The 70887-nt window shown below is 49.9% G+C and overlaps 3 protein-coding genes across 3 annotated transcripts; 1 reads left to right on the plus strand and 2 right to left on the minus strand.

Moving 5' to 3' along the window:
* Positions 1–22818: 22818 nt before the first annotated feature.
* LOC142025780 (olfactory receptor 14A16-like) lies at positions 22819–23865 on the plus strand. Its single transcript, XM_075018465.1, has one exon. The coding sequence runs from the start codon at positions 22906–22908 to the stop codon at positions 23863–23865; it is 960 nt and encodes a 319-aa protein (XP_074874566.1). The 5' UTR covers positions 22819–22905.
* Positions 23866–36193: 12328 nt separating this feature from the next.
* Positions 36194–38883, minus strand: LOC142025754 (olfactory receptor 14A16-like). The gene is made up of 2 exons (XM_075018430.1): positions 38838–38883; positions 36194–37205 (listed from the first exon to the last, which is right to left on the minus strand). Exons 1-2 carry the CDS (start codon positions 38881–38883, stop codon positions 36244–36246), a joined length of 1008 nt encoding a protein of 335 aa, XP_074874531.1. The 3' UTR covers positions 36194–36243.
* Positions 38884–53160: 14277 nt separating this feature from the next.
* On the minus strand, positions 53161–55800 carry LOC142025839 (olfactory receptor 14J1-like). Its single transcript, XM_075018518.1, has 2 exons — positions 55755–55800; positions 53161–54122 (listed from the first exon to the last, which is right to left on the minus strand). Exons 1-2 carry the CDS (start codon positions 55798–55800, stop codon positions 53161–53163), a joined length of 1008 nt encoding a protein of 335 aa, XP_074874619.1.
* Between the last annotated feature and the right edge of the window lie 15087 nt (positions 55801–70887).

A 70887-nucleotide genomic window follows, 5' to 3' on the forward strand; every position in this document is an offset into this window, starting at 1 on the left:
GTAGCTAGCTTGCATCATTTTCCAGAGAGGATTTCCATAAGGGATTCGGGTGCTATTGGGAGCCGCATTTTCGGTATTATCTGTGGTGCTATGTATTAAAGGTTTCGATGTTGGTGGGTTAAGAACCGGGTTAGGCCCGAGTGCTTGGGGTGCTTGTGGTATGGTCCTAAGGATTTGTACCACTACTCCCGGATCTTTGAAAGCGTTGTGAATAAATACTGACCACCTTTTTCCCACAATCCAACCCGTATTAGCTGGATTTTGGATTTCCAGAATCAAATGGGAACAAGTACCTCTTTCAGCCAGTAATCCATCGCGCGCAAATTTTGGATGGTTACACCTATTTGGTCCCCATCTTACCCGCAAAAATTTGTCCTCTCTTTCTGGTTTCCATCTATCACTTGTTACAATGGTCTCGCATCCCCAATATCCACAAAACCAATATCCTGGATAGTTACAATAACTCTTTCCTGGATATGAGCTGGGACACCAATATGTTCCCCATATTGACTTAGGTCCTCCAATTCTGGAGAATAAATCAAAATTTGTTATCGTAAAAGTTGGGGCGCCTACTGTCACGTTTTCTCTTATCACTCGATCACTAGTAAGGTCTTGTAGGATCCACCTGAATGGCCGATGGGGATTGTAATCTGATTCTGCCTTTCCTGTAGTGACAAGCTCCGAAATCAGGATCACACAAAGGCATCGCAGCCTCCCCCGGTGGCGCTATTTCGCTGTCGTCCGGGCTCTGCCGGTGCGGAACTCCCAGGTTTGGACAGGACGCTTGCCGACTTGTCATTTTTTCTTGCCACCGGGACATAAGGGTTACGGGGGTGTCTGATGATCTGGTCCTGTGGACAAAAACTCACAGTTTTCATTAGTTTTATTCTGGAGGTCCGGTTTAATGGACTTAAGCGGACACCACCTAACTTCATCTTTTTTGACGGCACCATGCCCTTGCCCTGTAAGGACTAGCCTCCACCCTTGTTCCCATTCTCCCCGCTCATTTCTAATTATAACCAACGGGCCTTCTTCTAGCGCTCAAGTGGCCCAATGTTTTTGGGCAGGGCTTTTCACGTCTTCCCCTCTGGGGAATTGATTCAATGATAGCAGAGCAGTCGCTAGTAAGCATGCTTGGTCTCCCGGGGGAATGGCGTTGACAAAACCTTCTGGTTTTGCTAATACCTCCAATTTAGATTTCAGAGTTTGATTCGCTCGTTCTACTATGGCTTGTCCCGTGCTATTATACGGGATGCATTGTGTTAGGGTGATACCCCATTTCAAAGCAAATGCCTGGACTGATTTAGAGACAAAGTTCGGACCGTTGTCTGTTTTGATCTGATTGGGGACGCCAAGCCACGCCATGGCTGTCAGCCAATGTTGAATGGTTGCTTTGGAGTCAGTCCTAAGGTGTTGAGTGGCTACGATCACTCCGCTATATGTATCTACGGTTACCGCTAGCCAAGCTCGAGGTTTCAGCAACTGGCAGAGTGTAAAATCCGTCTGCTGCACCTCAGAGGCCTTAAGACCTCTGGGGTTGACTCCACTGGACCACAGTGGTGTTTTCTGACAGTGGGGACACATGGCTACTATGTGTTTCGTGTCAGTGACTGAGATCCTGCATTTCTTCGCTAACGCTTTAGCTCCGATGTGGAGAGACTTGTGTAACTGACGGGCGTCTCTTAGTGTCCACAGTCCTTTTGCAGCGGCATCTGCTTTGTCGTTACCGGTTTGGAAAACCCCTTTAATTGGGCTGTGGCTGTTGACATGGATGACTGATATGGTGCCCTTTCGCGAAAAAAGTGCTTCTTCCAGCATTAAGGTTGTTGTAGATGTTGCCATGCCAGGCCCCAACATGGCCAAGCAAAGTTTGGCTACGAACATCGAATCAGTTACTACGTTGAGATGTTCTGTTGGGAACAGTCCGCACGCTAGTACTACGGCCGTCGCTTCTAGCTGCTGAACTGAAAGAGCACAATCAGTCATTTTCATGCAGTGCCATTCTCCTCCCGATTGCCATACTGCTGCCGCAGTTGAGGTTGCTGATGATGCGTCTGTGAAGACTGTTGGTCCCGGTTGGGGCCGGTCCATGATCTTCCGTGGGAAGTCGATGTTAACAATTGTCAGCATTTGAGTCCAGGGGGGCTTTGTGGCGTACCGGACTTCTCCACCAAATCCGACGAGAGCCATGGCCAGATATTCTGACATTGCTACTGATTGCGTTGGGAGCTGTTTGCGGAAGGGTAGGTATATCCTGGCGGGTTCGATGCCTAGGTGTCTTAGGGCAAGTTTTCTGCCTTTCATGATGAGATTACTGAGGCACTCGACTCCCGGAGAAAATGCACGTGACGGTTTTCCTAGGACTATCCATTGTATTGGTTGGGCTTTTTCAGGGGGGCCCTGGGCTAGTGCTCCTACTCCCCCCTTTTCAGTGAAGTGCACATACAGATCAAGTGGTATGTTCGGGTTCCACCTGGCGAGCATGCTTGATGACACCTGTTGCTCGATAAAGTCGAGAGAGTTCATTGCTTCTGTCGTCAGAGTTTTTTGTTCCCATGGGTTCTTTCCTTTCAAAAGATCATGCAGGGGAGCCATGATTTCGGGAGGGATTAGGACAATATTGCGGAGCCATTGCAAGGACCCCACTAACTGTTGCATATCATGGAGTGTCTTAATGTTCCGGTGGATTTTTATTTGGGGGGGGGTTACGTAAAGACTTGTGATCCCCACTCCCAAAAAACTTACACATGGTCCTCTTTTAATTTTTGCGCTCGCAATTTCAAACCCGTTTGCTTTTAGAGTTTCTGAAATCGTTGACACCAGCTGGTCCACCTGACTTCCTGTCGGTGCAGCGATCAAAATATCATCCATATATTGAATGATAGTCGCAGTCGGGTCACTACACTGGACTGGTGCCAACGCCCAATCCACCGTGATCTGGCAGATGGTAGGTGAGTTGACCATTCCTTGGGGCAGCACTTTCCACTGGAAGCGTAGGTTGGGGCGTTGGCTGTTTGGAAACACGATAGAAAAAGCAAAGTGCTCCTTGTCTTCCTCATGCAGGCGTATGGAAAAGAAACAGTCCTTAATATCGAGGACAGCACAAGGTTGTCCTTCCGGTATCATAGAGTTCATAGGCAACAGCGTTTGGACAGGGCCCATTGGTTGGATTGTTTTGTTTACTTCACGCAGGTCATGGAGGAGACGAAACCCTTCGCCAGTTCGTTTAGGTATTACAAAAACTGGGGTGTTCCATGGGCTAGTGGAGGGCTCTATGTGACCTCGCTGTAGTTCGCGGTCAACTAGCTCAAGGAGAGCAGCCATTCGAGGCTTCGGCAGGGGCCACTGCTCAACCAACACTGGGTTAGACGATTTCCACGTCAGTCTAATTGGTGGAAGTGGGTGTGCAGCAGTGGCCCTTACGGTAAATTTGTCACCCTGGCTTTTAAGAGGGCTAAAGTGTCCCTTCCCAATAGGGGTGGGACTCCTGACATGACATATGGAAAAAGGGTGATGGTTTTCTCCAGTCCCTTTTCAGTGTGAAGTGTGATTGCTACCAATTGAGCACTCCTCCGAGCTCGGGTTAATCCCCCGACTCCACCCACCACGGAGGCGTCTTCCAATTTCCAGCGTGGGGGCGAATTCGTTTCAGGAATAACTGTAACATCTGCTCCGGTATCGATCAAAAAGGGGACACTAATGGTGGTGTCATTTGAGGTATTATAGAGGGAACAGATCCCCCACACCACTGGCGGGTTGTCACATTTTACTGCCAGGGCCACCCTGGGGTCTCGCCCCCAAGGGGTGGTCCTTGCTGTCCCTGAGATAGGGGCAGATTCGGCTGGGCCGTCGGTTGGACCATAAAGTTGGTCGCTTCTCGAGGGGGCAGCGGGTTCGGGAGCGCTTCACCCCATCTGGGGTTGGCATGTCATCTCCCCCGAAAACCCCATCTATGAGGGTGGAGACCATGGCAGAATTAAGCCCTTTGTCCGCAATTGCTTTAACAATCGCTTGTACATCCTTAGGGTTTATTGGCAAATGGACCCTTTGTCCTCCATCCGTCACCCGGACTGGGAACGCTAGCACAGCCGATGGGGCCCAGTTGGCGCACGCGATTTTTATTTTTCTCCAATCCGAGAGAGGAATTTTTCCCCCTCACGGTTCCTCTTTAATTTGGATGGGGGTATTTTTGCTCTTGACTCTGTTTATCTCTGTTTCCTCCTCCTCTAAGTTTGAATCAATTGTGAGCCACTCATCACAGCTAGTGTCTGATCCGGAGTCGGAACTCGACTGACTGGTTACTTCCGGCTTCCAGTACCTTTTTGTCGGGCTCCGGCCCCGCCCGCTTCCCTTGCGGGCGGGCCGTTCCCTCCCCCTTGACCCGCCCCACCTTCTACTCGGGGGGGTGTTTGCCCTATAAGGGCATTTCTTCGGGTGGCCGTTCTGGTCGGCCCTCCGCCCCTCACTCGCGCTCTCCTCCCCTTCCCGGTCGCCCCCACCACCTTTCTCCTTCTCGTTCTCCTCCCCTTCCCGGTTGCACGCGCTTGTTAGTTCTAGCGCTTCCTCCCTGTTCCCGCCGGGGGCATTCTCGCCCCGCCTTCCTCCTTGCTGCCTGGCGCCATTTTGGGGCGCGTAAGGCGGTGGTCTAGCCCAGACTCCCTCAGACTCCGGTTTCTCCGCGGCGCCCCTAGCCTCCTCGGCCAACCCATCCCAGAAGGATTTAGCTCATTTCTGTCCCTCCGTGAGCGGGTTGGGGTTCGGAAATTGAGGGGACGAATCGCCCTCTTGGAGATCTTTGGGCTCAGCGGAATCGCCATCGTCTGGGGGGTGTAAAGTCTGTGTGGCTGCCCCGATTCCCAATTTCGGGGTGGCCAACAAACAGTTCTTTGCCGCCCTCCAGGTCTCCTGTTCTTGTATGGCCTTCTGCAGGGCCTGTACGACTTTTCCCCACGACTTAAGGTTTTTCCCAGAACCCGAGGACATCGTCTCCTCGGCTAACGCTTTAGTGCACTTATCCCACACTTCAGGGTGGAGAATATCCACCGGCTGGTCGATGACCCCTATTTGTAAAAGCCTCGCAACGGCGAGAGTAAAATCTTTGGGTTTACAATCAATCCCCCATTGCTTATGTAATTGGGATACGACCTTCACAAGGGCTTCCATCCTCCTTGTTGGTCCTGGTCCAGGAGCATCCTCCCTCGACCTCCCCCTCCGGGCTGGTCCAGCAGCCCGTCCGGCCGTTCACCCGTCCAGGCGATCCTCCCGGGTTTTGGCACCACTTGTTGCCCATTTCTGGCGTGGCGACCTGGTTCAGGAACGGCGAGCTCCGTCCATCAGCTTGCAGACACCAATGTGGTGGACAGCAAATGGCGTTTATTGGTGATCGACACAGCATTATATAGCTTGGGTTTACAACATCACTTCCATCTGCTTACGTCATAGACTAAACGCTATTGGCTATCTGTAGAGGGGTCCTATATTTCCGTACAGCGCGACATCTTCCGACCGCCAAGCCCTATCTATCCACACCTAGTGGATGAGGGGAAGGCTGTGGATGTTGTCTACCTGGACTTCAGCAAGGCCTTTGACACTGTCTCTCATGGCATACTCCTTGAGAAGCTGGCGTCTGATGGCTTGGGCAAGTGTACTCTTTGCCAGGTGAAGAACTGGCTGGATGGCCGAGCCAAAAGGGCTGTGGTGAATGGAGTTAAATCCAGTTGGCAGCCGGTCACAAGTGGTGTGCCCTAGGGCTCAGTATTGGGGCCAGTTCTGTGTAATGTCTTTATCAATGATCTGGATGAGGGGATCGAGTGCACCCTCAGTAAGTTCACAGATGACACCAAGTTGGGAGGGAGGGTTGATCTGCTCGAGCGTAGGAAGGCTCTACAGAGGGATCTGGAGAGGCTGGATCGATGGGTCGAGGACAATTGTATGAGGTTTAACAAGGTCAAGTGCCGGGTGCTGTACATGATCATCTAGTTTTCCAACCAGATTCTCTATCCCGGGCATAATATCTTGCCACAGTGCAGCAGCCCTGATGGGTTTACCTCTGTGCTGCCAGTTGCTCTGCTTCCATTGCTGCAACCACCCCCACAGGGCATTTGCAACCATGCATGAGTCAGTATAGAGGAAGGGCACCGGCCACTTCTCTCTTTCAGCAATGTCCTGAGCAACTGGGGTTTCCTATGCGAGCCCGTTGTATGATCAGTGCGACCCACTGACTCCATGTGGCATCAGTTGCCCCTGATGAACATCCAGCCCAGCACTGGCAGTCAGGGTGCCAAGAGGAGGTGTGTCTCAGTACCAACCACTTCTGAGGCAGCTCAAACTCCTTCATATGCTGCCAATATCTCTTTTTCAGTTGGAGTGTAGCAAGCCTCGGATCCTCGAAATCCCCATCTGCAAAACCCCAGGCATCAGCCTTCAGGTTTCCCCAGGTGCTTTCTACCAGAGGCTCCAGGTAGGGCCATTCTCCCCTGTTGCAGTATGGAGCACATTTTTAACATCTTCTCCTGCCCAGATGGGCCCAAGGGCTACTACATGAACAATTTACCGCTTAATTTGTTCAAAGGCTGGTTGTTGTTCAGGGCCCCATTTAAAATCATTCTTCTACTGCGTCACTTGGTAGAGAGGGCTTACAATCAAACTGTAATTTGGAATATGCATTCTCCAAAACCCCACGACACCTAAGAAGGCCTGTGTGTCCTTTTTATTAGTCGGGGGAGACATAGCAGCTATTTTATCAACAGTGCATGAAGTGGCTTGCCAACTCCGGCAATACGAAGAAAATCTCTCCTCCTCCCTACAAGCTTGCATTGCGGCTGTGGAGAAGCTGTCCCAGGATGTCCAGCAATTCAAAGAGGATATGTCCTACTCCACACGTGTAAGGACCAATGTCTCAGCCATTAGGAGTGAGCGTTCCTCTGCCCAAGAGAGAGAATATAGAAGGTACACACCGCGAGGTGCCCTCTGGTTTTACCTATGTGATCAGGGAGAGGACATGAGGAAATGGGACGGAAAACCTACCTTGGTCCTAAATTCATGGGTATGCGAGCTGCGAGGAAAAACCACCACAAAAGGGGATTCTACCAGGAAAAATGCCGCTCTAGTTTTCAAACAGAGTAGAAGGGCTGATTTGATTTCCGATCCCCTTGAAGGGACTTCTGAGCCAATTTTACGAGAAGTGAATACCGAATACTCTGACCAGAATTAGAGGGGCCCTGCCTCCAGCCAGGTGGAGGAAAGGGATAACCGGGTCTATTGGACTGTGTGGATTCGATGGCCTGGCACGTCAGACCCACAGGAGTATAAGGCTCTAGTAGACACCGGCGCACAGTGCACTCTAATGCCATCAAGTTATAGAGGGACAGAATCCATTTGTATTTCTGGTGTGACAGGGGGATCCCAAGAGTTAATTGTATTGGAAGCTGAAGTAAGCCTAACTGGAAATGAGTGGCAGAAACACCCCATTGTGACTGGTCCAGAGGCTCCATGCATCCTTGGCCTAGACAACCACAGGAGACGGTATTTTAAGGACCCGAAGGGGTATCGATGGGCTTTCGGTATAGCTGCCTTGGAGACGGAGGGCACTGAACAGCTGTCTACCCTGCCTGGTCTCTCTCAAGACCCTTCAATTGTGGGGTTGCTCAAGGTTGAAGAACAACAAGTGCCAATTGCTACCACAACGGTGCACCGGCGGCAATATCGCAACAACCGAGACTCTCTGATTCCCATCCACAAGTTGATTCGCCAACTGGAAAGCCAAGGAGTGATCAGCAAAACTCGCTCACCTTTTAATAGTCCCATATGGCCAGTGCAAAAGTCTAATGGGGAGTGGAGACTAACAGTAGACTACCGTGGCCTGAATGAAGTTACGCCACTGCTGAGTGCTGCCGTTCCAGATATGCTAGAACTTCAATACGAACTAGAGTCAAAGGCAGCCAAGTGGTATGCCACAATTGACATTGCTAATGCATTTTTCTCGATCCCTCTGGCAGCAGAGTGTCGTCCACAATTTGCCTTTACTTGGAGGGGCGTCCAGTACACTTGGAATCGATTGCCCCAGGGGTGGAAACACAGCCCCACCATTTGCCATGGACTGATCCAGACTGCACTGGAAAAAGGTGAAGCTCCGGAACACCTGCAATACATTGATGACATCATCGTATGGGGCAACATGGCAGAAGAAGTCTTTGAGAAAGGGAAGAAAATAATCCAAATCCTTCTGGAAGCCGGTTTTGCCATAAAAGAAAGTAAGGTCAAGGGACCTGCACAGGAGATCCAGTTTGTGGGAATAAAATGGCAAGATGGACGTCGTCAGATCCCAATGGACGTGGTTAACAAAATAGCAGCTATGTCTCCCCCGCCTAATAAAAAGGACACACAGGCCTTCTTAGATGTTGTGGGGTTTTGGAGAATGCATATTCCAAATTACAGTTTGATTGTAAGCCCTCTCTATCAAGTGACCCGGAAGAAGAATGATTTTAAATGGGGCCCTGAACAACAACAAGCCTTTTGATAAATTAAGTGGGAGATTGCTCATGCCGTAGCCCTTGGACCAGTCTGGGCAGGACAAGATGTTAAAAATGTGCTCTACACTGCAGCTGGGGAGAATGGCCCTACCTGGAGCCTCTGGCAGAAAGCACCTGGGGAGACCCGAGGCTGACCCCTGGGGTTCTGGAGTCGAGGATATCGAGGATCCGAGGTTCACTATACTCCAACTAAAAAAGAGATATTAGCAGCGTATGAAGGAGTTTGAGCCGCCTCAGAAGTGGTTGGTACTGAGACACAGCTCCTCTTGGCACCCCGACTGCCAGTGCTGGGCTGGATGTTCAAAGGGAGGGTCTCCTCTACACATCACGCGACTGACGCCACATGGAGTAAGTGGATCGCACTGATCACACAACGGGCTCGCATAGGAAACCCCAGTCACCCACGAATTTTAGAAGTGATCACAGGCTGGTCAGAAGGCAAAGATTTTGGAATGTCACCAGAGGAGGAGGTGGCACGTGCTGAAGAAGCCCCTCTGTATAATAAACTGCCAGAAAATGAGAGGCAATATGCCCTGTTCACTGACGGATCCTGTCGCATTGTGGGAAAACATCAAAGGTGGAAAGCTGCTGTATGGAGTCCCACATGACAAGTTGCAGAAACTGCTGAAGGAGAAGGTGAATCGAGTCAGTTTGCAGAGGTGAAAGCCATCCAACTAGCATTAGACATTGCCGAAAGAGAAAAGTGGCCAGTGCTCTATCTCTATACTGACTCATGGATGGTGGCAAATGCCCTGTGGGGGTGGCTACAGCAATGGAAGAAGGGCAACTGGCAACACAGAGGTAAATCCATTTGGGCTGCCACACTGTGGCAAGATATTGCGTCCTGGCTACAGAATCTGGTTGTAAAAGTACGTCATGTAGATGCTCACGTACCCAAGGGTCGGGCCACTGAAGAACATCAAAACAACGAACAGGTGTATCAGGCTGCCAAGATTGAAGTGGCTCAGGTGGACCTGGACTGGCAACATAAGGGTGAGCTATTTATGGCTCGGTGGGCCCATGATACTTCAGGCCATCAGGGAAGAGATGCAACATAGAGATGGGCTTGTGATCGAGGGGTGGACTTGACCATGGACACTATTGCACAGATTATCAATGAACGTGAAACATGTGCTGCAATTAAGCAAGCCAAGCGGTTAAAGCCCCTGTGGTATGGAGGGCGATGGCTGAAATATAAATTTGGGGAAGCCTGGCAGATTGACTATATCACACTCCCACAGACTCTCCAAGGCAAGCGCCATGTGCTTACAGTGGTGGAAGCAACCACCGGATGGCTGGAAACATACTCTGTACCCCATGCCAGTGCCCGGAACACTATCCTGGGCCTTGAGAAGCAGGTCTTGTGGCGACATGGCACCCCAGAAAGAACTGACTCAGACAACGGGACTCATTTCCCAAACAACCTCATGGCCAGCTGGGCCAAAGAGCATGGCATTGAGTGGGTGTATCACATCCCCTATCATGCACCAGCCTGTGGGAAAATTGAGCGATACAATGGACTGTTAAAGACTGCATTGAGAGCAATGGGGGGTGGAACCTTCAAACTTTTTGATACACATTTAGCGAGAGCCACCTGGTTAGGCAACACCAGAGGATCTGCCAGTCCAGGTTGCCCTGCCCAATCAGAAGTTTTACATACTGTAGAAGGGGATAAATCCCTGTAGTGCACATGAAAAATATGTTAGGGAAGACAGTCTGGGTTAGTCCTGCCTCAGGCAAAGGCAAGCCCATTGGTGGGATTGCTTTTGCTCAAGGACCCGGGTGCACTTGGTGGGTGATACGAAAAGATGGGGAAGTCCGATGTGTGCCTCCAGGGGATTTGATTTTCACCTGTTCACCACACTGCACTGAAGCCCTATCCTGCTCTACCGACGGAGAGGACTTTGCACCATCCCTCCTGCCCAGCAAGACTGCTATGACAGATGGAGCCCAGAGTCGGGAACTAAATGAACTCAATGAACTTTTTAATGAACATGACCCATAAACTAAAGGACTGATATCTCTGTGTGTATATAATATATATTCACATATATATATATATATACACACACACACAAACATAATCAGACAGCAATGAGACCAGCAGCGGCAGCAGTAAGTCGGCATCTAAGCGCGAGACTGAGGCGAACAAGGAGGTTCCTGAAGCCCAGGAACCCCGAGGAAGAGCAGAGAGACCCATCCAGAGCTGGCAGCTCTCATGAGAGAGGCTGACACGGCGTGGGCATTACCAGGGGCAACCGTGGGAGATTTAAAGAGCCCTGAGGAGCACCAGTGACCAGGAGCGTGCTGAACAGGGTGGGCAAACTGGACATGGCATGTCAGAAAGGGCATGGCATGGCAGTTTGCGTGGCAGTTCACACAAGCAGGGTGTGCAGGCAGGGCCCACACCCTCTTTCCCAGCTCAGGAATGCTACTCAAGTGGTGGGCATCGGCCTCAGAAGGAGACCCAGGTATGGTTGCCACTCGGCTGAAAGCCATTGCTAGGACAAATGTGGCGTCGCAGACAGATCTCCCAAGCAAACATGCAGCTGTCCAGGTGTCTGGCCGCAGGGAGTGCCTGAGTCTATCCCTGGTGCCAGAGGGCAGCAGGGACATCTCCTGTGTGTGGTGTGACCAGGTGAATGTTCTGCTCAGCCTGGTGGCAGAGCTGAAGGAGATAGTGGAAAGGTTGAGGAGTATCAGGGAGTGTGAGAGGGAGGTAGATTGGTGGACCCACACCCTACCATCCCTGAGGCAGAGGCAGCAGCTGGAGGCTCCACAAGAAATGGAGGACCCCCTGCCCTCTTGCCACCATACAGGAAGGGACCTAAGTGATGGAGGGGAATGGATACGGGTCCCTGGTCAGGGAGGCAGGCGAATCCCCTCCCCATCACCCTCACCTTCCCAGTTGCCCCTACACAACAGGTATGGGGCTCTGGAACTTGAGGACCAGACCAATGAAGATCAGGGTGTAGATGAAGGCCTATCCAGGGGGGTGCCTAGGCTGAGTCAGGCATCCCCATGCTTTCTCATAGCATCAGAAAAAAGAAAAAGGAGGGTAATTGTCATAGGCCATTCCCTTGTGACGGGGACAGAGGGGCCAATATGCAGACCTGACCCTTCCCACAGGGAAGTCTGCTGCCTCCCTGGGGCCTGGGTAAAAGACATTACTGGGAGACTCCCTGGTGTGGTTCGGCCCTCTGATTATTACCCGGCTATTAGTTGGGCAGGTTGGCAGAGATGAGATTGCAGGGAGAAATCCAAAGGCAATCAAAAGGGACTTACTTCAGGGCACTGGGGCGATTACTGGAAGGATCGGCAGCACAGGTAGTGTTTTCCTCAATCTCTTCAGTGGCAGGGAAATAAACTGAAAGGAACAGGAAAACATACCTGATTAATACGTGGCTCAGAGGCTGGTGCCATCGGTGGAATTTGGGTTTTTTTGATCAGGGGGACGTTTACACAGCACCGGGCTTGCTGTCAACAGATGGAGTCCAGCTATCTCAACGGGGGAAAAGGATTCTCGCTCATGAGATGGTGGGGCTCATAGAGAGGGCTTTAAACTCGGTTTGAAGGGGGAAGGGGATAAACGTAGGCACACCAGAGATGAGCCTGGGGGCAGCATGCCAGTGCTGGGGGTGGATTTGATAGCCCAGCTCAAGTGCATCTATGCCAATGCACGCAGCATGGGCAATAACCAGGAGGAGCTGGAAGCCATCGTGCAGCAGGATAGATATGACTTACTCGCCATCACAGAAACATGGTGGGATGACTCCCAGACTGGAGTGCTGCAATGGATGGCTATAAGCTCTTCAGAAGGGATAGACAAGGAAGGAGAGGTGGTGGGGTGGCTCTCTATGTTAGGGAGTGTTTTGATTGTGCAGAGCTACACATTTGTGATGTCAAAGTTGAGTGCTTATGGGTGAGGATGAGGGGGAAGGCCAACAAGGGAGATATTGTGCTGGGAGTTTGTTATAGACCACCCAACCAGGTTGAAGAGGCAGGTGAATCATTCTACAGGAGGCTGGCAGTAGTCTCAGAATCGTGCAGCCTTGTTCTCGTGGGGAACTTCACCTTCCCAGACATCTGCTGGAAGTACAACATGGCACAGAGTGAGCAGTCTAGGAGGTTCCTGGAGTGTGTGGAAGATAACTTCCTGAGACAGATGGTAGGTGAGCCTACCAGGGGAGGAGCCTTGCTAGATCTACTGTTTACAAAGAGGGAAGGACTGATGGGAGATGTGATGGTCAGAGGCCATCTTGGGCTTAGCATCCATGAAATGATAGAATTCTCAATTCTCAGTGAGCCAAGGAAGGGGGTCACCAAAACCACCACTATGGGCTTCCAGAGGGCAAACTTTGGCCTCTTCAAGGCACTGGTTGAGAGAGTCCCTTGGGAGACCATCCTGAAGGGCAAAAGGGCACTGCATGACTAACTGCTGAGGAAGAAGGCCAGCCTGGCTGAACAGGGAGCTTTTGCTAGGACTCAAGAAAAAAAGGAGAGTTTATTATCTCTGGAAGAAAGGGCGGGCAACTTGGGAGGAGTAGAGGGGTCTTGTTAGGTCATGCAGAGAGGAAATTAGAAAGGCAAAAGCTCAGCTAGAACTCAATCTGGCCACTATTGTAAAAGGGACAACAAAAAATGTTTTTATAAATATGTTAACAATGAAAAGAATTCCAAGGAGAATATCTGTCCTTTAGTGGATACAGAAGGGAATGTTGCCACCAGAGATGAGGAAAAGGCTGAGGTACTTACTGCCGCCTTTGCCTCAGTCTTTAGTAGTAAGACCAGTTATCCTCAGGGTACTCAGCCCCCTGAGCTGGAAGGCAAGGGCAAAGAGCAGAATATACCCCCCTTAATCCAAGAGGAAATAGTTAGTGACCTGCTTCACCATCTGGACACTCACAAATCTACGGGTCCAAACAGGATCCATCCAAGAGTACTGAGGGAACTGGCAGAGGTGCTTGCCAAGCCACCCTCCATCATCTATCAGCAATCCTGGTCAACAGGGGAGGTCCCAGAGGACTGGAGGCTTGCCAATGTGATGCCCATCTACAAGAAGGGCCTGAGGGAGGATCCGGGGAACTACAGGCCTGTCAGCTTGACCTTGTTACCAGGGAAGATTATGGAACAGTTTGTCTTGAGAGCACTCACATGGCAAGTCCAGGACAAGCAGGGGATCAGGCCCAGTCAGCATGGGTTCATGAAAGGCAGGTCTTGCTTGGCCAACCTGATCACCTTCTATGACCAGGTGACCCGCCTAGTGGATGAGGGAAAGGCTGTGCATGTTGTCTACCTGGATTCAGCAAGGCCTTTGACACTGTCTCTCATGGCATACTCCTTGAGAAGCTGGCGTCACATGGCTTGGGCAAGTGTACCCTTTGCTGGGTGAAAAGCTGGCTGGCTGGCTGAGCCCAGAGGGTTGTGGTGAATGGAGTTAAATCCAGTTGGCAGCCGGTCACAAGTGGTGTGCCCTAGGGCTCAGTAGTGGGGCCAGTTCTGTGTAATATCTTTATCAATGATCTGGATGAAGGGATCGAGTGCACCCTCAGTAAGTTCACAGACGACACCACGTTGGGAGGGAGGGTTGATCTGCTCGAGCGTAGGAAGGCTGTGCAGAGAGATCTGGACAGGCTGGATCAATGGGCTGAGGCCAGTTGTCTGAGGTTCAACAAGGCTCAGTTCCAAGTCCTGCACGTGGGTCACAACAACCCCATGCAGCGCTACAGGCTTGGGGAAGAGTGGCTGGAAAGCTGCCCAGCAGAAAAAGACCTGGGGGTGCTGGTTGACAGCCGGCTGAATATGAGCCAGCAGTGTGCCCAGGTGGCCAAGAAGGCCAACGGCATCCTGGCCTGCATCAGAAAGAGTGTGGCCAGCAGGAGCAGGGAAGTGATCATTCCCCTGTACTTGGCACTGGTGAGGCCACACCTCGAGTCCTGTGTTCAGTGTTGGGCCCCTCACTACAGGAAAGACATGGTGCTGGAGCATGTCCAGAGAAGGGCAACCAAGTTGATGAAGGGCCTGGAGCACCAGTCTTATGAGGGAACTGGGGTTGTTTAGCTTGGAGAAGAGGAGGCTGAGGGGAGACCTTATTGCTCTCTATAACCCCCTGAAAGTGAAGTGGGTGCTGGTCTCCTCTGTCAGGTGGCTGGAGATAGGACAAGAGGAAATGGCCTCAAGTAGGTGGCAGGGGAGGTTTAGCTTGGATATTAGGAACAATTTTTTTACTGAGAGGGTTGTCAAACATTGGAATGTGCTGCCCAGGGAAGTGGTGGAGTCACCATCCTTGGAGGTATGAAAAAAACGTGTAGAAGAGGCACTACGGAACATGGTTTAGTGGGCATGGCTGATGGTTGGACTCGATGATCTTGAAGGTCTTTCGTCAAAATAAATGATTCTATGCTTCTATGATTCTATGATTCTATGAGCTGAATCATTGAGCTACAGACTTTAGAGGGAAAAACTTAGATTTGAGAAATCATGACGCAAGTCCCACATGGCCACTGAGAGAAATGATGGATGGGGGCGGGGGAGCAGGACCAACGATGGTGAAGGGACACAGGAGCAAGATGGCCCATACACTGTCTGACAGAAACAATCTTACCTTTCCTACATATTCGGACTTCATCCTGTGATGCTCTGGATAAATATGAATTGGAAAAGGCTGATATCACTTTTTCTGGTAGCAGAAAGACAAAGAAAATTGGAAAAAAAACCAAAAAATCCTTGTTCCTTATCATTTCAATCTTTTCTGCTTGGCTACACTGCTGAAATTTCGCCACAGAAGACTTGAAGAGTTAGGGAAAGTTATGCACAGAGACATGGCTTGATAGGGTGTTTTGCATGTTAAGGAGCCCTCTGGTGCACGGTTCCTGAACTGCAGATACTGAAAGCAGGAACAAGCCTCTGACAAAGTGGAAGGCAGAAGAACACCCGAGTTTCTGAGGCCGTTGGAGGCCCCACTGAGGGCCAACACTGACAAAGCCAAGCAGGAAATGCCCAGTCAATGTGTCGGTCCCTGGGTGCTAAATAGGCAAAAACTTGGAGACACTGGTTGCAGGTGGCAAAGGCAATGAGCTGGTGTCTCTGATCACATGTAAGCCCTTGGTGTTTGTTAATCACCAGAGTGGCCAAGCCCTGACCCCCAGGGCCTGGTAGAAGAGGTCCTTTCCCTCATGCATTGCTCAGGGCTCTACTGAGGGTCAGTGTGAGTGTGGGTGTGTGTACAACTTGGTGGTAGATTTTGTTGCTTTAAACATAAAGTTGTGGTGTTCCCGGGATCTGGCAATGCCTGTGAGTTCCCCACAACCCATCCAGCCTCCCTCATAGTCCTGCTGACAGTCCTGAATCACCTGAGATGTCCCAGTCCCAGACTTGTTTGCATCCCCAGGTTGGATCCATATCCCAGCACAGCACTGCCATTGCTCTGGCTGCTGCTGCCGCCCTAAAAATCAGAACTTGAACTATTCCACAGTAGCATGACTGCCACTTGCTCCTTTGGGTCCTCTTCTGGCCTGTAACACACTCTCTGCTACACACACCCCGCTCTCTCCCGGCACTCGCACGAGTCTCCCAAAAGGTTCTCACTTCCCCTGCAGTAACGAGACCTCACTCCAGGAGGTTCATGCATTCTCCAGGCTCACTGCCTAATCACCACTGAGAAGTTAGGAAGCTCTCAAGGCTTTCCTCAGATAATGACCATGTTTCTCCATTCACCATTCATGGATCCGAGAACGACCAGTGGAGGAAACACCTCAAGATGTGCGAGGGAAGGACCTCCCTGAGGCACCTCTGTACTCTTGGAGGTCTGAGTGTTTTTACAAGGCTCCAGGAGTTCATGTGGTGCCATGCATTTGGTGTTCTGTTCTTGAAACACAAAGCCTTGAGCTGATCCAGGCTCCCTCAGAGTGGCCTATTGTAGAGTGGCCTATTGTAACACAGCACTTCTTCATGTCCGTAAACTTAAGTTCTGTAATTTCATTAACTTCATTCCTGTCATTCACTCTTACTTGACAAGGTAGCTCTTAATTTCACAGTGTGTAACCTCTGGCATGAAGTTTGCAGACCAGTGATTTTTCTCTCATTCCTGTCTGTTATCATTTAATGCAACAGCTCTCTCCTGAGGGGAATACTTCTTTGCATGGGTACTTGGAGAGATCATTCTTGTGCTGGGAGGAGGCTGTCCTGTCAGGCCTGTCAGATTTGCTCATGCTCCTTCACCCTTCAGAGCTGCTTCCCATGGCACCACCTGGATCAGTCTCCCAAGTAAGTCAAAGACTTCTCCTCCGGAGTCCAGAGTCCGTTCTCTGCTGCTGGCCTCCCACACTGGACAGGGGGGAGAAAATATAACAAAAGAAAATATAACAAAAGACTTGTGCATCAAGATACGGACAGCTTAATAAAGTGAAAGCAAAGAAAAACAAATGATGTTATTCTCTACTTCCCATCAGTAGGCGATGCCTGGCTGCTTCCCAGGAAGCAGGGCTTCGGTACATGTAGTGGGTGCTCTGGAAGACAAAAACGCCCCCCCTTCCATCTCCGTTTACTTAGCTTTTATATCTGAGCTGACGTCGTATGGTATGGAATATCTGTTTGGTTAGTTTAGGTCAGCTGTCCTGGCTATGTCCCCTCCCAAGATCTTTCCCAGCCCCAGCCTGCCAGTGAGGGGGGCAAAAATGTTGGAGAGACAGCCTTGCTGCTGTGCCAGCAGTAGCCAAAACACTGGTGTGTTATCGACACCTTTCTAGCTACCGATGCAGAGCACAGGGCTCTGAGGGCTGCTATGGGGAGAATGAACTGCATCTCAGCCAGACCCAATACAGGAACAGAAAGGGAGAAATAAAATGAGGGAGAAAGGCTGAGGAGCAGAGAAATGAAGGATAGTGAGATGGAGAAATCAATAAAAAAGGGATGAGGAGCCCTGCAGGGACGTGGCAGAAGAAACACAGCGTCGGGGAGCATCACGCAGCCCCGCTCGCCTTCTCCCTCGGCACAGTCGCAGCCCGGCAGTGCTCCGCAGCTGGGGGCCATCGTCTGACCCCCACAACGCGTCACCTCCTCCCCTGGACTCCCTCAAAGACCCTCGCTCCGTGCAAAGGGTGCGCAAAGGAGACAGCAAGTGTTTATTCAGTCACACTGATAGCGTATTTCCATACATTCTGTATGGTATGTCTAAATATTTTGATGGTTTTAGTATTTTGTACCAGCCGTGGAACCTGGTTTGCTGCTAGGTGACTGTACAAGTGAGATGTGGTAAATAATTATTAGAAATCTTAATCTAACGCTATTGTTATAAACGCTCGTGACAAATTGGAGGAGCCAATTTGTATTGGATAAAAAAATCGAATTTATTAGCAAGCGATAAGAGAGCAAAACAGCGCTGGGCGGCTGGGGAGGCAATGCTGCGCCACAAGCTCGCAACTTTAGGTTACAGTTACATTCCTTATATACATTTCATGTACCCCTTTCTTGTAAGTCTCTGCCTTGTCCTGCTTCTTCTTTCTTCACTTGTGCAGGTCTGTTACTATGCAGATTTGGTAGATCTTCTCAAGGATGAGTGTCCTTTGATGTAGAATGTCTTTTGATGTGGAGAAATACAGTCTTGGCAATTGCAGCTGTTGTCCTTCCTCTCCTGATCTAGTGAGTCATAGCCATTACTTTTTTCCCCCTTATCTAGTAAGTTATAGCCATTACTTTTTTCCCCCTTATCTAGTAAGTTATAGCCATTGGCCTCTTCCCGTGACCTTTACGCATCATTTAAGCAAGTCTTGTTATTTATACAAGGCATATGTTAACTCTCAATATGTCTCTTCCCCCTTCTCGATTTTATGAACAAAGTTAACCCGTTCATTACACTATGATTGAAACAATAGAGAAAAGTATAGCCAAGCAATTAACTAGTAATTATTCATAAGTTTTGCAGTTCTTTGCTCTTACGACTAGATGTTCCTGTACGCTAGATGAGAACAATGCTGAAACTGACGACATGTGATTGAAGCTGCGTAAAGCTTCAAGATCAAAGAACAAGGACAAGAATAAAGACTTCAAGGACAGCCAGCAAGAACTTCAAATGGGTCGGTGGTCGCAAAAGCAGCCCTTCAACTCAAATGGATCCTTCATTGTGCATGATCGGATGTAGGCAGTACCAAGATAGTCAGTTGCAATCATTTTTATGTATATATATACTAATCTGATTAATATGCAATTAGTTATTCTGTGTAACCTGTTTATGCTAAAGCTGTGGCATGCACGCTAGGTGGAATTATCCCCCGTGCATCCAGCACTGCAATAAAGAATGCCTGCTTTCTAAAACTCCAAAACAACTCTTAGAGAAGTTCTTCGACTGGCTTTCCGGTATCACAGGTGCTTATGATGTCACATGTGATTGAGTAGGTGACACGGCCCAGGTGATGGCAAACAGAGCTGGAGATGGAGGGGAAGAAGCTGGGGTGTTGGCAGTGAGGACACTCCTGCTGTGCAGGTGCTTATGATGTCACTAGTGGCTGAGTAGCTTATAGAGCTGGAGCATGTAACTTGTTCGTGCAGCAGCTTCTGATGTCACTGGTGGCTCTGTAGCTCTTTGGGCAGGATAATGCAGATACTGAAAGCATGAACAAGCCCCTAAAGAAGTGGAAGGCAGAAAAAAACCCCAAGATTCTGGGGGTGTTGGAGGCCACACTGCGGGCCAAGACTGACAAAGCCATCTCTCTCCCTGCACTCGCTCGTGTCTCCCAAAACCTTCTCACTTTCCCTGCAGTAATGAGACCTCACTCCAGGAGGTTCATGCATTCTCCAGGCTCATGGATGTTTCCTGAATTCCAGGCAAGTGTGGGTAGTGAAGGAGAGGAAGACAGGAAGGTCGGCTCACGGGCCATGAGGAGCAGTGTTCAGCCACCCCCAGCAATGTACGTTCCCCATCTCCCAGGGGGAGGCATGTTCCCCTGATGGAACATTCTCATGTAACCTGGCTTGTGCAGGGTCCTGCAGCCACACTCCCAGGGCACACCTACTCCTCCTCCACCTACAGACATCAACTGCTTTCCATTGCTGGGCCCAGGCGTGGTTGTAAGGATTTGCTAAAGCCCTGAACCATCACTTGGATTCTCACTGACTTTCCTCCACCCTCTCTCACATCACTACACACCTCCAATCACTGCCTAATCACTACTGAAAAGTTAAGCAGCTGTCAAGGCTTTCCTCAGCTAATGACCATGTTTCTCCATTCATAGATACGAGAACGACCAGTGGAGGAAACACCGCAAGATGTGTGAGGGGAGGACCTCTCTGAAGCACCTCTGTGCTCTTGGAGGTCTGAGTGCTTCTGCAAGTCTCCAGGAGTTCATTTGGTGCCATGAATTTAGTGTTCCTTTCTTGTAACACAAAGCCTTTTGCTGATCCAGACACCCTCAGGGTGGCCGATTAGACCACAGCACTTCTTCATGTCCGTAAACTTAAGTTCTTTAATTTCATTAATTCTGTAACCCAATGTGGGGCTGAACATGAGACAACAGCCAATATTGTCACCAAGATCTAGTAAATGCAAAACGATGAAGAAGAGCTCTCCCTATGGCACATGACTCCATTCCAGCGGAGGAATAGCTCCATAGGCCACCCTGAACATGATGAGGAGGGACAGGTTCCACTGCCTTTAATTTGGCATCAGCTGTCATTTCAGTTGGCCAAAGGAAATTCCCAGGAGCCACCAAGAAGAGGCGCTCAGATGTTGTCCTGTCTCTACATCTGCCTGCACATATCCTTGATCTGTCTCTATTACCTGCACACCTCTTTGACCACCTCTGGCACCTCCAATGTCACCAGACATTTGCATATGAACACCTCACTCCTGGCCTCCATCACCATTAGTTAGCGTGGGAGCTGAGACAAGGAGCTGACACAAGGAGCTGACATGTAGGTGCCTCTTTAATGCAGACCTGCACTGAGGCAAGAGGAATCCCATCTTAAGTGGGTTTGTGGTGGGCATGGGAGGGTGCTGAGTCCACTTCAAGCCCCAGGACTACAATCCCAGCATGGGATGCCTCCATGGACTCAGCTGACTCCCTTCCCTCAGAAGGGGTTAATGAGATCCCTGCCTGTCAGTGTCTGCGTGTCCTGCCCAATGATGGCACAAGAAAGAGGCTGCCCAGGGAAGTGGTTCAATGGCCCTCCATGGAGGTATTTAAAAGACACGTTGTTTAGGGACATGGTTTAGTGGTGGAATTGCTGGTGTTAAGTTCACCATTGGACTTGGTGATCTTAAGCATCTTTTCCAACCACAGTGATTGTATGATTCTCAGAAAAGTTGATTCTTGGACCCAAGTCTGTCTCTCAGCAGAGCAATGACCCTGCTGGAAAGCAGTGTCTCTCCCCAGGTGCGGGAGGGAACATCAGTGATTGCTTCAGCCTGTTTCCCAGCAGGTTCCCCTGGAGGCCCAGGGACACCTGGAGGGAGCCCAGAGGGGGAAGGAAAATTGTCACCATGGGCTGGTCCTCTGCTGCTGAGCTGGGCTGGGCTCCTGGGACAGAGGGAGCTCCTGGCAAGCAGGCAGCGCTGCAGAGAGACAGCTCTGCCCAGGAGCAGGGCTGGGGGCACTGCCTGCAGGCATCGAGAGGAGACCTGCAAGGCAGAGAGAGCTTAAAGGCAGCGTGGAGTGGGAGGATGCTGAGAGCTCACTGCGGGAGAAATCTTCACAGCCCTCTGCATGGTGAGTCTGTGGGTGCAGGGCAATAGAGCTTCAGTTCCTGCAGGGATCTCCGAACACTGGCACAGCTGACAGTGTGTGGGATCTGGCAGGGGGAATCTCTTCATTTCTCTGGCGCAGAGGAGAAGGGTGTGCTCCAGAGCAGGGCTTCCCTGCTGCCCTGTCAGAGGGACAGGGCATGAGGGCTGCCTTCTCCTGGCACCAGCTGCAGGGCTGTGAAGCCGGGTGTGCATGCAGGGGTGCCCAGGGCTGTCCTTCAGAGCAGGGTCCTGGTGTTTCAGGGGCTGAGTGGTGGAGCAGGGACTTTGCTGCCTGCCAGGGTCAGCACTCAGCCTGCACGGGGAACTCCCCATGACAGCGTGGGGAGAAGGTGTGGGTGAAAGAAACGACCCCTGGAAGGGCAGAGCAGGGTGCTTCTGCTGTCGAGAGCGTGCTGCGTGGGTCACGTTTGCTCACAGCTTAAGCTTGGGCATGGATTTTGGAGAAGAACGTCAAGGCAGCATTTACCTTTAAGGTAAGGAGTCTTTGCTATGAATTTTTATCATCCTCATCAGTGGTTTTGCAGTATGAGACTAAAATTTGTTTCTCCCCTCTGGAGAAGGCACCGAGACCCCAGTTGTTCTTAGGACTTGTTCTCAAGTGTTCCTTAACCCCTGCACACACAGAGATGCCCCTGGGCAGTTCCCAGCGGCCAGGAGGGGTCTGCAGGGCAGAGCTGAGCACACAGCGGGTGGGATGGGGTCTGTGAGCAGGGACAGGGAGGTGACAAGGGGATGGAGAAGCGGCTGCTGACAGGGAGAGCTCCAGGCAGCAGAGACAGGGGCAGGGAGTGAGACAGAACTGCTCCCAGAAATGCCATGGGAGGGGGGGATTCAGGCACCTCCCTGCCATCACCGGAGAAAACCAGAAGATCCTCTGGCCATATGGCCATGGGGACTCAGTCACCTTCTCAGTGGCCTCAGCCCTGAAAAGAAATTATCAAACACCCTACCATCTGTCCCTGTCCTGCCTCCATATACAGCAGCTCTGTGACATCTGTCCAAGTTCCTCCTCCTGTCTCTACTCCTCTTGTTTGTATCAGTGGACTGGGATGGGAGGTAGGATTCAGATGCACTACACAGAATGAGCCTGGGGGTATTGCCATGCAGAATTGTCCATGGGAGTAAACTGTCCCAATCCCCTCCTAATCCCCAGGCTCCCATTGCTAGAAATTAGAAACCTCTCCCTTCAGGACAACGCATCTTTAGGACATATGCTTCTTTCCCTGCCAAAAGCACTCCTTAATTTTGCTGGAAAAAACAGAACAAAGTGCACCAAAAAAAATCCCCTCAGATTTTGTCTTCTTTTGGTTGAATTGGAAGAGTCAATGATGAAAAGCTCGATGATCTAATCAGCTGATTTAATCTGATATCATCCCATGTCCCTACTTACCTCCTGCTTTAGGGCAGGACCGACTCCCCGGTAGCCCACAGCAGAGCCCGTTGCTCCCAGTGGCACCTTCAGCCAGCATCAAGCAGAGCTCATGAAAGAAACCTGCCAAAGGTCCTTCTGAAATACGAGAGGCAGCTTCAGTGGGGTTTCTAAGAGAAATGCATTACCTTTAACTCAGAGAAGTCTCTTCTAACTTGTCAATGACTCTTCCCTCATGAACAGTGCCCCATGCCCAGAGGAAGCTAATGTCCAACAGCAGCTCCAGCACCGAGTTCCTCCTCCTTGCATTCATGGACACGCGACAGCTGCAGCTCGTGCACTTCTGGCTCTTCCTGGGCATCTACCTGGCTGCCCTCCTGGCCAACGGCCTCATCATCACTGCCGTAGCCTGCGACCACCGCCTCCACACCCCCATGTACTTCTTCCTCCTCAACCTCTCCCTCCTCGACCTGGGCTCCATCTCCACCACTCTCCCCAAATCCATGGCCAATTCCCTGTGGGACAGCAGGACCATCTCCTACAGGGGGTGTGCTGCACAGGTCTTTTTTTTCTTTTTCTGTGCTACAGCCGAGTACTCTCTCCTCACCATCATGGCCTACGACCGCTACGTTGCCGTCTGCCAACCCCTGCACTACGGGACCCTCCTGGGCAGCAGAGCTTGTGTCCACATGGCAGCAGCTGCCTGGGGCAGTGGGTTTCTCAATGCTGTGCTGCACACGGCCAATACATTTTCACTAGCACTCTGTCAGGGCAATGCTGTGGGCCAGTTCTTCTGTGAAATCCCCCAGATCCTCAAGCTCTCCTGCTCACGCTCCTACCTCAGGGAAGTTGGGCTTCTTGTGCTAGGTGCCTGTTTAGCATTTGGTTGTTTTGTTTTCATTCTTTTCTCCTATGTGCAGATCTTCAGGGCCGTGCTGAGGATCCCCTCTGAGCAGGGACGCCACAAAGCCTTTTCCACGTGCCTCCCTCACCTGGCCGTGGTCTCCCTGTTTATCAGCACTGCAGTGTTTGCCTACTTGAAGCCCCCCTCCATCTCCTCCCCATCCCTCAACCTGGTGATGGCAGTTCTGTACTCGGTGGTGCCTCCAGCAGTGAACCCCCTCCTCTACAGCATGAGGAACCAGGAGATCAAGGATGCCCTGAGGAAAACGATGAGCGGGTGCTTTTCAGAAGCAATTAACTTTCGTTTTGCAGAGCACTCCTAATGTAACTCATTACAGGCTGTCGTGGTTTAACCCCAGCCAGCAACTAAGCACCATGCTGCTGCTCACTCAGTCCCCCCACATCCAGTGGGATGGGTGAGAAAATCGGGAAAAGAAGAGAAACTCGTGGGTTGAGATAAGAACGGTTTAATAGAACAGAAAAGAAGAAGCTAATAATGATAACGATAACACTAATAGAATGACAACAGTAATAATAAAAGGATTGGAATGTACAAGTGTTGCACAGTGCAATTGCTCACCATCTGCCGATCGACGCCCAGTCTGTGCCCGAGCAGCGATCCCCCCACCCCCACTCCTCCAAGTTTATATACTAGATATGATGTCGCATGGTATCGAATACCCTGCTGGCCACTTTGGGACAGCTGCCTTGGCTGTAGCCTCTCCCAACTTCTTGTGCCCCTCCAGCTTTCTCGCTGGCTGGTCATCAGAAGCTGAAAATTCCTTGACTTTAGACTAAACATTACTTAGCAACAACTGAAAACGTCAGTGTTACTGTCATTCTTCTCATACCTAACTCAAAACATAGCACTATACCAGCAACTAGGAACACTATAACTCTAGCCCAGCTGAAACCAGGACACTATCCACCCCTTATTCTGTACCATTGACCTCATGCTTACTTCCCATACCTTCAGTTACATCCTGGTCAATAATCATCACATTTTCCATCCTTTTGAGATGTATAGACAATTGTATATATGTATATATATGTATACACACACAGAGATATCATTCCTTTAGGTTATGGGTCATGTTTTTATGAAAAGTTCATTTAGTTCCCGACTCTGGGCTCCATCTGTCATAGCAGTCTTTCTGGGCAGGAGGGATGGTGCAAAGTCCACTAAGTCAGCAGAGCAGGATTGGGCTTCAGTGTGGTGTGACAAGCAGGCGACATTGGACACAGTAGGACGACGGTGTACACCGTTGGATTGTTGCATGCTGGAGTCTGTTCTGGTTCCATCAGTACTGCATTTCACTCAGTTTTATCACAGTTCATTCTTGCTTGAGCTAAGTGATTCTTACTGTAGTACTATGGATGTAGGAGCTAACAATTATAGTACTGATAGACAGTAGCAGGGTTATATAGCAACTAATGTCATACAGTTTAATTCTGGCTATTCTCACTTAAAATCAAATCCCCTGGAGGCACACATCGGACTTCCCCATCTTTTCGCATCACTCACCAAGTGCACCCGGGCCCTTGAGCAAAAGCAATCCCAACAATGGGTTTACCTTTGCCTGAGGCAGGACTAACCCAGACTGTCTTCCCTAACATATGTTTTATGTGCACTACAGGGACTTTTTCCCCTCCTACAGTAGGTTAAAGTTCTGACTGGGCAGGGCCACCCCGACTGGCAGATCCTCTGGGGTTGGCTAACCAGGTGGCTCTTGCTAAATGTGTATCCCAATGGTTGAAGGTTCCACCCCCCATTGCTCTCAATGTAGTCTTTAACAGTCCATTGTATCGCTCAATTTTCCCAGAGGCTGGTGCATGATAGGGGATGTGATACACCCACTCAATGCCATGCTCTTTGGCCCAGCTGGCCATGAGGTTGTTTGGGAAATGTGTCCCGTTGTCTGACTCAGTTCTTTCTGGGGTACTGTGTCACCATAAGACTTGGTTTTCAAGGCCCAGGATAGTGTTCTGGGCGGTGGCATGGGGCACAGAATATCTTTCCAGCCATCCGGTGGTTGCTTCCACCACTGTAAGCACATGGCGCTTGCCTTGGAGAGTCTGTGGGAGTGTGATATAGTCAATCTGCCAGGCCTCCCCATATTTCTATTATTTCAGCCATTGCCCTCCATACCACAGGAGCTTTCACTGCTTGGCTTGCTTAATTGCGGCACATGTTTCACGTTCATTGATAATCTGTGCAATAGTGTCCATGGTCAAGTCCACCCCTCGATCACAAGCCCATCTCTATGTTGCATCTCTTCCCTGATGGCCTGAAGTATCATGGGCCCACCGAGCCATAAATAGCTCACCCTTATGTTGCCAGTCCAGGTCCACCCGAGCCACTTCAATCTTGGCAGCCTGATCCATCTGCTGATTGTTTTGATGTTCTTCAGAAGTGTACCCACTCTTCCGTACATGAGCATCTAATTTTCCAACCAGATTCTCTAGCCCGGGCACAATATCTTGCCACAGTGCGGCAGCCCTGATGGGTTTACCTCTGTGCTGCCAGTTGCTCTGCTTCCATTGCTGCAACCACCCGCGCAGGGCATTTGCTACCATGCATGAGTTGGTATAGAGAAAGGGCACTGGCCACTTCTCTCCTTCAGCAATGTCCTGGGCAACTGGGGTTTCCTATGCGAGCCCGTTGTGTGATCAGTGCGACCCACTGACTCCATGTGGCATCAGTTGCCCCTGATGAACATCCAGCCCAGCACTGGCAGTCGGGGTGCCAAGAGGAGGTGTGTTTCAATACCAACCACTTCTGAGGCAGCTCGAACTCCTTCATAAGCTGCAAAAATCTCTTTTTCAGTTGGAGTGTAGCAAGCCTCAAATCCTGGATATCCCAGGCTGCAAAACCCCAGGCGTCAGCCTTGGGTTTCCCCAGGTGCTTTCTACCAGAGGCTCCAGGTAGGGTCATCCTCCCCTGTTGCAGTATAGAGCACATTTTTAACATCTTCTCCTGCCCGGACTGGCCCAAGGGCTACTGTATGAACAACCTCCCGCTTAATTTGTTCAAAGGCTGGTTGTTGTTGTGGACCCCACATAAAATCATTCTTCTCCTGGGTCACTTGGTAGAGAGGGCTTACACTCAGACTGTACCTTGGAATATGCATTCTCCAAAAGCCCACAACACCTAGGAAAGCCTGGGTTTACTTTTGACTAGTCGGTGGAGAAATAGCTGCTATTTTGTGGATCATGTCCACTGGGATTTGACAAAGTCCATCTTAAGATATTATTCCTAACAACTGGATCTCCCGTGCAGGTCCCTTGAACTTACTTTCCTTTATGGCAAAACTGGTTTTCAGAAGGATTTGGATTATTTTCTTCCCTTTCTCAAAGATTTCTTCTGCTGTGTTGCCCCATACGATGATGTCATCAACGTATTGCAGGTGTTCCGGACCTTCCCCCTTCTCCAGTGCAGTCCATGGCAAATGGTAGGCCTGTGTTTCTGCCCCTGGAGCAGCTGATTCCCGGTGTACTGGACACCCCTGCAAGTAAAGGCAAATTGTGGACGACACTCTGCTGCCAGAGGGATTGAGAAAAACGCATTAGCAATGTCCATTGAGGCATACCACTTGGCTGCCTTTGACTCTAGTTCGTATTGAAGTTCTAGCATATCTGGAACGGCAGCACTCAGCAGTGGCGTAACTTCATTCAGGCCACGGTAGTCTACTGTTAGTCTCCACTCCCCATTAGACTTTTGCACTGGCCATATGGGACTATTAAAAGGTGAACGAGTTCTCCTAATCACTCCTTGGGTCTCCAATTGATGAATCAATTTGTGGATGGGAATCAGGAAGTCTCGGTTGTTGCGATATTGCCGCCAGTGCACCGTTGTGGTAGCAATTGGCACTTGTTGTTCTTCAACCTTGAGCAACCCCACAATCGAAGGGTCTTGAGAGAGACCAGGCAGGGTAGACAGCTGTTCAGTGCCCTCTGTCTCCAAGGCAGCTATACCGAAAGCCCATCGATACGCCTTTGGATCCTTAAAATCCCCCCTCCTGAGATAGTCTATGCCAAGGATACACGGAGCCTCTGGACCAGTCACAATGGGGTGTTTCTGCCACTCATTCCCAGTTAGGCTTACTTCAGCTTCCAATACAGTTAACTCTTGGGATCCCCCTGACACACCAGAAATACAGATGGGTTCTGCCCCTTTATAACTTCATGCCACTAGAGTACACTGTGCGCCCGTGTCTACTAAAGCCTTGTACTCCTGTAGGTCTAATGTGGCAGGCCATCGAATCCACACAGTCCAATAGACACGGTTATCCCTTTCCTCCACCTGGCTGGAGGCAGGGCCCCTCTAATTCTGGTCAGAGTGCCCACTACTCACTACTCATAAAACTGGCTCAGAAGTCCTTTCAAGAGGATCAGAAATAAGATCAGCCCTTCTACTCTCTTTGGAAACTGGAGCAGCATTTATCCTGGTAGAATCCCCTTTTGTGGTGGTTTTTCCTTGCAACTCACGTACCTGTGCATTTAAGACTGAGGTTGGTTTTCCAGCCCATTTCCTCGTGTCCTCTCTGTGGTCACGTAGGTAAAAACCACAAGGCACCTTGTGGTGTGTATCTTCTATATTCTCTCTCTCTGGCAGAGGAATGCTCACTCCTAATGGCTGAGACATTGGTCCTTACAAGTGGGGAGTAGCACGTATCCTCTTTCATTTGTTGGACATCCTGGGACAGCTTCTCCACAGACAAAATGCAGGCTTGTAGGGAGGAGGAGAGATTTTCTTCGTATTGCCGGAGTTGGTGAGCCACTTCATGCACTGTTGGTGCCTCTTCGTCTTTCCAGGTCATTATCACCAGTGAGTTGGCATAGGACAATGGTACGCTCCTTACAAACTTCTGCCACATGGGTCATGTGCATTGGACTTTGTCTGGATCTTTGGGTAATTGTGGGTTGTCTGGATCGTAATGAATTTTCTCTAGCACAGGTAATTCCCTCAGGTATTGGATACCTCTTTCCATGGTGGTCCACTTGCTTGACTGACATAGAACATCTTCCTTAAAGGGGTAGCTTTCCTTCACGCTTGACAGGAGTCGCCTCCAGAGGCTGATGGCTTGTGTCCCTTTTCCAATTGCCTTGTCAATGCCACCTTCCCTGGTAAGCGATCCCAGCTGCTTGGCTTCCCTACCTTGTAATTCCAAGCTACTAGCCCCGTTGTCCCAGCATTGGAGCAGCCAGGTGATAATATGCTCACCTAGACGATGGCTGAAATCTTTTGGCATATCCCGCAGCCCACTCAAGGATAGGGACCGGATTATTACCTGTGGTTCTGCCTCTTCCTCCTGTTCCCGTGATGACCCTGGTTCACCTTCATTCTGCACTAAGCACGCTGACTTTGTTGTATATTTCTTTTTCTGTATGGAGGCAACTGATGCTGGTGCAGGTTGGTCCGCTGGTTCAATTGCAGTACCGCTCGCCGTGTTTTGGATAACTGCAGTGTCTGTTGCCAAGGTTTGGGTTGCAGCAGTGGTCGTCGCTGGGGCTGGAGGGACCTCCGTGCCCGTTGCTGAGGTTTGGGTAGCTGCCGTGCTCATTGCTGGGGCTGGAGGGGCTGCAGTGCCTGTCGCTGAGGTTTAGGTAGCCACAGTGCTCGTCGCCGGGGCTGGAGGGGCTGCAGCGCACATTGCCGAGGTTTGAGTGACCGCAGTGCTCATTCAGGGCTGACCAAAAGTTCAAGCATGGGATTAAGGGCACTGTCCAAATGCCTCTTCCACACTGACAGGCATGGGGCATCCACCACCTCTCCAGGAAGCCTGTTTCAGGGTGTGACCACCCTCTTGGGAAAGAAATGTTTCCTCACGTCAAGTCCGAAACTTCCCTGACAGTGTGGTAGCAAATGTCCCTTGGTGCATTGGTAAGGAATGGTGAGGAAACCATGCATACTCTCTACTTCTCTGCAAAGTTCCTGCAGAGGAATCCAAACCTCTGTCTTTCACCTCTGGCATCACCACAACCAAAGGAATGTCTGTGGCATTAGTACCCTTATTTACATAGTCTGAAGGTACAGGTCAATTTTGGCACCAACATACAAAATGACAAGGAGAGTACCTCTCAATCTCTCAGTACTCAAAATACTAAATCCTAAAGGAAAAGGAGACTTGCCTGGGTTTCAGATAAGAAACATGCTTAGGAGCACAGCCTTCCGTTCCCTTGCTCATTCTTGGAGCATTTTTGAAAGGTGCGTACAATATTTGCCTGCTTCCAGTCATCAGGAAGTTGCCCCAGTCTCTACGACCTTGCAAAGATGGTGGCGAGTGTCCTTACAGTGACATTGGCCTGCTCGCTCTGCTCCCAGGGATGCTGCCCCTCCTGTCCCATAGACTGGTAATGATTGTGTTTGCTCAAGTGATCCCTGGCTTGACACCCATCCACCTCTGGCTGTTTTCCTCCAGAGTCCTGCCTCGAGGCACAAAGGCTTGGGAGACCTTGCTGGGGAAGACTAAGGCAAAGAGGACATAGAGTATGTCAGCTCTATCTACACCTGCCCTTACTACAGTCAGCAGTGGCCACATACTATCTTTGGGTTTTTTTCCTTAAACTCTTCGTGAAGGAGTAACAGCTTCTCTTGCTGACCTTGAACCTCTTTCAAGGTTATACACTAGGGAAGCATTGGCTTCCTTAAAGCCATCCCTATTTCCAATTTCCTCCATCATCAGTCCCTGCATCCACCTCCTGAATGCTTCCTTTCTTCTATGGAGCTTCTTGATGTGCTCCTTCTTTAGCCAAGCTGCTCTCCTGAAATGTCTGGTTGTTTGCCTGCTCAGCAGTCTGGACAGTTCTTGTGCTTGGAAGATGCTTTCCTGAAAGACCAACTGTACTGACTGCTGCTGACCTGGAGTGCTGCTGCCCATGGCACTACTACGAAAAGTGCCCTGACGAGGCTAAAATCATCTCCCACTATTTCATGGCCACTGCAGCCCAGGCCGATGCTACTTTCCACATCCATGATCAGCACTCCCTCCCTTGCAAGGACCAGATTCAGGTGAGCATCACCTTTGTTGGCCTGGCACCTGTGCAAAGTTGTCCCAACAGATGCCCGGCACCTGCTGGACAGCATGCATCCTGCTGTGCTCCCCTTCCAGGGAGTGTCAGGGTCATTAAAGTCCCCAATAAGACCAGGGGTCATGGAACTGGAGTCTTCCCTGGGTTGCTTAAATAACGCTTATTCCACTTCCTTACCCTGGTTGCAGGTTCTTCATCTCCTACCAAGATGCCACACTAAGGCTCCTCTCCTCTCACCCACAAGGGCTCACCCAACCTGTTGCACGTCCCATAGAGGAGCTCCACACAGATGACAACTCCTTCAGATGGAGGGCATCCCCCTCCTCATCATTCCAGCCTGCCTTTCCTGCACAGCCCACAGGCACCATGGCAGCACCACTGTGAGCTGTCCCACCACCCCGCGCCATTTCTTCCATCAATGTCAAAAGTCTATAGTGGCACATGGCACTGCAGCTCCTCCTGTCTGTGCCCCAGAATGAGGGCATGGGAGCACATTTGGACTGCAGCACCTCCACTGTGGCACTCACTCAGTAAAAGCTCAGACTTGTCACAGGCAAACCCAGTACCAAATGCCCAAGACCCAATGTCTGCAAAAGCTGTGCTTGAGACCAGAAACATGCTGCAGGGGATGGCAGATTGCAACGGAAAGCCAGCAGAACCTTTTCCACGTGCCTCCCTCACCTGGACGTGGTCTCCCTGTTTATCAGCAATGCCACGGTTGCCTGCCTGTAGCCCCCCTTCCATCTCCTCCCCATCCTTCGATCTGGTGGTGGCAGTTGTGTACTCGGTGGTGCATCCAGCAGTGAACCCCCTCCTCTACAGCATGAGGAACCAGGAGCTCAAGGAGTCTGTCAGGAAAGGGATTTCATGGATGTTGTTCAATCTTGATAAACTTTCCATCACCCTCCCCAAGTGACCTCTAGTGTATTGCAGTGCAGGCCTGTACTTTATTATGCATTTTTTTTGTTAGCATTGCCTGTATTCTTACTTATGGTTAAATTGTTCCTACATAATCGCTTGTATTTAGCTCACTCTCCTCAGAAAGGAACCCCTCTCTCTCTCTCACCTCACAGCTGTGTAAATGTGTTCCTAACACTGTTTCAGAGTCGATTCTATCATAGCATCTCTATAGAAAAATGCCATCTCCCCATGCAGTTCCTCAAGATTTGGATGCTCTTCCACAGATGATGTCAACAACAGGCCCAGGAATTTCACCCCAAAATGGCCTGAGTAAAAATCTCATTTTCACACTGGTATCTGTTAGAGAACAAGGGTTGGATTTAGGACACGTCCCTTGTTGTCTATTGACAGTGGAGGTGGTGAATGCTCACTGGGAGACTGTCATACTGTGCTGACCTAATGTGTGACAGGGCAGAAGACATCCTCTGGGAGAGGAATCTGGAGCTGCCTGCTGAGCCCGTGAGATGTGCGTGGACCGTGTGTGCCTGGGGTGGACACTGACTGGAGCCCCACAAAGTGAGAGGCGGCCCAAGGCGGAGTCAACCAAAAGGAAACTCTAAATCCAGGTATCTGCAAGGAAACAAAGATGGACACAGCCAACCCAACACAGACCAACACCAAGGGGCAGCAGCACCTTGACAGCAGCATTTACACAACCATGAGCAACACAATGGGCCCAATCCCGTTCCCCCTCTCAGGCTGATCGGATGCAAAGGTTGCGCGAGCGATCTGTGTATTAGAATTGAGCACCAAAGCATGTACACACATTCACACCAAAACACACACAGCAGAGAGCCCACTCACACAGAAAAAAGACAGGAGCAGAATTTAATAAATGTTGTAGTTTAACCCCGGTAGATAGTTAAGCAGAACGCAACTGCGGCTTGCTCATTCCTCCACAGCAGGATGGGAGAGATGTCGGGTAAGGTAAACTGAGAAAACTCGTGTACTGAGATAAAAATGGTTTAATAAGTAAAGCAAAAGCTGTGCACTCAAGCAAAGCAAAATAAGGAATTCATTCACTGCTTCCCATCGACAGGCAGGTGTTCAGCCATCTCCAGGAAAGCAGGGCTCCACCATGCATAATGGTTACTTGGGAAGACAAACACCGTCACTCTGAACCCTCCCCCTTTCCTCCTTCTTCCCCCAGCTTTTATAGCTGAGCATAACATCGTGTGGTACAGAAGATCCCTTTGGTCAGTTGGGGTCAGCTGTCCCAGCTGTGTCCCCTCCCCACATCTTCTGCACCCCCAGCCTACTCGCTGGCAGGGCAGCGTGAGAAGCAGAAAATGCCTTGGCGCTGTGCAAGCACTGCTCAGCAATGACTAAAACATTGGTGTGTTAGCAACACTGTTTCCAGCACAAACCTAAACCATAGCCCCACACAAGTTACTATGCAGTTAATTAACTCTACTGCAACTGAAACCACTAGAATAAGCAGGACAGACGGCAGTGATCAGGCACAGGCTTTGGCCAGACCAGCACTGACCAACCACCTCCCCACAGGCACCTGGCCCCTTGCAGCCCTCTCCTTCCCAAACTTCCACAGGCTGCTTCTTCCATGATATGCCGTGACCCTTCTCTTTCTCTGCCATACTCTCCACCACAATTCATAACCCTCACCAATTAGTTTTTGCACAATGGTCTCAGGTTTTCTCCGTTTGTACCCAAATGTGATAGCTTGGACACCATTGCCTTGGTCCTCTGGGACTTCAAGGGCATCCCTGATGGCTTCCCCAGGCACTGATGGCCTTGCAAGACAAGACTGCCCAGAAGGTCCCCGGTGCTCCTCTCTGTGCACTTTGGCCACTTCTCAGATCTGCAGCCACCTGTGAGACCCAGCCAGGACACAGGGTGCTGCCCATACCGCTGGTCCCTTCTCACACTCTTCTCTGTCACATCCCACAATTTCTCCTGCCATGCCCTAAAAGTTCCCATGTCACATACAGAGGGCTTCACCCCAGGGCACGGCCTCACCAAGGGCCCAGTCATCAGTCATCTGTCTGTAGTCTTCCTACCTAGTGTCATTGATGACCTTATGATGCCTACCTGTTCCTGGCCAATCACATTGCTGTCATGAGGTGACCTCACATGCAACAGCCCAACCATGTTGGCTCTGCCTACCTCTACCCCTCTCCACTGGATGAGCTGCCACATGTGCCACATTGGCGTTTGTGATGCTGCAAGTCAAGCAGCAAGAGAAATGGCTTCACACCCCACCTCCCAGCCCTGCCATCTTCACCTTCCTCTGCATCTCCCCTCTCCCAAGATCTCAGCACTGCTGGCTGGGTTTTCCGACACTCCAGGTGACATCACTGCGCCTGCCTCAGCACCTGGCCAATTGGGTTATATCCAAAGAAGTGACCTCAAAATCCACCTCCCACCTACCATGCCTCTCCTTGCATCATCCTCTTCTGGCAACAGGAGTCACCTCCCACCCAGCCTCCCACAGCCCTTCCCCTTTACCTGCCTCTCCTCTCCCCTCCCCAGCGCTGTCCTTTCTGCTGGGCAGGCAGCAACGTGCTCCCCCACCCCACGGGGACGGCAGAGCCCTGGTGGGACAACTGGAGGGGTGGGAGGGCAGCCATGGGTGCAAAGGGCTTCTCAGGAAGGCAGGTGGAGGGTGAGGAGGTGGAGGGGAGCTGTGCAAAGGGGAGGCTGGCGTGCACAGAGCCTTGCCTTGGAGGAAGCCTCACGGTCACAGGACCTCGATGACATGGAGAGTTGAAGCACCCCACAGTCTGCTGGGAGGGCAGCAGGGCTGGGCACAAGCAAACCAGGAGATTTCTGCAGGGTGTGGAAGACAGCGTTTTGACAGAGACACTCAATGAGCTGTCTAGGGCTGGTGTCTTCCTGACAGACAGGGTGGATCTGTCTGGGGATGGGAAGGAGGAGGGCAGCCATGACTGTAACCACCATGAGATGGTGGAGAAGTATGACAACTGGCAGAATGACAGTGTGGGACTGCAGGAGAGCTGCTTTCAGGTAACTGAGGATGTGCTTCGACTGTGTTCTGGTTTCTGCCCAGCTGGTAACAAAGGACGATGCAGCCGCTCGCTCACTCCTCCTGCCCCCCTCTGGTGGGATGGGGAGGAGACCCAGAAAGTAGAAAAGAAAAAAAAAATACCCAGAACCTCATGGGTTGTGGTAAGGAAAATTTACTGGGACAACACAAAAAAAGAAGTTACAACAACAGCAACAATACTAATAAAAGAATATACAAAATGAGTGCTTCGCAGTGCAACTGATCACCAACCGGAACCTGACACTCCACCAGTTCCCCTACCAAAAGAAGAGAGACACCCCCGCTCCCCCCCAGCCCGCCCTCCATTTCTATACTGAGCATGATGTCACATGGTATGGAATAGCTCCGTGGCTCGTTCAGTTCAGCTGTCCCGGCTGTGGCCCCTCCCAGGTTCCTCTGAAAATAAGCTCTATCCCAGCTGAACCCAGGAGAGACTGTCCTGGAGGACAAAGGGGCTGTGAGACCCTCCTGGATCTTCAGGGAGAACATCCTCAAAGCCCAGGAAGAAGCCAGCCTGCTGCACAAGAAGTCGAGCAGGGCCTGGCAAGAGGTCAGCGTGGATGAAGAGGGACCCCCCTGACTTAGGAGGTCCAACACCAGAAGGAAGTGCAGGGAGGCTGGAGGGGGAACAGCCTGCCCAGGAGCAGACAGACACCTGGCCTGTGGGTGCAGGGATGGAGCCAGCAATACGAGAGCTCAGGGGCCAATGGAAATGCCCATTCACTGGGAGGGCACCCAGAAGGGCTTCTCTAAATGTGTTGTCAGCACAAGGAAGGCAGCTGAGGCAACCCTGGTCCCAGTGGCCAGTGGGGCAGGGGAGAGAGTGACAAAGCCAGTGTAAGTACAGCAATTCCTCAGAACCAAGATTCTCACTTAGGATTCCAGCCTCAGAGCAGGACTGTGACTGAGCTGACAGAGCACTCAGGCCTTACATGAAGCCAGGGGCTCAGAAGGAGAGTGTGGAAGCAGAAAGAGAGCAGCTCTGGTGCTCCCTTGCAGTGCTGCTGTGCTGAGAACCTTTTCCCCTTCCCCTCTTGTCCTGGTTGCAGCTGGGATGGAGTTAATTGTCTTCCTATTGGCTGGTATAGTGCTATGTTTTTGAGTTAGGTATGAGAAGAATGTTGGTAACAGTGATGTTTTCAGTTGTTGCTAAGTAATGTTTAGTCTAAAGTCAAGGATTTTTCAGCTTCTGATGCCCAGCCAGTGAGAAAGCTGGAGGGGCACAAGAAGTTGGCACAGGACACAGCCAGGGCAGCTGACCCAAACTGGCAAATGGGGTATTCCATACCATGGGACGTCCCATCTAGTGTACAAAATGGGGGGAGTGGGGGCGGGGGATTGCTGCTCGGGCACGGACTGGGCGTCGATAAGCAGGTGGTGATCAAGTGCACTGTGCATCATTTGTATATTCCAATCCTTTTATTATTACTGTTGCCATTCTATTAGTGTTATCATTATCATTATTAGCTTCTTCTTTTCTGTTCTATTAAACCGTTCTTATCTCAACCCACGAGTTTTACTTATCTCAACCCACGAGTTTTACTTCTATTCCCAGTTCTCTCCCCCATCCCACTGGGTGTTGGGGGACTGAGTGAGCGGCTGCATGGTGCTTAGTTGCTGGCTGGGGTTAAACCACTACAGCCTGTAATGAGTTACATTATGAATGCTCTGCAAAAGAAAACAATCAGTTAATTGCTTCTGAAAAGCACCCGCTCATCATTTTCCTCAGGGCATCCTTGATCTCCTGGTTCCTCATGCTGTAGAGGAGGGGGTTCATTGCTGGAGGCACCACCGAGTACACAACTGCCACCACCAGATCGAGGGATGGGGAAGAGATGGAGGGGGGCTTCAGGTAGGCAAACACTCCAGTGCTGATAAACAGGGAGACCACGGCCAGGTGAGGGAGGCACGTGGAAAAGGCTTTGTGCTGTCCCTGCTCAGAGGGGATCCTCAGCACAGCCCTGAAGATCTGCACATAGGAGAAAAGAATGAAAACAAAACAACCAAAGGCTAAACAGGCACTAAGCACAACAAGGCCTACTTCCCTGAGGTAGGAGCGTGAGCAGGAGAGCTTGAGGATGTGGGGGATTTCACAGAAGAACTGGCCCACAGCATTGCCCTTGCAGAGTGGTAGCGAAAATGTATTGGCCGTGTGCAGGACAGCATTGAGAAACCCACTGCCCCAGGCAGCTGCTGCCATGTGGACACAAGCTCTGCTGCCCAGGAGGGTCCCGTATTGCAGGGGTTGGCAGATGGCAACGTAGCGGTCGTAGGCCATGATGGTGAGGAGAGAATATTCCGCTGTGATCAAGAAGAGAAAGAAAAAGACCTGTGCAGCACATCCCCAGTAGGAGATGGCCCTGGTGTCGCACAGGGAATTGGCCATGGATTTGGGGACAGTGGTGGAGATGGAGCCCAGGTCGAGGAGGGAGAGGTTGAGGAGGAAGAAGTACATGGGGGTGTGGAGGCGGTGGTCGCAGGCTACAGTGGTGATGATGAGGCCGTTGCCCAGGAGGGCAGCCAGGTAGATGCCCAGGAAGAGCCAGAAGTGCACGAGCTGCAGCTGCCGTGTGTCTGCAAATGCCAGGAGGAGGAACTCGGTGATGGAGCTGCTGTTGGACATTCGCTTCTTCTGGGCATGGGGCACTGTTCATGAGGGTAAAGACAGTGACAAGTTAGATGAAAATTCTCTGAGCTAAACGTAATGCATTTCTCATAGAAACACCACCGAAGCTGCCTCTCCTATTTCAGAAAGGCCTTTGGCAGGTCCCTTTCTTGAGACATATGGTTGGTGCTGGCTGAGGGTGCCACTGGGAGCAGCGGGCTCTGCTGTGGGCTACAGGGGAGTCAGTCCTGACCTACAGCAAGAGGTAAATAGGAACATGGGGTCATCTTAGATTAAATCCATTTGTCATATCAAAGAGCTTTGCAGCTTTGTCACTCCCACTTCAACCCAAACTGGGGTTTTTGTTCTGAGTGTTTGTTCTGGTTTCCACACATCACTTCAGGAGTGCTTTTGGCAGGGAAAGAAGCAAATGTCCTAAAGATGAGCTGTGCTGAAAGGAGAGTTTTGTCATTTGCATCACTGGGAGCCTGGGGATTAGAAGGGGACTGGGATATTTAACTCACATGGACAAATCTCTGAAATGCACCCAAATCCCCCCTCCCCATTCCTCTCCACTGACAAGAACAAGAGGAGCAGGGACAGGAGGACAAAAATGGATAAACACTACAGACCTGCTGCCAATGGAGGCAGGAGAGGGACAGACGGTAGGGCATTTGATAATTTCTTCTCTTCAGGGCTGACCCAACTGAGAAGGTGACTGAGTCCCCATGGCCATAAGGGCAGAGGCTCTGCTGGGTGGGACAAAAGACCACGGGTTTTCTCCGGTGATGGCAGGGAGGTGCCTGAATCCCCCTCCCATGGCATTTCTGGGAGCAGCTCCCTCTCTCTCCCTGCCCCTGTCTCTGCTGCCTGGACCTGTCCCTGTCAGCAGCTGCTTCTCCGTCCTCTTGTCACCTCCCTGTCCCTGCTCACAGACCCCATCCCACGCGCTGTGTGCTCAGCTCTGCCCTGCAGACCCCTCCTGGCAGCCGGGCAGTGCCCAGTGGCATCTCTGTGTGTGCAGGGGTTAAGGAGCACTTGAGACAAGTCCTAAGGACAACTAGAATCTCGGTGCCTTCTCCAGAGGGGAGAAATATATTTTAATGTCACACTGCACAACCACTCACGAGGATGAGAAAAATTCATAGCAAAGACTCCTTACCTTAAAGGTAAATGCTGCCTTGATGTTCTTCTCCAAAATCCATGCCTAAGCTTAAGCTGTGAGCAAATGTGACCTGCGCAGCATGCTGTCAACAGCAGAAGCACCCTGCTCTGCCCTTCCAGGGCTCATTTCTTTCACCCACACCTTCTCCCCACGCTGTCATGGGGAGTTCCCTGCGCAGGCTGAGTGCTGACCCTGGCAGGCAGCAAAGTCCCTGCTCCACCACTCAGCCCCTGAAACACCAGGACCCTGCTCTGAAGGACAGCCCTGGGCACCCCTGCATGCACACCCGGCTTCACAGCCCTGCAGCTGGTGCCAGGAGAAGGCAGCCCTCATGCCCTGTCCCTCTGACAGGGCAGCAGGGAAGCCCTGCTCTGGAGCACACCCTTCTCCTCTACAACAGAGAAATGAAGGCAGTCCTCCTGCCAGATCCCACACACTGTCAGCTGTGCCAGTGTTCGGAGATCCCTGCAGGAACTGAAGCTCTGTTGCCCTGCACCCACAGACTCACCATGCAGAGGGCTGTGAAGATTTCTCCCGCAGTGAGCTCTCAGCATCCTCCCACTCCACGCTGCCTTTAAGCTCTCTCTGCCTTGCAGGTCTCCTCTCGATGCCTGCAGGCAGTGCCCCCAGCCCTGCTCCTGGGCAGAGCTGTCTCTCTGCAGCGCTGCCTGCTTGCCAGGAGCTCCCTCTGTCCCAGGAGCCCAGCCCAGCTCAGCAGCAGAGGACCAGCCCATGGTGACAATTTTCCTTCCCTCTCTGGGCTCCCTCCAGGTGTCCCTGGGCCTCCAGGGGAACCTGCTGGGAAACAGGCTGAAGCAATCACTGATGTTCCCTCCCGCACCTGGGGAGAGACACTGCTTTCCAGCAGGGTCATTGCTCTGCTGAGAGACAGACTTGGGTCCAAGAATCAACTTCACCGAGAATCATAGAATCACTGAGGTTGGAAAAGACCCTTAAGATCACCAAGTCCAACGGTGAACCTAACACCAGCTAGTCCACTACTAAACCATGTCCCTTAACTCCGTGTCTTTGAAATACCTCCAAGGAGGGTGACTCAGCCCCTTCCCTGGGCAGCCTCTTTCTTGTGCCATCATTGGGCAGGACATGCAGACAGTGACAGGCAGGGATCTCCTTTAGCCCTGCTGAGGGAAGGGAGTCAGCTGAGTCCATGGAGGCATCTCATGCTGGGATTGTAGTCCTGGGGCTGGAAGGGGACTCAGCTCCCTCCCATGCCCACCAAAAAGCCACAGGAGGTGGGATTCCTCCTGCCTCAGTGCAGGTCTGCAGTAAAGAGGCACCTGCATGTCAGCTCCTTGCCTCAGCTCCCATGCTAACTAATGGTGATGGAGGCCAGGAGTGAGGTGTTCAGATGCAACTGTCTGGTGACATTGGAGGTGCCAGAGGTGGTCAGAGAGATGTGCAGGTTATAGAGACAGATTGAAGTTATGTGCAGGCTGATATAGAGACAGGACAACATCTGAGCACCTCTTCTTTGCAGCCCCTGGTAATTTCCTTTGGCCAACTGCAATGACATCCGATGCTCAAATTAAGGGCAAAGGAACCTGTCCCTCCTCATGATGTTCAGGGTGGCCTATAGACCTATTCCTCTGCTGGAATGGAGTCATGTGCCTAGCAGAGCTCTTCTCCATCTTTTTGCATTTACTAGATCTTAGTGACAATATTGGCAGTTGTGTCATGTTCAGCCCCACCTTGGGCTACAGAATTCAGAGCAGCTATTCAATTCCAGGTTAAGATCCAGGCCCACAGAGCTACAGGAGATGCCAGGGCTGGCATGGAAATCACAGGTCCAACACCAAAAGCAATTCTCCTTCAGGGAGGGTCTGCGACAGAACCCCCAGATGGCATCTTGGACAGTATGATCTGGTGCCTTTGTGCCATTGACGATTGCCATCAGTCAGAGGCACCAGTCATCAGATGCCATCAGAGAGGCAAATTCTGTCCCTTCTTCTACCCATTAGCTGCAGGCATTTCCTCATCACAAAGAACATCACACTGGGGTCCTTTCTCACTCCCTTGATGATCCAACCAAGGAACAGCCCAAGCATTTGAACAGTGTTCCTGGGTATATCTTGCCTTCAAAGATAGCATCCTCAAAGCACAACCATGCTTCATACCAAAACTCAGCTGAAACTCTAAAGGCAATTCAAGGGCACCAAGATGAGCTGCTGCTATCTCAGGAACATTTTGAGAAGAAAGAGAATTACTACGGGACCACTATTAAATTAACTGATAAAAGGTGTAGATAGATCTGAGATTGCCTATGTCTTCCTTGCCTCAGTTACCACCAGCAAGGTCTCCCAGGCCTTTGTGATTTGAGGCAGGACTCTGGAAGGGAAAGGGGAACAACCAGCGGTGGATGAGGATCACGCCAGGGCTTACCCAGCAAACCACAACCCTTACCACTCCATGGGACCAAAGGGGCTGCAATCAAGGGTACTGAGGGAGTGTTTTTCTCCAGGAAGTGCTGGTCTGTTCTGATCCCAGTAAGGAAGGCACTCAGACTCTGTGAGGCATCATTTAAAATGCTCTTCCTTAGGTGTAGGGCTCTAAGGAGAGAATTGTAGAGATAATCTTATGTCCCTTTAGATGGCTGGAACCACAGGTCATGTAGCACGGAGGCAAGAATGAGGAGGGTGGATACCCCCTGTATGAAGGGGAAGCTTGGATTTATGGAGGTCCTCTATGAGATGGGCAACAGGTTGGGTTAGCTTTTGTCACTGAGGATCGGAGGAGTCAGTAAGAATGACACTGTGCTGGCAGCTACAAACTACTTGGTGACGGGAGAGGAAACAGAAAAGGTCTTTTTTCAGCAGCCGAGGATGTCTCCAGGTTAATGATCAGGTGCCTATGGGGGACTGGAAGTGCCCTGGCATTCGCTGGCCAGGCAAAGCAACAGGGTGCCAACAGCCTGAAGGACCTTGGGACAACTTCTTCACAGAGCTGCTAGGTGGGCCAACAAAAGTGATGGTCACCTGGACCTGACCGTGGCCCACAAGGAAAAGCTGGTCAGGATGTGATCACCAGCATCAGCCTTGGCTGTCATGACCAGGAAACAGTGGGGTCTCAGACACCAAAGGGCAGTGAGGAAGGTCAGTAGCAGGGAACAGACTCTGGACTCCAGAGGAGAAGTCTTTGACTTACTTGGGAGACTGATCCAGGTGGTGCCATGGGAAGCAGCTCTGAAGGGTGAAGGAGCATGAGCAAATCTGACAGGCCTGACAGGACAGCCTCCTCCCAGCAAAAGAATGATCTCTCCAAGTACCCATGCAAAGAAGTATTCCTCTCAGGAGAGAGCTTTTGCATTAAATGATAACACTTAGCAATGAGTGAAAAAAGCACTGGTCTAAAAACTTCATGCCAGAGGTTACACACCGTGAAATTAAAAGCTACCTTGTCAAGTAAGAGTGAATGACAGGAATGAAGTTAATGAAATTAAAGAACTTCAGTTTACTGACATGACGAAGTGCTGTGTTACAATAGGCCACTCTACAATAGGCCACTCTGAGGGAGCCTGGATCAGCTCAAGGCTTTGTGTTTCAAGAACAGAACACCAAATGCATGGCACCAAATGAACTCCTGGAGCCTTGTAAAAACACTCAGACCTCCAAGAGTACAGAGGTGCCTCAGGGAGGTCCTTCCCTCGCACATCTTGAGGTGTTTCCTCCACTGGTCGTTCTCGGATCCATGAATGGTGAATGAAGAAACATGGTCATTATCTGAAGAAAGCCTTGAGAGCTTCCTAACTTCTCAGTGGTGATTAGGCAGTGAGCCTGGACAATGCATGAACCTCCTGGAGTGAGGTCTCGTTACTGCAGGGGAATTGAGAACCTTTTGGGAGACTCGTGCGAGTGCCGGGAGAGAGCGGGGTGTGTGTAGCAGAGAGTGTGTTACAGGCCAGAAGAGGACCCAAAGGAGCAAGTGGCAGTCATGCTACTGTGGAATAGTTCAAGTTCTGATTTTTAGGGCAGCAGTAGGAGGAACGGCAGTGCTGTGCTGGGATATGGATCCAACCTGGGGATGCAAACAAGTCTGGGCCTGGGACATCTCAGGTGATTCAGGACTGTCAGCAGGGCTATGAGGGAGGCTGGATGGGTTGTGGGGAACTCACAGGCATTGCCAGATCCCGGGAACACCACAACTTTATGTTTAAAGCAACAAAATCTACCACCAAGTTGTACACACACCCACACTCACACTGACCCTCGTTAGAGCCCTGAGCAATGCATGAGGGAAAGGACCTCTTCTACCAGGCCCTGGGGGTCAGGGCTTGGCCACTCTGGTGATTAACAAACACCAAGGGCTTACATGTGATCAGAGACACCAGCTCATTGCCTTTGCCACCTGCAACCAGTGTCTCCAAGTTTTTGCCTATTTAGCCCCCAGGGACCGACACATTGACTGGGCATTCCCTGCTTGGCTTTGTCAGTGTTGGCCCTCAGTGGGGCCTCCAACGGCCTCAGAAACTCGGGTGTTCTTCTGCCTTCCACTTTGTCAGAGGCTTGTTCCTGCTTTCAGTATCTGCAGTTCAGGAACTGGGCACCAGAGGGCTCCTTAACATGCAAAACACCCTATCAAGCCATGTCTCTGTGCATAACTTTCCCTAACTCTTCAAGTCTTCTGTGGCGAAATTTCAGCAGTGTAGCCAAGCAGAAAAGATTGAAATGATAAGGAACAAGGATTTTTGGGGTTTTTCCAATTTTCTTTGTCTTTCTGCTACCAGAAAAAGTGATATCAGCCTTTTCCAATTCATATTTATCCAGAGCATCACAGGATGAAGTCCGAATATGTAGGAAAGGTAAGATTGTTTCTGTCAGACAGTGTATGGGCCATCTTGCTCCTGTGTCCCTTCACCATCGTTGGTCCTGCTCCCCCGCCCCCATCCATCATTTCTCTCAGTGGCCATGTGGGACTTGCGTCATGATTTCTCAAATCTAAGTTTTTCCCTCTAAAGTCTGTAGCTCAATGATTCAGCTCATAGAATCATAGAAGCATAGAAGCTTAGAATCATTTATTTTGAAGAAAGACCTTCAAGATCATCGAGTCCAACCATCAGCCATGCCCACTAAACCATGTTCCGTAGTGCCTCTTCTACACCTTTTTTCCATACCTCCAAGGATGGTGACTGCACCACTTCCCTGGGCAGCACATTCCAATGTTTGACAACCCTCTCAGTAAAAAAATTGTTCCTAATATCCAAGCTAAACCTCCCCTGCCACCTACTTGAGGCCATTTCCTCTTGTCCTATCTCCAGCCACCTGACAGAGGAGACCAGCACCCACTTCACTTTCAGGGGGTTGTAGAGAGCAATAAGGTCTCCCCTCAGCCTCCTCTTCTCCAGGCTAAACAAACCCAGTTCCCTCATAAGACTGGTGCTCCAGGCCCTTCATCAACTTGGTTGCCCTTCTCTGGACATGCTCCAGCAGCTCAATGTCTTTCCTGTAGTGAGGGGCCCAACACTGAACACAGGACTCGAGGTGTGGCCTCACCAGTGCCAAGTACAGGGGAATGATCACTTCCCTGCTCCTGCTGGCCACACTCTTTCTGATGCAGGCCAGGATGCCGTTGGCCTTCTTGGCCACCTGGGCACACTGCTGGCTCATATTCAGCCGGCTGTCAACCAGCACCCCCAGGTCTTTCTCTGCTGGGCAGCTTTCCAGCCACTCTTCCCCAAGCCTGTAGCGCCGCATGGGGTTGTTGTGACCCATGTGCAGGACTTGGAACTGAGCCTTGTTGAACCTCAGACAACTGGCCTCAGCCCATTGATCCAGCCTGTCCAGATCTCTCTGCAGAGCCTTCCTACGTTCGAGCAGATCAACCCTCCCTCCCAACTTGGTGTCATCTGTGAACTTACTGAGGGTGCACTCGATCCCTTCATCCAGATCATTGATAAAGATATTACACAGAACTGGCCCCACTACTGAGCCCTAGGGCACACCACTTGTGACCGGCTGCCAACTGGATTTAACTCCATTCACCACAATCCTGTGGGCACAGCCATCCAGACAGTTCTTCACCTGGCAAAGAGTACACTTGCCCAAGCCATGAGACGCCAGCTTCTCAAGGAGTATGCCATGAGAGACAGCGTCAAAGGCCTTGCTGAGTCCAGGTAGACAACATCCACAGCCTTTCCCTCATCCACTAGGCGGGTCACCTGGTCATAGAAGGTGATCAGGTTGGCCAAGCAAGACCTGCCTTTCATGAACCCATGCTGACTGGGCCTGATACCCTGCTTGTCCTGGACTTGCCATGTGAGTGCTCTCAAGACAAACTGTTCCATAATCTTCCCTGGTAACAAGGTCAAGCTGACAGGCCTGTAGTTCCCCGGATCCTCCCTCAGGCCCTTCTTGTAGATGGGCATCACATTGGCAAGCCTCCAGTCCTCTGGGACCTCCCCTGTTGACCAGGATTGCTGATAGATGATGGAGGGTGGCTTGGCAAGCACCTCTGCCAGTTCCCTCAGTACTCTTGGATGGATCCTGTTTGGACCCGTAGATTTGTGAGTGTCCAGATGGTGAAGCAGGTCACTAACTATTTCCTCTTGGATTAAGGGGGGTATATTCTGCTCTTTGCCCTTGCCTTCCAGCTCAGGGGGCTGAGTACCCTGAGGATAACTGGTCTTACTACTAAAGACTGAGGCAAAGGCGGCAGTAAGTACCTCAGCCTTTTCCTCATCTCTGGTGGCAACATTCCCTTCTGTATCCACTAAAGGACAGATATTCTCCTTGGAATTCTTTTCATTGTTAACATATTTATAAAAACATTTTTTGTTGTCCCTTTTACAATAGTGGCCAGATTGAGTTCTAGCTGAGCTTTTGCCTTTCTAATTTCCTCTCTGCATGGCCTAACAAGACCCCTGTACTCCTCCCAAGTTGCCCGCCCTTTCTTCCAGAGATAATAAACTCTCCCTTTTTTCTTGAGTCCTAGCAAAAGCTCCCTGTTCAGCCAGGCTGGCCTTCTTCCTCAGTAGTTAGTCATGCAGTGCCCCTTTGCCCTTCAGGATGGTCTCCCAAGGGACTCTCTCAACCAGTGCCTTGAAGAGGCCAAAGTTTGCCCTCTGGAAGCCCATAGTGGTGGTTTTGGTGACGCCCTTCCTTGGCTCACTGAGAATTGAGAATTCTATCATTTCATGGATGCTAAGCCCAGACGTACTCGGACCATCACATCTCCCACCAGTCCTTCCCTCTTTGTAAACAGTAGATCTAGCAAGGCTCCTCCCCTGGTAGGCTCACCTACCATCTGTCTCAGGAAGTTATCTTCCACACACTCCAGGAACCTCCTAGACTGCTCACTCTGTGCCATGTTGTACTTCCAGCAGATGTCTGGGAAGGTGAAGTTCCCCACGAGAACAAGGCTGCACGATTCTGAGACTACTGCCAGCCTCCTGTAGAATGATTCATCTGCCTCTTCAACCTGGTTGGGTGGTCTATAACAAACTCCCAGCACAATATCTGCCTTGTTGGCCTTCCCCCTCATCCTCACCCATAAGCACTCAACTTTGACATCACAAATGTGTAGCTCTGCACAATCAAAACACTCCCTAACATAGAGAGCCACCCCACCACCTCTCCTTCCTTGTCTAATCCCTTCTGAAGAGCTTATAGCCATCCATTGCAGCACTCCAGTCTGGGAGTCATCCCACCATGTTTCTGTGATGGCGAGTAAGTCATATCTATCCTGCTGCACGATGGCTTCCAGCTCCTCCTGGTTATTGCCCATGCTGCGTGCATTGGCATAGATGCACTTGAGCTGGGCTATCAAATCCACCCCCAGCATTGGCATGCTGCCCCCAGGCTCATCTCTGGTGTGCCTACGTTTATCCCCTTCCCCCTTCAAACCGCGTTTAAAGCCCTCTCTATGAGCCCCGCCATCTCATGAGCGAGAATCCTTTTCCCCCGTTGAGATAGCTGGACTCCATCTGTTGACAGCAAGCCCGGTGCTGTGTAAACGTCCCCCTGATCAAAAAAAACCAAATTCCACCGATGGCACCAGCCTCTGAGCCACGTATTAATCAGGTATGTTTTCCTGTTCCTTTCAGTTTATTTCCCTGCCACTGAAGAGATTGAGGAAAACACTACCTGTGCTGCCGATCCTTCCAGTAATTGCCCCAGTGCCCTGAAGTAAGTCCCTTTTGATTGCCTTTGGATTTCTCCCTGCAATCTCATCTCTGCCAGCCTGCACAACTAATAGCGGGTAATAATCGGAGGGCCGAACCACACCAGGGAGTCTCCCAGTAATGTCTTTTACCCAGGCCCCAGGGAGGCAGCAGACTTCCCTGTGGGAAGGGTCAGGTCTTCAAATTGGCCCCTCTGTCCCTGTCACACGGGAATGGCTTATGACAATTACCCTCCTTTTTCTTTTTTCAGATGCTATGAGAAAGCATGGGGATGCCTGACTCAGCCTAGGCACCCCCCTGGATAGGCCTTCATCTACACCCTGATCTTCATTGGCCTGGTCCTCAAGTTCCAGAGCCCCATACCTGTTGTGTAGGGGCAACTGGGAGGGTGAGGGTGATGGGGAGGGGATTCGCCTGCCTCCCTGACCAGGGACCCGTATCCATTCCCCTCCATCTCTTAGGTCCCCTCCTGCCTGGTGGCAAGAGGGCAGGGGGTCCTCCATTTCTTGTGGAGCCTCCAGCTGCTGCCTCTGCCTCAGGGATGGTAGGGTGTGGGTCCATCAAACTACCTTCCTCTCACACTCCCTGATACTCGTCAACCTTTCCACTTCCTCCTTCAGCTCTGCCACCAGGCTGAGCAGAACATCCACCTGGTCACACCACACACAGGAGATGTCCCTGCTGCCCTCTGGCACCAGGGATAAGACTCAGGCACTCCCTGCAGCCAGACACCTGGACAGCTGCATGTTTGCTTGGGAGATCTGTCTGCGACGCTACATTTGTCCAGGCAATTGCTTTCAGCTGAGTGGCAACCATACCTGGGTCTCCTTCTGAGGCCGATGCCCACTGCTTGAGTAACCTTCTCGAGCTGGGAACTGCCACACAAACTGCCATGCCATGCCCTTTCTGACATGCCACGTCCTGTTTGCCCGCCCTGTTCAGCACGCTCCTGGTCACTGGCGCTCCTCAGGGTTGTTTAAATCTCCCGCAGTTGCCCCTGGTAATGCCCACGCCACGTCAGCCTCTCTCGTGAGAGCTGCTGGCTCTGGATGGGTCTCTCTGCTCTTCCTCGGGGTTCCTGGGCTTCAGGAACCTCCTTGTTCCCCTCAGTCTCGTGTTTAGCTGCTGACTTACCGTTGCCGCTGCTGGTCTCATTGCCGTCTGATTACATGTATATATATGTGTATATATATGTATGTATACACACACAGAGATATTGTTCCTTTAGTTTATGGGTCATGTTCATAAAAAGTTCATTGAGTTCATTTAGTTCCCGACTCTGGGCTCCATCTGTCATAGCAGTCTTGCTGGGCAGGAGGGATGGTGCAAAGTCCTCTCTGTTGGCAGAGCAGGATTGGGCTTCAGTGCGCTGTGTCGAGCAGGTGAAAATCAAATCCCCTGGAGGCACACATCGGACTTCCCCATCTTTTCGTATCACCCACCAAGTGCACCCAGGTCCTTGAGCAAAAGCAATCCCACCAATGGGCTTGCCTTTGCCTGAGGCAGGACTAACCCAAACTGTCTTCCCTAACATATGTTTTATGTGCACTACGGGGACTTTTTCCCCTTCTACAGTACGTAAAAGGTCTGACTGGGCAGGGCCACCCGGACTGGCAGATCCTCTGGGGTTGCCTAACCAGGTGGCTCTTGCTAAATGTGTATCCCAATGTTTGAAGGTTCCACCCCCCATTGCTCTCAATGTAGTCTTTAACAGTCCATTGTATTGTTCAATTTTCCCAGAGGCTGGTGCATGATAGGGGATGTGATACACCCACTCAATGCCATGCTCTTTGGCCCAGGTGTCCATGAGGTTGTTTGGGAAATGTGTCCCGTTGTCTGAGTCAGTTCTTTCTGGGGTACTGTGTCACCATAAGACTTGGTTTTCAAGGCCCAGGATAGCGTTCTGGGTGGTGGCATGGGGTACGGAACATCTTTCCAGCCATCCAGTGGTTTCTTCCACCACTGTAAGCACATGGCGCTTAGCTTGGAGACTTTGTGGGATTGTGATATAGTCAATTTGCCAGGCCTCCCCATATTCCTATTTCAGCCATCACCGTCCATACCACAGGAGCTTTCCTGCTTGCTTGCTTAATTGCAGCACATGTTTCAAGTTCATCAATAATCTGTGCAATAGTGTCCATGGTCAAGTCCACCCCTCGATCACAAGCCCATCTCTATGTTGCATCTCTTCCCTGATGGCCTGAGGAATCATAGGCCCACTGAGCCATAAATAATTCACCCTTAAGTTGCCAGTCCAGATCCACCTGAACCACTTCAATCTTGGCAGCCCGATCCATCTGCTGATTGTTTTAATGTTCTTCAGTAGATTCCCAACTCTTTGGCACATAAGCATCTAATTTTCCAACCAGATTCTCTAGCCCAGGCACAATATCTTGCCACAGTGTGGCAGCCCAGATGAGTTTGCCTCTGCGTTGCCAGTTGCTCTGCTTCCATTGCTGCAACCACCCCCACAGGGCATTTACCACCATGCATGAGTCAGTATAGAGAAAGGGCACCAGCCACTTCTCTCTTTCAGCAATGTCTAAAGCCAGCTGGATGGCTTTCACTTCTGCACATTGACTCGATACACCTTCTCCTTCAGCAGTTTCTGTGTCTTGTCCTCTAGGACTGCATACAGCAGCCTTCCACCTCTGATGCTTTCCCACAATGCGACAGGACCCATCAGACAACAGGGCATATTGCCTCTCATTTTCTGACAGTTTGTTATACAGTGGGGCCTCTTCAGCATGCATAACCTCCTCTGGCGACATTCTCAAATCTTTGCCTTCTGGCCAGTCCATGATCACTTCCAAAATTCCTGGGCAACTGGGGTTTCCTATATGAGCCCGTTGTGTGATCAGTGCAACCCGCTGACTCCATGTGGCATCAGTTGCCCCTGATGAACATCCAGCCCAGCACTGGCAGTCGGGGTGCTAAGAGGAGCTGTGTTTCAGTACCAGCCACTTCTGAGGCAGCTCAAACTCCTTCATATGCTGCCAATATCTCTTTTTGGGTTGGAGTGTACCCTTGATATCCTCGGCTGCTAAACCCCAGGCATCAGCCTTGGGTTTCCCCACGTGCTTTCTACCAGAGGCTCCAGGTAGGGTCATTCTCCCCTGTTGCAGTATAGAGCACATTTTTAACATCTTCTCCTGCCCGGACTGGCCCAAGGGCTACTGCATGAACAATTTCCCGCTTAATTTGTTCAAAGGCTGGTTGTTGTTCAGGACCCCACGCAAAATCGTTCTTCTACTGCGTCACTTGGTAGACAGGGCTTACAATCAGACTGTATTTTGGAATATGCATTCTCCAAAACCCCACAATACCTAAGAAAGCCTGGGTATACTTTTTACTAGTTGGTGGAGACATAGCTGCTATTTTGTGGATCACATCCATTGGGATTTGATGATGTGCATCTTGCCATTGCATTCCTAACATCTGGATCTCCCATGCAGGTCCCTTGATCTTTCTTTCTTTTATGGCAAAACCAGCTTTCAGAAGGATTTGGGTTATTTTCTTCCCTTTCTCAAAGACTTCTGCTGTGTTGCCCCATATGATGATGTCATCTGTGTATTGCAGGTGTTCTGGAGCTTCCCCCTTCTCCAGTGCAGTCTGGATCAGTCCATGGCAAATGGTGGGGTTGTGTTTCCACCCCTGGAGCAGCTGATTCCAGGTGTACTGGACACCCTTCCCATTAAAAGCAAATTGTAGCTGCACTCTGCTGCCAGAGGGAATGAGAAAAAAAACCGAATCAGTTTGTGGATGGGAATCAGGAAGTCTCGGTTGGTGCTATCTTGCCGCCAGTGCAACAGCATCGTAGCAACTGGCACTTGTTGTTTTTCAACCCTCAGCTACCCCACTATCAAAGGGTCTTGAGAGAGACCCAGCAGGGTAGAGAGCTGTTCAGTGCCCTCCATCTCCATTTGGGTCCTTAAAATACCATGTCCTGTGGTTGTCTAGGCCAAGGATACACGGAGCCTCTGGACCAGTCACAATGGAGTGTTTCTGCCACTCATTCCCAGTTAGGCTTACTTCAGCTTCCAATACAGTTAACTCTTGGGATCCCCCTGACACACCAGAAATACAGATGGGTTCTGCCCCTTTATAACTTGATGCCACTAGAGTACACTGTGCGCCCGTGTCTACTAAAGCCTTGTACTCCTGTGGGTCTAACGTGCCAGGCCATCGAATCCACACAGTCCAATAGACCTGGTTATCCCTTTCCTCCACCTGGCTGGAGGCAGGGCCACTCTAATTCTGGTCACAGTGCCCACTACTCGCTACTCATAAAACTGGCTCAGAAGTCCCTTCAAGAGGATCAGAAATAAGATCGGCCCTTCTACTCTCTTTGGAAACTGGAGCAGCATTTATCCTGGTAGAATACCCATTTGTGGTGATTTTTCTTCACAACTCACGTACCTGTGCATTTAGGACCGAGGTCGGTTTTGCAGCCCATTTCCTCATGTCTTCTCCATGGTCACATAGGTAAAACCACAAGGCCTCTTGTGGTGTGTACCTTCTATATTCTCTCTCTCTGACAGAGGAACGCTCACTCCTAATAGCTGAGACATTGGTCCTTACAAGTGAGGAGTAGGACATATCCTCTTTCATTTGCTGGACATCCTGGGACAGCTTCTCCACAGCCGAAATGCAGGCTTGTAGGGAGGAGGTGAGATTTTCTTCATATTGTCAGAGTTGGTGAGCCACTTCATCCACTCTCGGTGCCTCTTCATCTTTCCAGGTCATTATCACCAGTGAGTTGTCATAGGACGATGGTGCGCTCCATACAAACTTCCGCCACATGGGTGGTGTGCATTGGACTTCGCCTGGATCTTTGGGTAATTGTGGGTTGTCCGGGTCATGATGTATCATCTCTAGCATGGCTAATTCCCTCAGGTATTGAATACCTCTCTCCATGGTGGTCCATGTAGGTTCGGCGTTCGGAAGATCTCGCGATGTCACGGAAAGTTAGAGGGTTAGTCACAGCCTTGTGATGTACCTGTGATCCCGCCTCCCCTTGTTAGTAGAAAAGCAATTAACTGCGCAATAAAAGGCGGAAGTTGGTGCTCACACTGTGTGTGTTATCTGTCTCTTTCCCTGATCCGGGCCGACGAGTGATCTAAGCGTGGCACCTTGATATGTAGCGAACGCTACAGTCCACTTGCTTGATTGACATATAACATCTTCCTTAAAGGGGTACCTTTCCTTCACGCTTGACAGGAGTCGCCTCCAGAGGCTGATGGCTTGTGTCCCTTTTCCAATTGCCTTGTCAATGCCACCTTCCCTGGCAAGCGATTCCAGCTGCTTGGCTTCCCTACCTTCTAAGTCTAAGCTAGTAGCCCCGTTGTCCCAGCATCGGAGCAGTCAGGTGATAATATGCTCACCTAGACGATGGCTGAAATCTTTTTGCATATCCCGCAGCTCACTCAAGGATAGGGATTGAGTGATTAACTCTGGTTCTGCCTCTTCCTCCTCTTCTTGTGATGACCCTGGTTCATCTTCATCCTTCACAAGGCGAACTGATGTTTTTGCAGATTTCTTCTTGTGTATGGGGGCAACAGGGAGTCGAGCAGGGCCTGGCAAGAGGTCAGCGTGGATGAACAGGGACCCCCCTGACTTAGGAGGTCCAACACCAGAAGGAAGTGCAGGGAGGCTGGAGGGGGAACAGCCTGCCCAGGAGCAGACAGACACCTGGCCTGTGGGTGAGGGGATGGAGCCAGCAAAGCCAGAGCTCAGCATTGGATGGAAATGGCCATTCACGGGGAGGGCACCCAGAAGGGTTTCTCTAAATGTGTTGTCAGCACAAGGAAGGCAGCTGAGGCAACCCTGGTCTCAGTGGCCAGTGGGGCAGTGGACAGAGTGACAAAACGAGTGTAAGTACAGCAATTCCTCAGAACCAAGATTCTCACTTAGGATTCCAGCCTCAGAGCAGGACTGTGACCGAGCTGACAGAGCACTCAGGCCTTACATGAAGCCAGGGGCTCAGAAGGAGAGTGTGGAAGCAGAAAGAGAGCAGCTCTGGTGCTCCCTTGCAGTGCTGCTGTGCTGAGAACCTTTTCCCCTTCCCCTCTTGTCCTGGTTTCAGCTGGGATGGAGTTAATTGTCTTCCTATTGGCTGGTATAGTGCTATGTTTTTGAGTTAGGTATGAGAAGAATGTTGGTAACAGTGATGTTTTCAGTTGTTGCTAAGTAATGTTTAGTCTAAAGTCAAGGATTTTTCAGCTTCTGATGCCCAGCCAGTGAGAAAGCTGGAGGGGCACAAGAAGTTGGCACAGGACACAGCCAGGGCAGCTGACCCAAACTGGCAAATGGGGTATTCCATACGATGGGACGTCCCATCTAGTGTACAAAATGGGGGGAGTGGGGGCGGGGGATTGCTGCTTGGGCACGGACTGGGCGTCGATAAGCAGGTGGTGATCAAGTGCACTGTGCATCATTTGTATATTCCAATCCTTTTATTATTACTGTTGCCATTCTATTAGTGTTATCATTAACATTATTAGCTTCTTCTTTTCTGTTCTATTAAACCGTTCTTATCTCAACCCACGAGTTTTACTTCTATTCCCAGTTCTCTCCCCCATCCCACTGGGTGTTGGGGGACTGAGTGAGTGGCTGCGTGGTGCTTAGTTGCTGGCTGGGGTTAAACCACTACAGCCTGTAATGAGTTACATTATGAATGCTCTGCAAAAGAAAACAATCAGTTAATTGCTTCTGAAAAGCACCCGCTCATCATTTTCCTCAGGGCATCCTTGATCTCCTGGTTCCTCATGCTGTAGAGGAGGGGGTTCATTGCTGGAGGCACCACCGAGTACAGAACTGCCAACACCAGATCGAGGGATGGGGAGGAGATGGAAGGGGGCTTCAAGTAGTCAAATACACCAGTGCTGATAAACAGGGAGACCACGGCCAGGTGAGGGAGGCACGTGGAAAAGGCTTTGTGGCGTCCCTGCTCAGAGGGGATCCTCAGCACGGCCCTGAAGATCTGCACATAGGAGAAAAGAATGAAAACAAAACAACCAAATGCTAAACAGGTACCTAGCACAAGAAGCCCAACTTCCCTGAGGTAGGAGCGTGAGCAGGAGAGCTTGAGGATGTGGGGGATTTCACAGAAGAACTGGCCCACAGCATTGCCTTGGCAGAGTGGTAGTGAAAATGTATTGGCCGTGTGCAGCACAGCACTGAGAAACCCACTGCCCCAGGCAGCTGCTGCCATGTGGACACAATCTCTGCTGCCCAGGAGGGTCCCGTAGTGCAGGGGTTGGCAGATGGCAACGTAGCGGTCGTAGGCCATGATGGTGAGGAGAGAATATTCCGCTGTGATCAAGAAGAGAAAGAAAAAGACCTGTGCAGCACATCCCCAGTAGGAGATGGCCCTGGTGTCGCACAGGGAATTGGCCATGGATTTGGGGACAGTGGTGGAGATGGAGCCCAGGTCAAGGAGGGAGAGGTTGAGGAGGAAGAAGTACATGGGGGTGTGGAGGCGGTGGTCGCAGGCTATGGCAGTGATGATGAGGCCGTTGCCCAGGAGGGCAGCCAGGTAGATGCCCAGGAAGAGCCAGAAGTGCACGAGCTGCATCTGCCGCGTGTCTGCAAATGCCAGGAGGAGGAACTCAGTGGTGGAGCTGCTGTTGGACATTAGCTTCTTCTGGGCATGAGGCACTGTTTGAGAGGGAAAGATGGTGACAAGTTAGAATAGACTTCTCTGAGCTAAACCTAATGCGTTTCTCATAGAAACACCACCGAAGCTGCCTCTCCTATTTCAGAAAGACCTTTGGCAGGTCCCTTTCTTGAGATATATCCTTGGTGCTGGCTGAGGGTGCCACTGGGAGCAGCGGGCTCTGCTGTGGGCTACAGAGGAGTCAGTCCTGACCTACAGCAAGAGGTAAATAGGAACATGGGGTCATCTTAGATTAAATCCATTTGTCATATCAAAGAGCTTTTCAGCATTGTCACTCCCACTTCAACCCAAACTGGGGTTTTTGTTCTGAGTGTTTGTTCTGGTTTCCCCATGTCACTTCAGGAGTGCTTTTGGCAGGGAAAGAAGCAAATGTCCTAAAGATGGGGTGGGCTGAAAGGAGAGTTTTTTCATTTGCATCACTAGGAGCCTGACGATTAGGAGGGGACTGGGATATTTTACTCACATGGACAAATCTCTGAAATGCACCCAAATCCCCCCTCCCCATTCCTCTCCACTGACAAGAACAAGAGGAGCAGGGACAGGAGGACAAAAATGGATAAACACTACAGACCTGCTGCCAATGGAGGCAGGAGAGGGACAGACGGTAGGGCATTTGATAATTTCTTCTCTTCAGGGCTGACCCAACTGAGAAGGTGACTGAGTCCCCATGGCCATAAGGGCAGAGGCTCTGCTGGGTGGGAGAAAAGGCCACGGGTTTTCTCCGGTGATGGCAGGGAGGTGCCTGAATCGCCCCTCCCATGGCATTTCTGGGAGCAGCTCCCTCTCTCTCCCTGCCCCTGTCTCTGCTGCCTGGAGCTGTCCCTGTCAGCAGCTGCTTCTCCATCCCCTTGTCACCTCCCTGTCCCTGCTCACAGACCCCAAACCACCCGCTGTGTGCTCAGCTCTGCCCTGCAGACCCCTCCTGGCAGGTGGGAACTGCCCAGTGGCATCTCTGTGTGTGCAGGGGTTAAGGAGCACTTGAGACAAGTCCTAAGGACAACTAGAATCTCGGTGCCTTCTCCAGAGGGGAGAAATATATTTTAATGTCACACTGCACAACCACTCACGAGGATGAGAAAAATTCATAGCAAAGACTCCTTACCTTAAAGGTAAATGCTGCCTTGACGTTCTTCTCCAAAATCCATGCCCAAGCTTAAGCTGTGAGCAAACCTGACCCACGCAGCATGCTGTCAACAGCAGAAGCACCCTGCTCTGCCCTTCCAGGGGTCATTTCTTTCACCCACACCTTCTCCCCACACTGTCATGGGGAGCTCCCTGCGCAGGCTGAGTGCTGACCCTGGCAGGCAGCAAAGTCCCTGCTCCACCACTCAGCCCCTGAAACACCAGGACCCTGCTCTGAAGGACAGCCCTGGGCACCCCTGCATGCACACCCGGCTTCACAGCCCTGCAGCTGGTGCCAGGAGAAGGCAGCCCTCATGCCCTGTCCCTCTGACAGGGCAGCAGGGAAGCCCTGCTCTGGAGCACACCCTTCTCCTCTGCGCCAGAGAAATGAAGAGATTCCCCCTGCCAGATCCCACACACTGTCAGCTGTGCCAGTGTTCGGAGATCCCTGCAGGAACTGAAGCTCTATTGCCCTGCACCCACAGACTCACCATGCAGAGGGCTGTGAAGATTTCTCCCGCAGTGAGCTCTCAGCATCCTCCCACTCCACGCTGCCTTTAAGCTCTCTCTGCCTTGCAGGTCTCCTCTCGATGCCTGCAGGCAGTGCCCCCAGCCCTGCTCCTGGGCAGAGCTGTCTCTCTGCAGCGCTGCCTGCTTGCCAGGAGCTCCCTCTGTCCCAGGAGCCCAGCCCAGCTCAGCAGCAGAGGACCAGCCCATGGTGACAATTTTCCTTCCCCCTCTGGGCTCCCTCCAGGTGTCCCTGGGCCTCCAGGGGAACCTGCTGGGAAACAGGCTGAAGCAATCACTGATGTTCCCTCCCGCACCTGGGGAGAGACACTGCTTTCCAGCAGGGTCATTGCTCTGCTGAGAGACAGACTTGGGTCCAAGAATCAACTTTTCCAAGAATCAGAGAATCACTGAGGTTGGAAAAGACCCTTAAGATCACCAAGTCCAACCGTGAACCTAACACCAGCTAGTCCACCACTAAACCATGTCCCTTAACTCCGTGTCTTTGAAATACCTCCAAGGAGGGTGACTCAGCCCCTTCCCTGGGCAGCCTCTTTCTTGTGCCATCATTGGGCAGGACACGCAGACACTGACAGGCAGGGATCTCCTTTAGCCCTGCTGAGGGAAGGGAGCCAGCTGAGTCCATGGAGGCATCTCGTGCTGGGATTGTAGTCCTGGGGCTGGAAGGGGACTCAGCTCCCTCCCATGCCCACCACAAACCCACCTAAGATGGGATTCCTCTTGCCTCAGTGCAGGTCTGCATTAAAGAGGCACCTACATGTCAGCTCCTTGTGTCAGCTCCTTGTCTCAGCTCCCACGCTAACTAATGGTGATGGAGGCCAGGAGTGAGGTGTTCATATGCAAATGTCTGGTGACATTGGAGGTGCCAGAGGTGGTCAAAGAGGTGTGCAGGTAATAGAGACAGATCAAGTATATGTGCAGGCAGATGTAGAGACAGGACAACATCTGAGCACCTCTTCTTGGTGGCTCCTGGGAATTTCCTTTGGCCAACTGAAATGACAGCTGATGCCAAATTAAAGGCAGTGGAACCTGTCCCTCCTCATGATGTTCAGGGTGGCCTATGGAGCTATTCCTCCGATGGAATGGAGTCATGTGCCATAGGGAGAGCTCTTCTTCATCGTTTTGCACTTACTAGATCTTGGTGACAATATTGGCTGTTGTCTCGTGTTCAGCCCCACATTGGGTTACAGAATTAATGAAATTAAAGAACTTAAGTTTACGGACATGAAGAAGTGCTGTGGTCTAATCGGCCACCCTGAGGGTGTCTGGATCAGCAAAAGGCTTTGTGTTACAAGAAAGGAACACCAAATTCATGGCACCAAATGAACTCCTGGAGACTTGCAAAAGCACTCAGGCCTCCAAGAGCACAGAGGTGCTTCAGAGAGGTCCTCCCCTCACACATCTTGCGGTGTTTCCTCCACTGGTCGTTCTCGTATCTATGAATGGAGAAACATGGTCATTAGCTGAGGAAAGCCTTGACAGCTGCTTAACTTTTCAGTAGTGATTAGGCAGTGATTGGTGGTGTCTAGTGATGTGAGAGAGGGTGGAGGAAAGTCAGTGAGAATCCAAGTGATGGTTCAGGGCTTTAACAAATCCTTACAACCATGCCTGGCCCAGCAATGGAAAGCAGTTGATGTCTGTAGGTGGAGGAGTAGGTGTGCCCTGGGAGTGTGGCTGCAGGACCCTGCACAAGCCAGGTTACATGAGAATGTTCCATCAGGGGAACATGCCTCCCCCTGGGAGATGGGGAATGTACATTGCTGGGGGTGGCTGAACACTGCTCCTCATGGCCCGTGAGCCGACCTTCCTGTCTTCCTCTCCTTCACTACCCACACTTGCCTGGAATTCAGGAAACATCCATGAGCCTGGAGAATGCATGAACCTCCTGGAGTGAGGTCTCATTACTGCAGGGGAAGTGAGAACGTTTTGGGAGACACGAGTGAGTGCAGGGAGAGAGATGGCTTTGTCAGTCTTGGCCCGCAGTGTGGCCTCCAACACCCCCAGAATCTTGGGGTTTTTTTCTGCCTTCCACTTCTTTAGGGGCTTGTTCATGCTTTCAGTATCTGCATTATCCTGCCCAAAGAGCTACAGAGCCACCAGTGACATCAGAAGCTGCTGCACGAACAAGTTACATGCTCCAGCTCTATAAGCTACTCAGCCACTAGTGACATCATAAGCACCTGCACAGCAGGAGTGTCCTCACTGCCAACACCCCAGCTTCTTCCCCTCCATTTCCAGCTCTGTTTGCCATCACCTGGGCCGTGTCACCTACTCAATCACATGTGACATCATAAGCACCTGTGATACCGGAAAGCCAGTCGAAGAACTTCTCTAAGAGTTGTTTTGGAGTTTTAGAAAGCAGGCATTCTTTATTGCAGCGCTGGATGCACGGGGGATAATTCCACCTAGCGTGCATGCCACAGCTTTAGCACAAACAGGTTACACAGAATAACTAATTGCATATTAATCAGATTAGTATATATATACATAAAAATGATTGCAACTGACTATCTTGGTACTGCCTACATCCGATCATGCACAATGAAGGATCCATTTGAGTTGAAGGGCTGCTTTTGCGACCACCGACCCATTTGAAGTTCTTGCTGGCTGTCCTTGAAGTCTTTATTCTTGTCCTTGTTCTTTGATCTTGAAGCTTTACGCAGCTTCAATCACATGTGCTCAGTTTCAGCATTGTTCTCATCTAGCGTACAGGAACATCTAGTCGTAAGAGCAAAGAACTGCAAAACTTATGAATAATTACTAGTTAATTGCTTGGCTATACTTTTCTCTATTGTTTCAATCATAGTGTAATGAACGGGTTAACTTTGTTCATAAAATCGAGAAGGGGGAAGAGACATATTGAGAGTTAACATATGCCTTGTATAAATAAAAAGACTTGCTTAAATGATGCGTAAAGGTCACGGGAAGAGGCCAATGGCTATAACTTACTAGATAAGGGGGAAAAAAGTAATGGCTATGACTCACTAGATAAGAGGGAAAAAAGTAATGGCTATGACTCACTAGATAAGGAGAGGAAGGACAACAGCTGCAATTGCCAAGACTGTATTTCTCCACATCAAAAGACATTCTACATCAAAGGACACTCATCCTTGAGAAGATCTACCAAATCTGCATAGTAACAGACCTGCACAAGTGAAGAAGCAGGACAAGGCGGAGACTTACAAGAAAGGGGTACATGAAATGTATATAAGGAATGTAACTGTAACCTAAAGTTGCGAGCTTGTGGCGGAGCATTGCCTCCTCGGCCGCCCAGCGCTGTTTTGCTCTCTTATCGCTTGCTAATAAATTCGATTTTTTTATCCAATACAAATTGGCTCCTCCAATTTGTCACGAGCGTTTATAACAAATTTGGTGCCGTGACTCGGATCCAGGTTCTTTGGTGCAGAACCTCGCAAGCGGGGAGGTGCCCTATCCTTGGATAGCCCCGTCTTGAGGAGGTGTCGTCGCCACACCCTGGACCCGCGAACCCCTTTAAATTACGATAACTGAGCAAAAGAACCTGCAGGACCCCTTAAATTTTGTGCATGAAGACCAAGCGGAGACCCAGGAGTGGGTGAGTATAGAAAGTGTGAGCCGTTTGGTTGGGGTGGTTATCCCGAGGTGCGACTGTGTGAGAGGTCTCTCTGAGATCACACGAGTGCGGACCCTCCAGTAGTGCAGTTCTCGTAGCCCGCGAGGGAGCTAGTCACGACCGAGGGGAAGTGAGTGTGTGTGTGGATAAGGGCACCTTGGAAGATGGGACAGAGGAAAAGCAAGCCCTCTGGACCCATAAAAATAAGGAGGAAAAATAAGTTACCAAACATACCCCCTGATAGTCCCTTAGGCCTGATGATAAGATATTGGGACAGTTCATGAAAGAGAAAGGATAAGTCTAAGGAAAAGATGACTATTGTATTGAGATTTGGGGTGAGAAACCTCTCAACAATCCTCATGTACTCTGGCCTGTGTTCGGGTCCTCTAAGGATTGGGTGTGTCAACAATTAAACATGTGGATAAACAAGAAGAGACCACCAGCCAGCCCAGAGGAGAGTGAATATGCTACAAGCAAAGAATTTATTTTTTTGAGCTCCCTGGCCGGCTGCAGCAGTTTATTTTACCCGTAATTCTGCGCGCGAAGATCCGAATGAAGACGAGGGAGTCGTGAGTATTTAAAGGAGTATACCGTTCGGTTGGGTGGGATTCGGTTGCCTGTGTGTGTAAGAGTGTGTGTGTGTGTGTGACGGAACTTAGTTCCGAAGCAATTGTGGAGGTCTTCTAACCGCGGTTCCAATCTCCCGCGAGGGACTTGGCCGGTGAAGGACCGAAGCGATTCCTATAGGATTCGTGGGTGGGTGATAGGTCCTAAAGCCCCTACAAGACACTCTTACCGGTGACCAAGGGCTGTAGGAATTGCCACAGTAAAATTCCTAGATGGGTCAAACAAAGTCGAAAACCCAAGACCAGAAAGAAAAGAACAAATTACCAGATATACCAACAGAAAGTCCACTAGGGACAATGATTCAAAATTGGAATGAAAAGGGCCCCAGAAAAGGAAAAAGTAAATTAAAAATTAATTCAATATTGCATGGTTGAATGGCCAAAGAAACCTTTAAGACCACATGTCTTTTAGCCTGTTTTTGGATCTTTTGAGAAATAGGTTTGGCAAGCCTTTAAATATATGTTAACTCAAAGGAATCTTTTAATCAGGAGGAAAGTGATCATACAGAATTATGGATTGGGACTTCACGTCCTTTTCCAACCTCAATATTTATGAGAAGTTTGAAGAAAAAGGAGATAAAAACAAAAAGGGGGGAAAAAAAAAAAGATGATAACTGAAAACCACTAGATAACTTACCGCCTCCATATCTTAATAATCCACCTCTTGCGGCGGCTCCCCCTTTGGCGGCCGTAGTACCTCCACCAGTAACACCGACGTCCCTGCCTCCATCATCAACAACGCCGGAATTAGAAAAACCTCCGGCTGCATGTACAAGAAGTAAAACCGCCACATACGAGGGACCCTTCTTGTATCCCTTACGAAAGGTATCCCTCGGGGGCAATCAAGGAGGCATTGAGTTTGTGGCAGTCCCATTAAATACCACAGATGTAAAAAAAAAAAAATTTTAAGAAAGAAATGGGGACCCTACTAGATGATCCCCTCAGAGTGGCTGAAAAGCTAGATCAATTCCTAGGTCCCAATGCTTATACCTGGGAAGAAATACAGTCTATTTTAAAGATTTTATTTACTACTGAAGAAAAAGGAAAGAGTTACATGTCAGTAGTAAGAGCGACAGGGAAACCTTTCAAAGTCCTTAGTGATTTACTTTTGCTCCCTAAGGCAGAATACAATTTATTAAGAAGGGATTTGATTTTGAAATTAAACTTAAGCATTCAAAGTCAAGGAGAGGGGTCCGGCTCCGTGCAGTCGCAGCAGAGCCGGCACTGCAGCAGCAGCAGGCGAAGTCCTTTGTTGCAGCCGCAACAGCAACAGCGGCAACAGCGACGGCCGCGGCGGGGGCAGCCCCCCCTCGGCAGCGGCCGCCGCCTCTCCTCGCGCCGCGAGGCGATAATTGCAGTCAACTATGTGAACAACCAAAGAGAGGGGGGCTTTCTGTGCGGCTGCTGTATCGCTATCGATGAAAACAACAATTGAAATGGACTGTGCTACCACAAGGGTTCACAGAGTCACCAAATCTATTTGGACAAACTTTAGAAAAAAATTTTAAGATTTCATTTTACCCAGAGAGGTAAAGTTATTACAATATGTGGACAGTCTATTAATAGCGGGAGAAACTGAAGAAAGAACCCGAGAAACCACTATTAAATTATTAAGGAAATTTGTCAAATATTGAGATTACTAAGATATTACAGACCATGGCTTGAAAGCTTACAGTGAAAAGATAAAATTCTTATGTGAGAAATTAACTAATAACCAACTAAAATGGTCTACAAAAGATGATCAGAAATTAGGAGAAATAAAAAAGACATTAATACAGACACCTGTATTAAGCCTCACAAATCAAAAAAAAAAAAAGACTATATTTACAGATTACAAAAATACATATGGAGTAGTTCACACTTTTGGAAGGATTTGGAAAGACAAGGGTTTGATTGATGCTCAGGAGAGGAATCTTGTACATCGGGAACTGGTGACAAGGGTTTTGGGAACATTGGGAGAGCCAGGAGAGATGGCAGTGGTGCATGTGAGAAGACATCGGGGAAGATTGAATTGCCGAGTCAGGGAGAGTGGTTTGTCGGATGGAGAGGCCCGACGGGCAGCCCTGGGGACTCGGGTCACTAGAGTTAGCATGGTAATTTTCTTTGTGTTCCTATGTGGTAGTTCTGGGAAAAAAGTATGTTGCTCTGCTGTGAAGCCTCTGTGCAGAGAATTGTGTTTTGCCTCTGGGTATTTGGGGTTGCCAGTGAACTGTTCTTGTTGGCAGGTTGATAGGCCTGTAAGCACTATACAGTCCTGTGTTGGTGCTTGGTTGTGTTTATGGACAAAATTGGAAGACTTTGCTAGCTATCTGGAAGGTAGTGCTCATTTCAAGTGGTTAAAAAAAAAAAAAAAAAAAAAGAAGTAGTAACTGTCTCAAACTGCTTGCTTGCTCCTTGTTTGATTTAGAGAAGGACTGTGAGCGATTAAGGTAGAGACCAATTCGTGTGGCTGTTGTGTGTTGTCTCGCAAGTATTTGTAACAACATCTTTTTCAAGTGTTGACTATTTTGGTGGTTGTTGTTGTACATATTTTGAAAATATTTCATTGAATCTATTGAACGAATGAAGATTTGTGTATGCCCAGGGCTGCTTGGCTTGTCGGTGGTGAATGTAGGACAGTGTCTATTGGGGAGTTGTTTATGAAATGTGACATGTGGAATGCTAATATGCAGAGATGTGCTGAGCCCTAGTAACATTGATGACATTTTAAAAGTCAGTTGACAAGCAGCCACAAGAAAGAAAAAAAGAGCGGCTTGCAGACCTTTTGGGGAGGTACAGGTTGATTTTGAGTTACAGGATAAAATATTTATTAGTAATAGTAGATCATTTAACACAATAGGTAGAAACTTACCCTATAGCACGAGCTACTGCATAGATGGCAGTAAAAAAAACCAAAAAAAACTTTATTAGAATACCTAATACCCAGATATGGGATAGTCCAGTATATTAACTCTAATCAGGACACACACTTTACATCTAAAATAATAAAATTATTATGTCAATCATTAGACATTCCGTGGAAATATCACACCCCATGACATCCACAAAGCTCGGGAAAAGTAAAAAAAAAAAAAAGAATCAAACAATCAAATAACAACTGACTAAATTGATGATTGAAACACAGATGCCCTAGACAAAATGCTTACCATTGGCACTTTTAAATAACTAAACCACATAGTGAGACCGGATTATCCCCATTTGAAATGTTATATGACATGCCCTATGATACGAAATGCCCAGCCAATTACCCTACTTTAGATGAAGATAGTATTAACCCTTACATTGTTCAGCTGATGAAAAAGAGAGAGCGACTGCAAAAGAAGAGAATGGTGGTACAGAGGCCACCCCTAGATATATCTATACATTTGGTGAAACCAGGTGATATGGTATTAATCAGAGCCTGGAAAAAAATCCTCTCTCACTCCTAGGTGGGAGAGGCCCTTTCTTGTTTTACTTACCACAGAAACTGCTGTCCGAACTACAGAACGAGGATGGACTCATGCAAGCAGGATCAAAGGACCGATTTGGAGTTCTCACTGGGAGGCGACCAGAGACCCTAACGGCTTGAAAATCAAGTTCCGAAGAAAAGTGGAGGAGTGAGACTGTCTTTTGTAAAAATCCTCACTGTATATGTTATCTTTGTATGTTACAGGTGTAAACTTTGTAGAGAAAAGTGGTGGACACATTGCTCCTATGGGTATTCCCCTAGTGACATTTGCCACGAATGTTATAATTATGAACAGGAATTAATTGAGCAAGCATTACGTGTGGGAGTATCAATTGAGAAAATCATAAAAGACTCCAAAGAATGGTGGGATATTTTTGTTAAAGGCATAAACCCTGAGAGGTGTTGTCTTTATGTAAATAAGTTATGCCCAACAAAGGCTGAAATAGTGCAAGTATCCCGCAGACGAACAGTAGTCAGAGTGGGGGGAGAGCTTGAGAAGTGAAGGATACAAACTGGGACGCATATAAGTCAAAGCAAAGTAAATATAAAGGAGGTTCCCCTGAAGAATACGACTGCTGCCGAGAAGATGGTACACCTCGCTGCTCGAAGCAACAGAGTAGGCAGAGAAGAGGGCAGAGACGTACTGCTGTGGGGATTGAGGTTGATAAACTACCTCCAGAGAAGGCTCACGGAGCCTCTTGACTTATTACTCCCAAACAAAACATCCTCAGAGCTTCCCCAAAGTCTCCCATCTCTCACCAGGGATGAAAACAAAAATCAAAATGATTATCAACACCCTCAGAATACCTGTCGCAAGAGTAAAGGGACACCACTTTTCTCAAACTTGAGATTAAGCACTTGGATGATAGGACTGTTACTAATGATAATAGAAACAACCCAAGACAAAGGGAACCCCCACCAACCTTACAAATAGGTGCTCTATAGCTGGAAAGATCAGAAAATACTACAGCAAGTAATTGCTGCTGGGGCCCCAAGCTTTAATCAATCTCTATCTCAAATCGTACCCAGAAACCCATGTCTACATAACTTAGGCTTTTACTTTTGTCCCAGTTCTAACCCTGGAAAGGGGTATTGCAACCATCCCGACTCTTACTATTGTACTTATTAGGGTTGCGAAACTATAGCTTCTGATTGGATTCCTGGGGGAGGTCCAGATAAATTCCTATCCGTAGGATGGGGACCTCATGGATGTACACCTGCTTCACATGGTTGGGATGAAAGCCAAATAGGACCATGGAGTGGAAATTGCCCATATATTTACATTAATGTAACCAACCCGAAAGATCCTGCTTGGTTAACAGGGAGAACATGGGGAGTCAGACTTTGGACACCAAGCGCAGATTCAGGGGGAATAATTACGATAAGAAAAAAAAAGTTGGTGCCAAATGAACCCTCTGGTGTAGGACCAAATTCGGTTGTAGCAGAGGAAGATGATAGTAACAATATCGTACAGACTGCTACAGTCCCCCCTAACATAGACATCGCTGAAAACAATATCCCGAGCGTATCAACAAGAATCAACCCATTGTAGGAGATACTCCAAGCCAATTATCAGGTACTGAATGCCACCCACCCTAATATCACTGAGCATTGTTGGTTGTGTTACAACATTCAACCACCCTTTTATGAAGCTATTGGGGTGGACAGTAGATTTAAAAAGTCCAACGGAACAAATCCAGCTCAGTGCATGTGGAATAAAGAATCTGGACATAAGCAAGAGATAACAATGTCCCCAGTATCAGAAAAAGGAAAGTGTATCGGAAATGTCCCAAAGGACAAACGACACCTGTGTAACACAACTTGCAAATCAGGAAAAATAACAGCTGAGTGGTTAATTCCTACAGATAATACTAAGTAGATTTGCTCCCAAACTGGGGTTACACCTTGTATATCCCTAAAGGTCTTTGATTGAACAACTGAATATTATATACAAGTAGCTGTGATACCTAGGCTTATTTACCATCCCAAAAGTTTCGTTTATGACTATCAAACTACTCGGGCCCATCACATACAGAAACGTGAGCCCTCTACAGCCCTCACGGTGGCAACTCTCATGACAATCAGAGCTGCTGGAGCTGGTACAGGAATAACCTCCCTCATACAACAAAATCAAAAATTTCAATCCCTAAGGATAGCGGTCGACAAAGATTTAGCTAGGATAGAAAAGGCCATGACAACCCTAAAACAGTCTGTTAGGTCTTTATCAGAAGTAATATTACAAAACAGACGGGGCTTAGACTTAATGTTCATGCAGCAGGGGGGGTTATGTGCAGCCCTACGGGAGGAGTGTTGTGTATATGTTGACCATACTGGAGGAGTTAGAGATACAATGGCCAAGCTACGGGAGGGGTTAGAAAAACGGAAAAAAGACTGAGAAGTGCAACAAAGCTAGTATGAGTCCGTGTTTAATTACTCACCCTAGTTAACCACCCTATTGTCAACTATTGCAAGACCTCTTATTTTATTAATCTTATTTTTGACTTTTGGGCCATACATTTTTAATAAGTTGATCGTTATTGTTAAAAGGCGCTTGAAAGCTGCACATTTAATGCTGCTACAAAAGCAGTATGAACAAATCGGGGATGGAAGAATTACTCCTATACTCGGACGGGCAAAAGAAACATTAGATCGATTTAATGAACAAAATCAGGATAAAATAGAAAAGGGGGGATTGTAATGAACGGGTTAACTTTGTTCATAAAATCGAGAAGGGAGAAGAGACATATTGAGAGTTAACATATGCCTTGTATAAATAACAAGACTTGCTTAAATGATGCGTAAAGGTCACGGGAGGGAAGAGGCCAATGGCTATAACTTACTAGATAAGGGGGAAAAAAGTAATGGCTATGACTCACTAGATAAGGAGAGGAAGGACAACAGCTGCAATTACCAAGACTGTATTTCTCCACATCAAAAGACATTCTACATCAAAGGACACTCATCCTTGAGAAGATCTACCAAATCTGCATAGTAACAGACCTGCACAAGTGAAGAAAGAAGAAGCAGGACAAGGCGGAGACTTACAAGAAAGGGGTACATGAAATGTATATAAGGAGTGTAACTGTAACCTAAAGTTGGGAGCTTGTGGCGGAGCATTGCCTCCCCGGCCGCCCAGCGCTGTTTTGCTCTCTTATCGCTTGCTAATAAATTCGATTTTTTTATCCAATACAAATTGGCTCCTCCAATTTGTCACGAGCGTTTATAACAATAGCGTTAGATTAAGATTTCTAATAATTATTTACCACATCTCACTTGTACAGTCACCTAGCAGCAAACCAGGTTCCACAGCTGGTACAAAATACTAAAACCATCAAAATATTTAGACATACCATACAGAATGTATGGAAATACGCTATCAGTGTGACTGAATAAACACTCGCTGTCTCCTTTGCGCACCCTTTGCACGGAGCGAGGGTCTTTGAGGGAGTCCAGGGGAGGAGGTGACGCGTTGTGGGGGTCAGACGATGGCCCCCAGCTGCGGAGCACTGCCGGGCTGCGACTGTGCCGAGGGAGAAGGCGAGCGGGGCTGCGTGATGCTCCCCGACGCTGTGTTTCTTCTGCCAAGTCCCTGCAGGGCTCCTCATCCCTTTTTTATTGATTTCTCCATCTCACTATCCTTCATTTCTCTGCTCCTCAGCCTTTCTCCCTCATTTTAGTTCTCCCTTTCTGTTCCTGTATTGGGTCTGGCTGAGATGCAGTTCATTCTCCCCATAGCAGCCCTCAGAGCCCTGTGCTCTGCATCGGTAGCTAGAAAGGTGTCGATAACACACCAGTGTTTTGGCTCCTGCTGGCACAGCAGCAAGGCTGTCTCTCCAACATTTTTGCCCCCCTCACTGGCAGGCTGGGGCTGGGAAAGATCTTGGGAGGGGACATAGCCAGGACAGCTGACCTAAACCAACCAAACAGATATTCCATACTATACGACGTCAGCTCAGATATAAAAGCTAAGTAAACAGAGATGGGAGGTGGGGCGTTTTTGTCTTCCAGAGCACCCACTACATGTACCGAAGCCCTGCTTCCTGGGAAGCAGCCAGACATCGCCTACTGATGGGAAGTAGAGAATAACATCATTTGTTTTTCTTTGCTTTCACTTTATTAAGCTGTCCGTATCTTGACGCACAAGTCTTTTGTTATATTTTCTCCCCCCTGTCCAGCTGAGGAGGGGGGCGATAGAGCAGCTTTGGTGGGCACCTGGCGCCCAGCCAGGGTCAACCCACCACAGTCCTTTATGGCACCCAACGTGGGGCTCGACAACGGCAATTTTGCATTAAGCGTGCCATATCTAGTTATTAAGTGGCAAGCTCCTGTGCAGGTCACGGGGTTTGTTGGCTGCTTGCTTATCTCTATCTTGCCGAGTTTGGGAACGTGGTAATGCAAATAATGGCTGTGTGCTTTGTCCTGGCACTGATGGCTTTGTTGTGCTGTGGGAGCTATCTTGTGGAGGAGATGAGGGGACACATCTCCCTCTCCCTACCTGGCATTGATGTGGATGGTTTTATTATGCAGGCTCCGAGGTCCTTGTTCACCCTTACGCGAGCTGTTCAAGACTAATAATTAGTACTGGTGGTATATTATGTGTGTTGTGGAATCTGGTCTCATCCTAGTGTAAGAGAAGATGTTTCGGGTGAGGCAATACTGAAATGTGCCCTCAAGCGACCGGTTCTGGGTAGCAGGTTATATGGAAGGATTTGGGCAGATTCCTAGGATGGTTATCACCTCCCATAACCTGGAACTTTACACCCAAACAGACAAGCAACCCTGGCAAACTGACGTGCCACCTGATAGAAGGTTGCCTTGCCTATCCCAGTGAAAACCAGCAGCTTCTTGCACTGTACTGGGGCCTGGCCTACGCCTACCGAGCCGTAGTCCAACACTCTCAGAGGACCACGGTTGAGATAGGGACCCAAACAACAACAACTACAGTAATTGCCCCAGTAGCAAAAAAGAAACAGTGGACAAGGAGATCAACGGGTCCCTGTCATCGATTAGTAAGGGAAGAAGAAGAAGAGGAAAGGTTTGATGTAGAAGCCGGTCCTTTGACAAAGAAATTGGAGGAAGGAGTGAGAGAACTTAAACAGGAAGCGGAAACTACCCGGTCCCTGACCTCCTCAGAACTTCGAGACGTGCAGAAAGACTACAGCCACCAGCCAGGTGAGCGGATTGCTGCCTGGCCGCTCCGATGCTGGGGTAACAAGGCCGACAGTCAGCAACTGAAAGGCAAGGAAGCCCAACAGCTGGGATCCCTCGCTAGAAACCGGGGAATTGAAAGAGGAATTGGAAAAAAGGCAGCAATTTGCAGTCTCTGGAGCCAGCTCCTCTCCTCAGGAAAGTGGACTACCGCAGATGAAGGCATCCAGTACCTGAGAGAGTTAGCAGTGCTGGAAGTCATCTACGGTGATCTAGATGACGAGGAGGTCTCCAAAGATCCAGAGGCTGTCCTGTGCACACAGACCATGTGGAAAAAGGTGATTCAAGGTGCCCCAGCGTCCTATTCTAACAGCTTGGCAGCAGTGTATTGCCCAGCTATGGAAACACCAACTGTGGAGAAAGTGTCGTCTTGGCTCCAAAACTTTGAAGAAAATCTCTGTGTCTCCTCATCCCTACAGGACAGTGCCTTGGCTGTTAGGGACACTGCAAGAAATCAGTCCTCTCCTGCCCCAGTCAGAGGGAAAGGGAGCCCAAGGTGTATGCTGCGTGGTGCACTCTGGTTCTTCCTGCGTGCCCAAGGGGAGGACATGAAGAAGCGGGATGGCGAACCCACCTTTAAGCTGGAAGCCCATGTACATGAACTGAGAGGGAAGAAAGCTGTTAGGAAGGGGTCACCTGATGTCGTGGTTTAACCCCAGACAGCAACTAGGCACCACACAGCCGCTCACTCACTCCCCTCCATCCAGTGGGATGGGGGAGAAAATCGGAAAAAAGAAGTAAAACTCCTGGGTTGAGATAAGAACGGTTTAATAGAACAGAAAAGAAGAAACTAAGAATGATAATGATAACACTAATAAAATGACAAGAGTAATAGTAAAAGGATTGTAATGTACAAATGATGCGCAGTGCAATTGCTCCCCACCTGCCAACCGACAGCCAGCTAGTCCCTGAGCGGCGATTCCCCGCCCCCCACTCCCTCCAGTTTGTACACTAGATGGGACGTCACATGGTATGGAATACACCATTGGCCAGTTTGGGTCAGCTGCCCTGCCTCTGTCCTGTGCCAACTGCTTGTGCCTCTCCAGCTTTCTTGCTTGCTGGGCATCAGAAGCTGAAAAATCCTTGACTTTAGTCTAAACACTACTTAGCAACAACTGAAAACATCAGTGTTATCAACATTATTTGCATACTGAACTCAAAACATAGCACCGTACCAGCTACTAGGAAGACAATTAACTCTATCCCAGCTGAAACCAGGACACCTGAGAAGAAGGCTGTCAGCGTAGTTGCTGTAGAGGCCCAAGAAAGCACTCAGCGATCCTCCAGGCATAGAAGAGCTGAAACCACCTCCCTTGATTCCAGCGAGGGGAATTGTGGTTTGGCGCCGCAAGGGTCAGACAGTGAATACTCTGACGAGGAACAGCAATAGAGGGTCCCTGCCTTTGGCCAGGAGGAGGAAAGGGATGACCAGATATACTGGACTGTGAGGATTCAATGGCCTGCCACACCAGACCCACAGAAGTATAAGGCTTTGGTAGACACTGGTGCACAGCATACACTGGTGCCATCAGGGTACAGGGGCACAGAACCCATCTGGACCTCTGGAGTGACGGGGGGAGGCCAAGAATTGTCTATATCAGAGGCTGAGGTGAGCCTAACAGGGGGATGCTGGAGGGAGAGCTTCCTCCAAAAAAGACAAAAAACCCTCAAGGGTAACTTCCTTGGAGAAGTCTGGGACTGCTACCTGGGATCTTAGGTATGTAAAGCAGAGCTCAAGAGACTCTGGGAGATGCCTGGGAGGAGTCTTGGGTCAATCCTGGAGGAGCGAGCTTCCTGCAAAGGAAAAAAATCATCTCGGCTTGGTTCCTTGGAGAAGTCTGGGGCTGCTAACTGGGATCTCCGGTGGATCCCAGCGGAAAGGGCATCCTACAAAGGAGAAAACTCATCTTGGGTAGCTGCCTTGGAGAAGTCTGTGGCTGCTACCTGGGATCTCAGGTCCCTAAAAGGGAGGTCAAAAGCCTCTGGGAGCTGCTGGGAGGAGTCACAGGTGGATCCCAGAGGCGAGAGCTTCCACCAAAGAAGAAAAAACCTCAAGGGTAGCTTCCTTGTGGGAGTCTGGGGCTGACACCTGAGATCTTAGGTATGTAAAGGAGAGGTCAAAAGACTCTGGGAGATGCCTGGGAGGAGTTTTGGGTGGATCCCAGAGGAAAGCGCTTCCTCCAAAGGAGTAAAATCAACTTGTGTAGCTGCCTTGAAGAAAT

The sequence above is a fragment of the Buteo buteo genome, chromosome 30, assembly GCF_964188355.1.
Source record: "Buteo buteo chromosome 30, bButBut1.hap1.1, whole genome shotgun sequence".
Classification (NCBI taxonomy): Eukaryota; Metazoa; Chordata; class Aves; order Accipitriformes; family Accipitridae; genus Buteo; species Buteo buteo.

Bases quoted from the DNA above. Each gene is read 5' to 3' on its own strand.
- LOC142025780 (XM_075018465.1), top strand. From the start codon at position 22,906: ATGTCCAACAGCAGCTCCAGCACCGAGTTCCTCCTCCTTGCATTCATG.
- LOC142025754 (XM_075018430.1), bottom strand. From the start codon at position 38,883: ATGCTGAGAGCTCACTGCGGGAGAAATCTTCACAGCCCTCTGCATG. The intron at 37,206-38,837 runs GTGAGTCTGTGG...CCTCATGAACAG, and splicing joins TCTTCACAGCCCTCTGCATG to TGCCCCATGCCCAGAAGAAG.
- LOC142025839 (XM_075018518.1), bottom strand. From the start codon at position 55,800: ATGCTGAGAGCTCACTGCGGGAGAAATCTTCACAGCCCTCTGCATG. The intron at 54,123-55,754 runs GTGAGTCTGTGG...CCTCTCAAACAG, and splicing joins TCTTCACAGCCCTCTGCATG to TGCCTCATGCCCAGAAGAAG.